The sequence below is a fragment of the Musa acuminata genome, chromosome BXJ3-3 (genome assembly GCF_036884655.1).
Source record: "Musa acuminata AAA Group cultivar baxijiao chromosome BXJ3-3, Cavendish_Baxijiao_AAA, whole genome shotgun sequence".
NCBI classification, from domain to species: Eukaryota; Viridiplantae; Streptophyta; class Magnoliopsida; order Zingiberales; family Musaceae; genus Musa; species Musa acuminata.
Window position 1 is genome coordinate 27236749 of NC_088351.1, and position 70187 is coordinate 27306935.

At 41.5% G+C, this 70187-nt stretch overlaps 9 protein-coding genes across 11 annotated transcripts; 5 read left to right on the forward strand and 4 right to left on the reverse strand.

Annotated features, from left to right (window-relative positions):
• Window positions 1-1305: 1305 nt before the first annotated feature.
• On the forward strand, window positions 1306-3037 carry LOC135633183 (acyl-lipid (9-3)-desaturase-like). Its single transcript, XM_065142357.1, has one exon. It carries the CDS (start codon window positions 1408-1410, stop codon window positions 2758-2760), a length of 1353 nt encoding a protein of 450 aa, XP_064998429.1. The 5' UTR covers window positions 1306-1407; the 3' UTR covers window positions 2761-3037.
• Window positions 3038-5332: 2295 nt separating this feature from the next.
• On the reverse strand, window positions 5333-9102 carry LOC135633072 (probable protein ABIL1). The gene is made up of 9 exons (XM_065142134.1): window positions 8882-9102; window positions 8474-8556; window positions 7238-7388; window positions 7064-7163; window positions 6888-6980; window positions 6699-6783; window positions 6557-6609; window positions 6368-6468; window positions 5333-5705 (listed from the first exon to the last, which is right to left on the reverse strand). Exons 1-9 carry the CDS (start codon window positions 8966-8968, stop codon window positions 5550-5552), a joined length of 909 nt encoding a protein of 302 aa, XP_064998206.1. The 5' UTR covers window positions 8969-9102; the 3' UTR covers window positions 5333-5549.
• A 582-nt stretch (window positions 9103-9684) lies between these two features.
• On the forward strand, window positions 9685-13112 carry LOC103978405 (vacuolar protein sorting-associated protein 25). Of its 3 annotated transcripts, none has more exons than XM_009394186.3 (7): window positions 9685-9803; window positions 9988-10111; window positions 11438-11577; window positions 11942-11995; window positions 12138-12226; window positions 12313-12388; window positions 12845-13112. In XM_009394186.3, the coding sequence occupies exons 2-7, from the start codon at window positions 10053-10055 to the stop codon at window positions 12964-12966; spliced, it is 540 nt and encodes a 179-aa protein (XP_009392461.2). In that variant the 5' UTR covers window positions 9685-9803; window positions 9988-10052; the 3' UTR covers window positions 12967-13112. The 3 variants fall into 3 exon arrangements, with proteins under 3 accessions (XP_009392461.2, XP_009392462.2, XP_009392460.2); XM_009394187.3 differs by having other exon boundaries at window positions 9687-9803; window positions 9962-10111; XM_009394185.3 differs by having other exon boundaries at window positions 9687-9803; window positions 9979-10111.
• A 1013-nt stretch (window positions 13113-14125) lies between these two features.
• Window positions 14126-18183, forward strand: LOC135634113 (ubiquitin-conjugating enzyme E2-17 kDa-like). Its single transcript, XM_065144332.1, has 5 exons — window positions 14126-14189; window positions 14310-14400; window positions 15156-15283; window positions 17281-17385; window positions 17839-18183. The coding sequence occupies exons 2-5, from the start codon at window positions 14331-14333 to the stop codon at window positions 17980-17982; spliced, it is 447 nt and encodes a 148-aa protein (XP_065000404.1). The 5' UTR covers window positions 14126-14189; window positions 14310-14330; the 3' UTR covers window positions 17983-18183.
• Window positions 18184-20816: 2633 nt separating this feature from the next.
• Window positions 20817-24058, forward strand: LOC135633058 (probable GABA transporter 2). The gene is made up of 7 exons (XM_065142117.1): window positions 20817-21243; window positions 21351-21581; window positions 21670-21767; window positions 22518-22704; window positions 22986-23116; window positions 23187-23423; window positions 23493-24058. The coding sequence occupies exons 1-7, from the start codon at window positions 20940-20942 to the stop codon at window positions 23880-23882; spliced, it is 1578 nt and encodes a 525-aa protein (XP_064998189.1). The 5' UTR covers window positions 20817-20939; the 3' UTR covers window positions 23883-24058.
• LOC135633059 (transcription factor WRKY19-like) lies at window positions 23981-25728 on the reverse strand. Its single transcript, XM_065142118.1, has 3 exons — window positions 25121-25728; window positions 24905-25039; window positions 23981-24842 (listed from the first exon to the last, which is right to left on the reverse strand). The coding sequence occupies exons 1-3, from the start codon at window positions 25375-25377 to the stop codon at window positions 24332-24334; spliced, it is 903 nt and encodes a 300-aa protein (XP_064998190.1). The 5' UTR covers window positions 25378-25728; the 3' UTR covers window positions 23981-24331.
• A 12382-nt stretch (window positions 25729-38110) lies between these two features.
• On the forward strand, window positions 38111-39866 carry LOC135632931 (adenylate-forming reductase 06235-like). The gene has a single exon (XM_065141823.1). It carries the CDS (start codon window positions 38135-38137, stop codon window positions 39740-39742), a length of 1608 nt encoding a protein of 535 aa, XP_064997895.1. The 5' UTR covers window positions 38111-38134; the 3' UTR covers window positions 39743-39866.
• A 6375-nt stretch (window positions 39867-46241) lies between these two features.
• LOC135632510 (uncharacterized) lies at window positions 46242-46715 on the reverse strand. The gene has a single exon (XM_065141119.1). It carries the CDS (start codon window positions 46713-46715, stop codon window positions 46242-46244), a length of 474 nt encoding a protein of 157 aa, XP_064997191.1.
• An 8828-nt stretch (window positions 46716-55543) lies between these two features.
• LOC135632511 (uncharacterized) lies at window positions 55544-56026 on the reverse strand. The gene has a single exon (XM_065141120.1). It carries the CDS (start codon window positions 56024-56026, stop codon window positions 55544-55546), a length of 483 nt encoding a protein of 160 aa, XP_064997192.1.
• Between the last annotated feature and the right edge of the window lie 14161 nt (window positions 56027-70187).

Sequence of the window (70187 nt, forward strand, 5' to 3'; positions counted from 1 at the left end):
GTCTCCCGGCGGCTGTGCGTGGCGGTTCGGGTCGGGACGTCGGGTCCGCAGGTCGACCGCAGCTCGGGTCGGCGACAGCTCGGGTCGGCAGGTCGGCACAGCTCGGGTCGGCAGGTCGGCCACAGCACCTGAAGAGTCGACCGTCTGGTACCTGCACAAAGGTCGGGCCGAGGCGCTCGGGCCGACCCCTCCGACGGTTAAGTTAGCGATGTGGAGGGGGTTTTGGAGGAAGAGATGCCTCCTTCCAAATGTGGAGTGTGAGTGTGTCCTCCGAAATTGGAGTTTTTTCCCTCTCCGTCCCCCTCTTCTAATGAGCAAGAGGGTATTTATAGGGAAGCAATCTGCTTCCTAAGATGCTCACTTACATGGGGTAGGTCGGCATTAATGTGCCTCGGTCAACGTGTTAGACTTGAGTTTTGGCAAAGAATAAACTGGTATTAATGGTGTCTCGGTCAACGTGTTGATCAGTTTGACCGGGTGCTGAGGCGTGATGGGACAGGTGACGTCAGCCAATCTTGTCGCCATTATTTCCCTCGTCAACTTCCACCGAGCTTTGTGCTCTCTCACCGTGTATGGAAGTCGTGAGCTTTGCACATGATGCTTGTGATAGCCTCCTATGTCATCCGAAAACGGAAAGCATACTCTTACCTCACACGCATGGTGTGGGGGTGGGTAGGAGGATGACGTGCCGTAAAGAACGGATCCCAAAGATGTTCGGTTGTCGTTGCCTGAAGAGGGATGTTTGATAAGATAAGTGGATACCATGGGCATTTGCTGCGGAGTATACTATAGCATAATTCACATTAATATTAGATCTGCGATCTGTCACGAATTTAATGTAGATATCAACTTACTAACTTGTATATATATGTCTCATCATTATCCAATTTTTTTATGAGTAGTGGTTTTGCTTCAGGCTTAAGGCTCGGCTCGGTTAAGAGCAAGACAAACCAACTTTGGGGGAACTACCTTACTTCGTCGTTGGAGGGAGGAGGTGGAGCCCAGATGGACCCCGCTTAAAAAGTGGAAAGGGGGCCAATATCTTATTATTATCAAAAGTATAATTCAGTACCCCTTAAAATTAATATTTAAGGGGGATAAAATGTTATCCTCATTAACGAATCTCCCACTATAACTACATGAGATCTAAAGGTTAAAATGGTAAATATGATAAAAATATCCTTCCGTAAAATCCTTGTATATTGACGCTCCTTCCTATCTCACAACGTTCGTTTCCATCTCTCTGATGGCCACCCCTTCCTAAGATAGGATCGTTTTCCCTATAAAAACTTTTGTTTCGGGGTACCTTTTCTCCTCCCTCCCTCTCTCTCTCTCTCTCTCTCTCTCTCTCTCTCTCTCTCAACCACTCGCCTCGGTTGCGCACGCGGACTCCATCTCTCTGTCGCAATGGCTACGGAAGGCGAGGGGAAGAAGAGGTACATCACCGTGGAAGAGCTCCGCAAGCACAATGCCGCCACCGATCTCTGGATCTCCATCCAGGGTGGGGTCTACGACGTCACCGACTGGGTCAAGGACCACCCCGGCGGCGACCTCCCCCTCCTCAGCCTCGCCGGCCAGGACGCTACCGATGCGTTCGTCGCCTACCACCCCGCCTCCGCCTGGGCCCACCTTGGCCGCTTCTTCGTCGGTTACCTCGACGGCTACTGCGTTACCGACGTCTCCCGCGACTACCGCCGCCTCGTCGCCGAGTTCTCCAAGTCCGGCCTATTCGATGAGAAGGGCCGCGTCGCCCTCCTCACCATCTGCTTTATGCTCTTCCTCCTCGTGACCGCCGTCTCCGGCGTGCTTCTCTCGGAGAGCGCCCTCGTCCACGCCCTCTGCGGCGGCATGACGGGCTTCCTCTGGATCCAGTCCGGCTGGATCGGGCACGACTCCGGACACTACCGGATCGTCCGGAATCCACGCCTCAACCGGGTCGCCCAGATAATCTCAGGAAATTGCCTCACGGGCCTCAGCATTGGGTGGTGGAAGAGGAACCACAACGCCCACCACATCGCCTGCAACAGCCTCGATTTCGACCCCGACCTACAGCACATGCCCCTCTTCGCGGTGTCGTCCAAGTTCTTCGCCTCGATGACATCGTACTTCTACGAGAGGAAGATGAACTTCGACGCCGTCGCGAGGTTCCTGATCAGCTACCAGCACTGGACGTTCTACCCGGTGATGTGCTTCGCCAGGATCAATCTGCTCGCGCAATCCATACTGCTGCTGCTTTCGAAGAAGAATGTGCCCAATAGATGGCAGGAGATCACCGGGGTTGCCGTCTTCTGGATCTGGTACCCTCTGCTCGTCTCGTGTTTGCCGAATTGGGGAGAGCGGATCACGTTCGTCGTCGCTAGCTTGGCGGTCACCGGGATTCAGCACGTTCAATTCTGCTTGAACCACTTTTCTTCCAGCGTCTACGTCGGGCCGCCGCAGGGCAATGACTGGTTTGAGAAGCAGACGATGGGGACGCTGGACGTCTCTTGCTCGCCATGGATGGATTGGTTCCATGGGGGTTTGCAGTTCCAGGTGGAGCACCATCTGTTCCCTCGACTGCCGAGGTGCCATCTCAGGAAGGTCTCACCTTTTGTGAGGGAGCTCTGCAAGAAGCATAAGCTGCCATACAATATTGCCTCGTTCTGGGAGGCCAATGCCATGACTGTTCGGACGCTTAGAGCTGCTGCATTGCAAGCTCAGGACTTGGCAAACCCAGTTCCAAAGAACTTGGTCTGGGAAGCTGTTAACACCCATGGGTGAGAGTTTTTAGAGCATGCACATCCATCTTCTCTGATTCAAGTGAGAGTTTGAAGGACTCGGTGGTGGTGGTTGAGATCTAAATCTTCCTATAGCCTATGCATGTTAGTTTTTGCTGCATTCCTTCCTTCAATTAAGTTATTATAGAAACTTTGTTGTAGCAGGGAGTTTTGGTTATGATGGGTGTCCAGTATCATGTTAACCTTGCAAGAAATAACTTAGTTCTGCAAGGGGACTGGATTTCATTATGGTTTGTCATATGCCTTCCTAGTTGATGTTTTCCACTATTGTTTGATTATGGCATTGCAAAATCTCTGGCTTTTGTGGGGAGTCTTTGTTATGAAAGATATCCAGCATCATGTTAAGAAATAGCTCAGTTCTACAGGGGGAGGGGGGGGGGTTGGATGCCATTATGATTTGTCATAATCTTTCCTAGTTGATGTTTTCTGCTATTGTTTGATTATGGCATTGCAGAAACATTGTTATACCAGGAAGTTTTGGTTATGATAGATATATAATAGTATGTTAAGTTTGGAAGAAATAACTCAGTGCTGCAAGGGAAATGGATTTCTTCATGTTTTCTGCTATTGATGTTTTCTACTATTGCTTAACTATGGCATTGCATAAACTTTGTTCTAGCAGGGAGCTTTGGTTATGATGGATACCCAAGAACATGTTAACTTTGGAAGAAATAGCTCAGGGCTGCAAGGGACTGGATTTTATTATGATCTGTCATATAGCCCTTCCTAGATGTTTTATTACTATCTTTTAATAATGGTATTGCAGAAACTTGGTTCTGGTAAGAGTTTTGGTATAAAGTATAACCAGTATCATGTTAAACTTGGGAAGAATAACCCCCTTCAAGGGGACTCGATTTCATTGTGATTTGTCATAATCCTTCCTAGTTGATGTTTTCCACTATTATTTGATTTCATTTATTTTTCTTCTTTAGATGATTAATGTCATTTTTTCTTCTTCTACAATTATTGCAAAGTCAATCAGTGAATGCCTTCTTTTTTGTTGAAATGACATAACCATGTTTCCACTCTGTTTCCTGTGTATTTTTTAAATTTTTCTTAGCATAGTAACTTTTTAGACTACAGCTTTCTTGTTATCTAAGAATTCAAATTGCAACAATACCAAATTTTATTTGTAGAGCATGAATATGGTAAGGAACTCTGTGGAGGAAAGCAGCTAGTGTTTAAATAAGTGGTTTTTCCTTTTCTACATTTATTTAAAGCAAAATATATCTTTTCTACTTCCTCTCATGAATCCATTATGAACTGCCTCATCCGGTCAGTAACTTCTTACGATTCCAAAATAGTGTTTCAGATTTTTGCCTTGTCAGTTTATTCATCTGTTAAATTTTGTATATCAAAATCAGACTTCGCTGACTCTTTTTGGCCACCGATCTGAATTTCCAACTGGCAATTTTTATGGTGCCGATTAGCTTATTCATGTTATTGGTCTATCTGATTAGATCAAGACAAGACCAGTCTGTGAATCATGTGGGCTGTTTCATATATGGTTGATGGAGTTTTGTCATTCATATTGTCCACATCCTAGAGGGTTCTGTCATTCATATTATTATCTCTTGTTGTTCCATCCAACATCTCATATCGAAGTAGATGGACCCAAGGTATGTGTATTTGGAATATCCAACCTTGTTTTGGATATCCCATACTTGTTTGATAACATGGATTACAGATGATTTTAGAATCTGGAGTGATGATTTTGTTGCTTACTTTTAAGCATCTCATTTTTAGAGTATGCTTCGAATCATGCTATTAACTAGAAGATGGACTCCATCTCCAAGTTGGACACCTTGAGACCAAGAGTTTCATCATAGTTGTGCTTCACGGAATTTGTTTATTTTTTTATGGTTTCACAGGAAATTAATCTCTGTTCTCATTTCATCACCAGCCAATGCAGATTGTCCATACGGTAGTCATCTGCCAGCCTATATAGAACACAAAAAGCCAGAAAGAAAAGAATGCAATGCTTGGTGAACCACACCTTCCATCCCTTCTGTTTGTTTTAGACCTTCCTACTAGTGTTATTTCTTCCTGTGATCAATTACTACTGAAGAAAGCTCAAAGCAAATATTAGGAAACTAGGGCATACATGGATCAGTCTATTACCAGCTGCTCAACTATTGTAGTTAATGAATTTAAATATTTGGAAATTTAAAAAAATGGTACCTGGACTGTCAATTTGTTGCTGTGTCGCACTGGTTGAACTAGAATAACTTAGTTCTTGAACCCTTGATTCAGCATCTCTGTTAGACAGTGTCAGTGGAGCTTGATCCATGCACAACAAATGATATCTTGAATAGTATAAACAATTTTATAGTAACAATGCCCAGCAACACACTTACTTGAAGCAAAACAGTCTTTAACACCATCTAAGCTGTTGGTAAGGCTTTTAGCTTAGTTGCAACCTTTTCTCGTCTGAAACTTCCAAGAAAAACAGTATATATATAGGAGGTGGGAAAGAAGTAAATCTTTTCTGTGAAATCTAACATGATGGTGAATTTAGAAGCACCTAGAGAACCCACCAATAAATGAAAATACACTCATCAAACGGTAACACTTGATATCAACTTTAATGTTGGAAAGTCTTTTAGGTAGACAGACAATATGATCAGTTGGAAGGGAATACATCCAGCAGGTGGAGGACAATTACCAAATATATATTTCCTGGCTATGTCACCAAGATACAGGGCTTCGGCAAAAAATAACAGTGCAACAAGTTGTTCTGGGAAACAGAACCTTTGATCAGAATGAAATCCATCAGGGGACTGAAACCTTTCTTGTTTTGAAGGTTTTGTTTTTGGTGAAAAATGCTGAAAGCATGCTCTTACTGCGAGAATGAGGCCTATATATCTCAAGCTTACTGAGACTGCCAAAGGTTTTGGATGTTGATGGCTTTGAAGCCCCCAAAGGATCCTGCCAAGAAACATGTCAACCACTGGTTAGATGTAGGGGAAGAAATAATTTAGATAGTAACTTCTGCACGTAGTAAACCAACTAGCAGCTCCCAAAAAGAGGAAAGGATGGCCCCATCCCAACTCTTCCTCTCCATGTCTATCTGGTGCTCGTGGCAAAAACATCTTTGCATGGTGCAGGGTGGCACCAACAATGGCACAATAGTGGTAGTCAACAAACTACCTCCTCCTGCGACCAGCATCCTATCTTCTATGTTGGGAAAGGGAATAACAATATCATCCAGAAAGGACATTTGTAGCCTGGATTGGTCGAGTTCACCTGATTTTGCCCAAATTAATACATATCCTATACCAGCACCCATCTACATGGTTGTGGTGAGAATGGAAAAGCCAAGTCCTAGCATCATTGGAACTAACATATCTAAGGACACATCGTAAAGCATTTGTTTAGTGTGATAATTCATATGGATGCCAATGAAAAAGAATGGCTCAAGGATAATAAAACTCATTACCAAAAGTACATGAATAAGTCTATATCTCCCAAATATCCAGGAGCCCTCAAAAGTTATATCTCATAATATTGAAACATTAAGAACAGAGCAAAACTAGGATTCCATTAAGTTGTAAATTGGTCTATAAGATAATAGTTGATATGAAATTTACCATCGAGCCAAATTTGTCTGAAGTCATATCAAAAGTCACATTTCCGCTAGATGCCCGAAGATGACTTGATAAGGGCACTGATGGAGCAGGCTCTTCTGCAACTGATATTTACATATCCTTGCAAATCAAAAAATAGCTTCCAACAATACAGGTGCATCTTGGCTAGAAAGCATCAACAAATAACAATACCTAAAAGGTGGAAGACTTCAGAATTCACTTTAGGGGTTTTAGCGTCCTGAGTGCTGCAAAAAAAGCAATTGAAACATATAAGAGAATTACCTAAATTCTAGTATTATCAGGAGTTTATTGGTAGCAAAATGCAGAAGCTTACCATGGTGCTGTAAGGGAAGATCCATTTGATGCAGAATTAACTTCTGAAGCTAGGTGCCACGAAAGAGTTTTTGATGTGGATTTTCCTTTAACAACAAAAAATGGAAGTTCTCATGAGGCATCAACATATGATACACATGAAGATACGATCAAAAGAAAAAAGAAATGCATAAAAAGCATAGCTTCAGACCTGGAGCATGAGAATGAGATTTTGCTTGAATAGGATTCACATTGCCATCAGCTGGTATATGTGATTTATTCTGCACATTGTTACCGACAGAATCTGGCTTCGATTAAACAAAAAGGTCAGATATATGATATCACTGTTCCCTAGAAAAAGGATAACATCATTATTCTGGAACATACCTGGTAAAATGTAATGCTTGTGATGTCTCGAAGTTCTTGCTGACATTTGAAGCTGATTAAGACCTTCTTTATCAACATAAGCTTGGCAAGTAAAAGTTCGCTGAAACACAAGCAGCAAAAATTACCTCTGTATGAAATGTCAGGTGTACTACCACTTGAACAGAGCAAACATACCTCATTTAAAGATGAAATCTTCATTTCTATGGTTGATATATCAAGCATTTGTTGTTCAAACAGGTCTGTCAGTTTGTAAGCAACTGTGCCGAGATGATCTATGGCATTCACAAGGGCTCGAACAGCATAATTCTTTAGATTATCCAATACCCTAATAAAATTGCTTAAACATTTAATATGATGCAAATATATGCATTTAGAAAACAAATTTATCGTAACAAAGGAAAAAAAATGACAACCAAGCTAATTAAAAAAAATTCTAGACTTCGGTTAAGTGCAATTTGGCAGATGATACATCCATCGTTTCCATTAAATAAGAAACAGGAGTGATTTTGTTGAATGCTGCACATAATAACTCTAGTGATAGTCAACCAAACTTGGTATGTGTTTCTTTGGCCATCCATAGGAAGGGAAGAGTAATTGATTAATGATCATGACTAAGAACGGCAGCTGTACTGTCAGCCTAGTTTATCTCTAAATCATGTCTAAGAAAAGTTGCAGGATGCAAGTTCTTATTTCTACTCCTTGAATTGGTGAGCTTTTTTGCCTTCTGGAGGCAAACTTTAGAACATATCAACTCATTTGCCAAGTGTGTCTCTGTAGGATACAAAGCAGAAGAGATTGAGAATAAAGGACAAACCGTGCATGCATTCTTCACACTCTTAAATTAAATTAGTTTCTTTTAATAAGTATGAGAAGTATAACTAAAGAGAACATCTCAATACTCAATGATTTCATACTCAGTAATATCTTAAATCAATGAATAGAAAGATTCTGCTTTCCACAATATAAAATCAATTCATCATCAATAAAGATGTCAAAATTCTGCAAAGAGTCTGCGTGCAAAAGTCAGGCCAGGATCACTAAACAAAGAATTTTGATCTGGTTAGTTATGTAATATCTCAATTTTACTAGTCTCACCTTTTTATGTTGTTCATCATCACTAACTCATCATGAACATATCATAACAGTGATATCTCCAAAGCCATCACGTTATGTATATAACAGATTGGGCATAGCGTGGAATGTTCCTAGTGGAGAAGAAAGCTCTAAGGATTAACATGTTTTCTTAACAGAAATAAGGCAATTTTTTATCATCTTTTGTATTTGACCAATGAATCTAGAAGATTCAACACATATTTCATCCAAAAACGACATATTACTCGATGAAAAAAATCATAAACAAAGCATCATAATCAATTATTCAAAAACTTTTACTTAGAGAGAAGACCTTACATCTGTTTCTGTTCACTATGAAGGTAAGACTTTTCACAATACTCAGCAGCAGAGTAGAGCTGTGGTCTCAGGTTCTTGAGTTCCTGCACACAGTATCGAGTAGCAGATCACGTCCACAGCATAGTAACATTCAAATGATTCCACGGCTTAAAATAATCCAGGATTGCAGGTGAACAGAGCGATCAGGCGACAAGAGATGGGAGTGAACGGAATTCATCAAGAAGCAATCAGAAAAACGGATAACGACCACAGAAACCCTAACATCAGCACCAAAAGAAACAATCAACAGAACAATCAAGAGCTCAAATCAAGAAGGTTTCACAGTATGAAAGGAAAACCGATCAGATCTGGACGCGGAAGAACAAGCAAAGAAACCGGATCGGATGGAGAGGAGGAGGAAAGAAAGACCTGCAGAGCCTTGACGAAGGTCTTGCTCCTCTCCATGGAGACCTCGTCGAAGGTCATGGCGCCGCTCTCCGACCGCCATTGCTGCATCCTCCCGCTCCTCTCCCACACCACTCCAGCGATCGGGCAAAAATGAGCCGAACGAAAGGGGGGAGCGGGAGCGGTTAGGCAATTAACTCCGTCGTGCGCTCGCCTCCCTCTTACGGATTAGGCGTGGAGCCGACGGGAATTGAAGCGGAAGCAATACCGGGAAAATGGGAAGATGCCTTATCACCGTTGGTTGCCTTCGAAATCCGATCGAGCACGGATCGTAAAGCGGGGTGGGGAAAGTGTGATGTGACTGCGGTGGGCAGAGGTGGATGTTGGTGATATGGACATGACGCAGTGGATCAACTAGCAGTCGATTAGGTGGACCAACATGAGGACTACAAGCAAAGCAGATTGCGACCGCTCTCTTAAAGCATGCTCTCCGCTGTCCCACGGACACGTGCTGCGTTGTTGCTGCATGATGAGCTTTCTTCCTCGCCAAACACGCTTCGAGTAGGCGCCCGCACGTGCCCCGTGCCCTGTGGAAAAAATATTTTTCAAATATTTTTTAAAGTATTTCTAATAATATTTCTTCGAAAAGTAAATAATTTAATTAGTGAATAAAACTAATCAAAATCCGATTCTTGATTTTTCCGGTTCAACCGACCGATTTAATCCGGTTTTTATAACCATGATTACATTGAACTAAAACTCTCGTCATGAACCGACCCAACAAAGTGATTAAGCCGAAGTTGACTCGAACCGACTCGAGAATTCCCTGAAAACCTAAAAAAACCAAACCGACTTTGGTCGGCATCTTTACGAAAAGCCAACCCATCGTCGGGGGATCTTCTTCTACCCGGCGACCAAGAGTCTTGAGATCTTTGCCCTAATTCAGGTAGCTCTGTGTGCCTAAATCTATTTTGATCGTAAGTCTGACAGCAACCACGATTCTTCCTAAAGGATACGCATTGAAACGATTGTTTAACAGCGTAATTCGTTTTTACAAATGTGTTTCTTGTGTTACCTTTCTTCTCGGATTTTTCCTGACAAGAGACTGCGTTTTGGTTGAGGTCGTCAAGCTGGAGCATTCCCAATCTCCGAATAAAGCGGAAAAATCTTCGCTTTTAACTCAAGTGTTGCTCAGATGCAGAGATTGGGGGATTTTAAGCTGCCTCACTTCTTCAATTATCCGCCCTACTTCACGTAATTTCACGAACCACTTGCTTTCATGTTGATTAGGAAAAACAAAGATAATGATCATAATCTGAACAATTCCTGGTGCTATCTGTAACGTGCAATTTATTGCTTTTTTTTCGTCCTACTTATATCGAGCATCTGTTGATGGATATATGTTCACTACTTTGGAAAGAGTCAAAAGTGTTAGCTAGGTTAGCTGATAAATACTTTGCCAGTTTATCGTAAGGTCCGCGGCTTGAATATGGCCTTCGTCACTTACCCTTTGTTAAGAAAAGAAAAACTTACGAAAGAGTTAATACACTTTATTAGAGTTTTGATTACAGCCCATAAAAGAAATCACTTAGCCCAAAAAAAAAACTGGCATGCTTTGTTTTATTTATTAAATATGTAATTCCTTTCCCTTTGACATATTTGTATGGTGTTTCTAGACTTTGGATCTTTCATGATCCATCTCTATTTTGTGAATAATATATTCAATTGTGTGAACAAGATCTTGTACTTCATATTGCATGAGCTTAACCAGTATAACATACCAAGTGTTATTTGGATTGTGGGAACTCATGTTTTCCATATACTACCTCCAACACATCCAAGGCCAAATTCGATGAAATGTTGTCAATACGAGCGTTTGATGATATGAAGTAACTTCTATTCGATGCGTCTCTCAGTGATAATGGTTGAATCTGGGTTCCCTTTTCCATTTTGTTAGGAATCATAAATAAATCAAAGGATGGAAATTGCCGGTCTATTGCATACATTAATTATCACAACCAACTACTATAAATAACAAACATAATTGAAGTTTAAGGTTAATACTATACCCAAGCTGACCCTAGCTTCAATAAGAACTATAAGAGTGAAAACCATTCTAAATAAGATGATAAAATTCTTGTAAAACTCAAATTGATTCAATGCTGAACCTACTTTATCCTAGCTGATGTCAAGTTACCGAGTTGATGTTAGATACTGAACCATTTTGCAAACTATTTGTAATTTGGTCCACAAAGCTAATAATTATCATTTTTATGAGAGTAATATACTGTGGTATATTTCCTTAACATAATCTGTTTTTATATAACATAGTATGATATGTTAATTGTTTTATAGTATCCATCTCTTGTTACAACTGACAATGCTTTTATTTGTTCTAGAGTGATACCTCACCCGTAGATTTTTCAGTATGAATCCTCTTATTGTGTGATAAATCACAAGCTAGGTTCATGTGATCTTAACCATGCATGCAAGATTTATTCTATTCTTTTTACTTGAAATTTATTTTTTCACTCTAGAGAAGCTGAACAAAGCATCTTGCCTCTCTTATGCTATTTCTAGTCTACAGCCAGTAAGGGAAACTCGTGAGAAGCAAGTACAACTGTGGAAGGAGCTGATACTTGACTACTGCAGAAGCCAAAAGATATTTGTAATTAGTTTGGAAGAAGATTTTCCCCTCTTTTCTAATCCAGTCGTTGAGAGTAAGTCATTCTTTGTATACAATTGCAATCCACAGGATAAGGGATGAAAGTAAAAAATCAAGTCATACTTTGTATACGATTGCAATCTACAGAATGGGGAATGAAAGTAAAAAATTAACAAGTCTATTTTAACTGTGAGATGCATATGTTTCAATTCTTTTTTCATAAATATATCCACTATAGCCGACCCGAAATAGTTAGAACCTACAGCCTTGTTGTTATTGTTCTTGCATCCATCAACCATAGTATTTAATCTGTTGCCGAAAATTCTGCAAAGAATATGTTTCTCTTTTGACTACCATGATTAGTTATTTCTTGGTTCTAAAACATGCCTTTGTTTTAAGGGTTTCCCTATTGCATGCAGGATCTTTAAGCCATGAGGCAAGGCAGGTATTTCTTGCAGCTCTTATTAATGAAGGTTTGTTGTCATCCAGTTAATGAAATCTGGAGTGCACCTCATTATCTTCATGTGGCAGTGTAAAAACACTGGATCATATTGTAAAGCAGATAACTGTAATCTTTGAGGTTTTAATATTTGTTATTGTTCATAACATTTGCAGGACGTGCAGAATGGATTGACAAAAGTCACAAGAAATGTCTAATTCTTTGGCTAAGAATTCAAGATTGGGCCGATTATATTTTGAACTTTGTGTGTAAAATCTAGTGAATTTAAAAAATATTAAAATGATAGCCCAACTTGCTTATGGTTGCTGGTTCTTTGCATCTTTGGCTCAGGTAAAAGAAAATGGATTTGAAGACAGTGTCATGACTGTTGAAGATATACGATTTGGAGTCGAAACACGTGGCACTGGTAATGCTAATTCTCCTTTTTCAGTGTTTTATAGACCAGAACTCATTTAAGTTTGTAAGAAAGAAAGATATTCTTTTAAATAGAGAATAGCCATAAGGCCCATAACCATATTTATCCTACTGCTTCTCTTTTTTTTTCTGAAGTCATTTTGCAGGTTCAGTTGGGTTCACGGATACCAATTTGTTATATTGCTGGATTTTACTTTTTATTTTTTTGTTTTTGTTGACATGCACTTTCCACATTACTGTATATATCTTGTCTGTGTATTAAAACTTCTGGAGGTTCACTTTGGGGCTTTTCCTATAAGCCTTTGTCACTTGTCATGTCATTACGGACATCTAGTTGGCATTCCACATGACCATGATACTTGGTGAATATTAGTTTGCATTCTTTTGTATCCCAGTTCCGTTGACAAGCTAACATTTCTCCATGTTGCTTTTCCATCTATGCTTCAAGAGCTTGCTGGAATAGATCGTGGTGTGCTATTGCGTGCTTTGAAATTATTGGAGCAGAAGGGTAAAGCAGCAATTTTCAAAGGTACCTCAGCCGATGACGAAGGAGTAAAATTCTCTGCTTAAGTTTGTGTTTCCCAAACTGATTGTTTTCATATATCTCAAACATAATTTCTTAGTTATCTCCTTGTATTACCTATGCTGCATTGTGCTGATGAATGACTGGAAACTTTATTTTCATCATGATATTTATTTTGGATGCTTAAATGGAAGCCTTTTGTCTCTGTTCCATTATTTGGATGAACTGTTTGTGTGCTGATTAATGGACAAGGATTTCAGCATATATTATTGGAAATTCAACCTCTTCCTGTCAATTTGGAAAACCGCTTGCTTTATTGTTGCAGTGTGCTGCGTTCTATCTAATCAGCTGAATCTTATGTAAATTTGGAGATGAAACTACATTGTTGTAATTCTGAAGCATCCAATGGTTGATTCTATTACCCGAATTATCTTTTATTATAATTATACACAGATTATTGTTAAATCAGCAGTCACATTCTTTTTTCTCCGACTTGGATTAAGTTTGCCTCTAACTGAATAGTTTTACCAGAGCAGATATTTTGTTGGCTCTTGTGAAGAAGCAGCTGCTCCTTCTAGTCTTCAAGCTCCTACTGCTGCTGTTACTGGTTTCTTCATTTCTTTGCATTCGTTCTGAAACTTGAACAAGTCAGTAGCGTAGCAGTTACCACATGAAACGATCACCTTTTTCCTGTTCTTCTCTAACAGGAAATATTTGACATGGAAGCCAAGCTCATGTGTTCATTTGGTTTCTACAGAGCTCATTAAAATTTACGTTGGCTGCTACTTTCACCAATCCATCATTCTCTTGCAGCATTGGGCAGATTCCAGCAAGATAAAACACTTGGTAACTGATTTCCGAATTTGCCCCTTTCATTTAAATATAAGATATATTTCTGTAAAATTACATATATGTATATATATATATAGTCAAGTACACGTTTTAGCATAATGAACTCTATCACGAATGCGCAAGAAAAAGAGGACGTATCTCCGTCGTTGGAATTCCCGCGCGCCGACTTCTCTTACCACGGCGCGGCGTTGAACGCGGTCAAACACGGCCTGCTCGCGTCTCATCTCTGGTCAAATCAACCCACCACCTTAGTTGCCGACTTGAGTTACGACGTGGCGGTGAGATAGCCGTGTCTGATGCTCGTGAGTTGAGTCGTATGGAGAAGCATTTGCGCGATTTAAAAGCAACCCACGAGCACAAATTTCCCATCACTTTTCTCTTCCCGTTTCTACATCCGGCCGCCAGAGATAGAACGACGGTAAGCAAATCCCTCCTCTCTTCCTCCGTTATTGGTTTTCGTTGATCGATTTCGCTTTCCTTTCTTTGTTTCGGTTTGTTTTGAATCGTTCGGATCGATTTGTGGTGGTGTTTTGGCTAGGTTTAGGTCATCGCCCGATCCATGGCTTCGAGGCGGATCATCAAGGAGCTGAAGGATCTCCAGAGGGATCCCCCGACTTCATGTAGCGCAGGTGCCCCAAATCTCCTTCTCTATGCTCTTCTCCTTTGTTCCTTTAGTTTCTCATCCCCTTCTATAAAAGTTGCTTCTTTAAGGTTTAGATCTGAATCCAATTGTGCAATAAATCACGGCTTGCGGGAAATTTGTTAGATGATGTCTGCCGTTCAGATTACCTCACATTAACTTATATACGAGCAGAGCCTGCTAGCTCAGGATTCTGTAAGATTAGCATGCCTAGAAAGGAGCTTTCCGTTATTTTCATCATATGTTTGTTTCCTGCGTCTCGAGTAATACAGGTCCAGAAAGACAGTAGTGGTATCGAGGCAAATGTTTATGGTCGATGGCTGGTCGATAATGGACTATATTCTGTTTGCCCATTCGGCTCCAGATCTGCTTGATTATGTCATGGAGATCATTTTATTGCTGTATTTTCTTCATTGTAAAGTTGCTTATGATCGTTAACTCCATTTATTTTAGATCGTTTTTGTTGGATGCTAAAGTAGATTATTTTCACGTAACAATTGGACACTGTATGTGGAAAAGCTTGTAAGCACACCGGTTGAGGTATAAGTGCGGAAAAGGTAAACTACTTGTACTGATAGGACTTCAAAGCAAACATTTTCGATTGCTTACGGTGTTTTACGGATTTGACTTGCTAGCGCACCTGGTAAAGTTGGTTGGTTGTTGGTGAACCTGCAAAGCTTCGCATCTTGTGTTTCTTCCAGATCTGAGTTAATTTGTCTAAATTTTCAAATGATGATCTTACAGGGCCAGTGGCTGAAGACATGTTTCATTGGCAAGCTACAATAATGGGTCCACCAGACAGTCCATATGCAGGGGGAGTTTTTCTTGTCACTATCCACTTCCCTCCAGATTATCCATTCAAGCCACCTAAGGTATTTATTGTTGATGTAAAGCAGAGATAACAAAAACTGCATATGGTATCTGTTTGTGTTTAACATACAATGAAATCTTGTTTTGTCCTCACTAATATCATATCTGATTCTCCAATCGGGTAGAACATATAGTGACACATAGGGGAAAAATAATTGTTGAACATATGAATGATTTTGTTTTTTATTGTAAAAATGTAAACTAAAATATGTATTTTCTTAAAAGCCACAAAACTTTTATTTCTGTTCTTATCATGATAAATTATGCATATGTTTTAGAGGCTATGATGAAATATCTTAAGAGCTGTATGTCTTGCAGATTTCCTGTTGAGATGTTCCCAGTGTACCTTCTAAAAGGGCCATATTAGTGTCATTTTTTTAACACCATGAGAAGGTGCAGGTTGGTCTAATTTTGGATCAGATGAAAGAAGCCACAAGTTTAATCTAGGATAACGATAAATCATTTTAGGAAGCTGTATGCATGAAAATATATGCAAAATTACAAGATGAGATATTTTGGACGTTATTGATATTAATGCTAACCATAGAGGCGATATATGAAATGTAGGTTTGTCAAAGGTATATATATACATACCGCCTTCCTAGTTTTATTAGTGAAACCACAATTTTTGCTCATTCTTTATAGTTGGTCACTATTAATTGTTGATCCGTGCTTCAGACAATCTAAGCCATGCTCGTGTTTTTTTTTTCTTTTGCCACAAAAGAAAACTAAATTAAATTACTGAAGAAAAAGTCTGTTACATTGTAACCCATTCTCCTCGAAGCACAAAATCTGACAAAACTGAGGATGCCGATCATCCTTCCAAACTCAACAACAGCTTTGGCTCCTTGGAGCGATCCAATGCTCATGTTTCAGTTTAGTCTCCATTAAGTAGTTCAAGCTTGTGTGGATCATAATCTGAACCAAAGCTGAAGCTTGAACTCCACTGAAACTTTTAAGCTATGCTTGGTTTGCCAACTTATCTTTTTCAATCTATATGTGCCCATGTTCCATTTAGGATATAACATATATGGTTATAATGTCAGGGCTTTGGTTAATCAAACAGTTGATATGACTGTTACCTATACAAATATTTGCTTCAAGATTAAGACCCGGTCTTCTAACAACTGTTCTTTATTGAAAAGAAACATTCTTAGCAACATTGTTCATTTCATGCTCGAGAGTTGTGACAGTTTTTTTGTTTTACATGTAAAGTTTGACTTCCCCTTATAACTTTGGAGCATCAACCGTCATTCATGACCCGTGCTGGGATAGTTGTTAATAAGAAGGCCCATCCAGAGTAGTCTTATTGAAAGGCAATGTAAACAATTTTTTATAGCATATAACCTTAGATTTATCTCCTGGATATTGCCTGTTGCATATATAAATTTTCTATACATACAATCTCACTGAAGATAATGGAAGTTGAGCTTAATGAAAGATCTAGAACTACAAACTTGTTTGCCCTTTTTTCCCTTAAGGACAGGTGAATTTTGTTGGTTGGTTAACTTGAGATAAGTTTATTGTTCAAAAGTATGGCATAATTTTTGGAGGTGGAAATGAATGCAACTTTATCTGAGTGTATCACGGAAGTTCAAGTTAGAAATCTACCATCATTTTATTCAGAACAAAAAGTAAGAATGAAGCTAAAAAAGTAAGGAAGCATTATGCCATAGAGATAAACAAGGTAGATATTGTACGACATTGCTAAATATTAAAAAAAAAAAATTTCACTCTCCCATTCTGATGGATAAATCATGAATAATATTTTTGCATACAAGATCCATGCCATCTATCATTTGTCGCCCCACTTATCACTAAGTACTATGGTATTGTCATGGACATCAGTATAAGGGTTTTTAGGACTACTATTTATACAGGATGTATACTTCACTTGAATATAGTGATTATCTTACCCTGGTTGACATGTTCATGAATCATTGAGCATTTAAGAATAGATTCTATGATTTCCCCAACTTATTGAGTGTGCCTTCTGCAGGTTGCTTTCAAGACGAAGGTTTTCCACCCAAATATTAATAGCAATGGAAGCATTTGCCTGGACATCTTAAAGGAACAATGGAGCCCTGCATTGACTATTTCCAAGGTTAATTCTTTTTCCTTGTATCAATTATCCTTCAGCAGTTGCATTCTCTCTGCTTATCCAATTTACATCACACTAATCAAATTTGTGATGTCACTAAGGGCAGGTGATTTAGCAGTGCTATGTTACTGCTTCTTTTTGGTATATTCACATCATGGCCAGACCTAGAATTCATATACATTGTATAGGCCCATTGGTTCAAAATATTGGTGTGTGAGATGTAATGATACAAGTTGGTCATATATATTTTAGTGAAAAGCCTGTAAGTTGATTTAGGTTATTGCTTTATTAACTATGGAGCATATCCTCATGAATGTGCCTCTTTTATTTTGCATCTTGCAGGTATACTTATTGGTCATGCATTATATTTTCATTATTTCCCTAGCACCCTTATGTTTGCTCTTATATATTATATGCTTAATAGGATTTTAAGAACAACAATTTCCTCTCTTACAGGTGCTGTTGTCAATCTGCTCCCTCTTAACTGATCCAAACCCAGACGATCCTTTGGTACCAGAGATCGCCCATATGTACAAGGCAGATAAGGCCAAGTATGAGACCACAGCAAGGAGCTGGACCCAGAGGTATGCAATGGGCTAAAAGATCATGATGGGACAAAAGATTGTTGGGGCCTTCCCCATCTTCTTGATCTGTGGTGTTTGTTGTCTTGTAAGATTGAAATTATCTGTTTCTGATAGGAAAACCCCCCTCCCCACAAACTTATTAGACAACTGCTATGGTTGATTGTTTATTTACAAGTTTATATTTGAATCTTAAAAGACTTCTTTCTCGGACTTTCAATTACCAGAAGAGAGTTGGCAATAGTTCTCTCAAAAAAAAAAAAAAAAAAAAAGTCTTTGGTGTTGGCATAACACAAAATTAATGTCTTTCTTATTTGTAATTTTTTTTTTATGTTTTCTTACTATTTTGGCTACTAACTTATAGCCTTTTTCATTTTATTCATTCTTCTTTGGGGCATTTTCATTTAGTTTGTTTATAATGTTTCTCAAAAGTGTTTATAGTATGCTATTGACATATTATAAATATTATTAAAAGATATTGTAAGTGATATCGTATTATGTTCTTTTACTTATCATTATTTATAGATTATTATAATATTATAATATTATATTTATAATTAGTTTGATTAAAGTTTACATTTTATTTAGATATTTTACAGTATTTTCAAGTAGGTTTTATTTATTGTAGTGGTCAAAACATTGTAATATATCAAAAATACTATAACAAAATAAAACATTCTAACAAACAAAAGCATATTTTAAGACTTTGTTTTTGTTAATTAAGAGTATTATTTGAAAAAATAAATAAATAAATGAGATACCAATTGGGAAATATTTAAAATATAAGTATTTTTTTAGGAAATTCGTCCTTCTTCTTTTAAAGAGAAAATTCCTCCATATTGCGAAGACATTACTGTTGTATATGCGTATGTAAATTTAGTTAAATTCCTTTTATTCCATCAAATATCGTCCAACTCCGTAATATTGCGGCATTATTTACTCTATAACGTTCATGTGCATAACACTACTTGTTTTAATCTCTTTGGTTTATATGAATCCAATTCCAATAATTATTTTTGGATGATTTTCTTGAAAAAATCTCTCTTTTTGATCTTTTCTAGTAAAGTGATATAGTTTTGTTTTTTTCATTTGATGTATCTTATCTTCTAATAGCACTCGTCGTCATGATGCTCCTCACCTCCGTCTCATTCTAAGGCAATGCATTAGATGAGAATAACGATGTGAAAGATGCGAAAAGAGATAGAGAATGAACATTGTAAGTCCTTGGCATTACACAACAATAACAATGTGAAAGATGCGGAAAGAGATACGGAGAATGAAGAGCACAGGATGGAGAGAGATGGGGTTATTGGTAGTGGCGCGAGAGGTGATGACATGGAAAACAATGAGTAACCACCTCACCTCATCGACTTCATCATTGTCGTACACTTATCCTTCATATCGCCTGGGTGGATGAAGTATAGCTTATCATTGTTGGTCAACTAGGTAAGGTCACCCTGATAGATAGGAGGGAGGAGATATGATAGGTAAGTGCTTAGTAATGATCACAGAGGAGAGGTCTTTCATGATAGAGGTGATGATGATAGTCTTCGAATGAGAGGTGAGAGAGGCACGTCGAGTGGGGGGGGGGGGCGGCGAAGAGATAAATGGGTTCATGCAAATGATACTTAGCATGGTGAGCTATGTGTTATGTGGTGAAGGAGAGAGAGGAAGCCCCATTATGACCGTCTTCTTCCCATGCACCGAAGCCGATGAAGCATGAAAATAGTTCGATGACAAACATGAGGGAATGTAATTGGGCCTCACATTGGGATAGAGACGATCACACGGAGACAATAATACCTTGCAACGGAACGAAAGCTATAAGTGGTAAACGGTAGTGAGGAGCATTATGGGTATTATAAAAAAAAAAAGTACCAAATGAAAAATTAAAAATAAAAACCAGTGAAACCTTCTGAACAAAGAGAGAGAGAGAGATTTTTCTAAAAAATCATCCTTTATTTTTTTTTATTCTCGGTAATATAATTAAATAATTTCCAAACACAGGAATTTCTAATATATTGTCATGGTCATTCAATCAAAGAAAACTATTCACCTGTTTGACGCTATCACTTCTAATTGTCCAAACTGGATTCGAGTACTTTAGGAATTAAAAGGATACGACATGCATATATCGTGTCACTCTTAATCAAAGGAACTGAAAGATCCAAAGCGAGCAGTGAGATTAGGAAACATAGCGTCACTCTCTGTGAATCAAAAAGGATCCCACGGCAAACATTTAAGGCAGCGAAGAAAAGTCAGAGACATGAATCGTACGAAATATAATAGGATAGTTATCATAATTAAATCGGACATCAATTCGATTCAATACCGAATCATGGTTCCTTTAATCAGTTCACGGATATCAACTCATCATATCATTTAATTCAAGTTAAATCATATATATATATATATATATATATATATATATATATATATATATATATGGAAATGATCAAAATTGGTTTTCACGTCAATATCTCGGTAATAAGTCAAAGCTCTATATATATAATTAAGGAGCTACAATTAATGCCTTAATTAGTTACTTGGTCAATCAAAAGCCAGCTATCATCCTGGGTCTGGTCAGCGCCTGGTTCATCTATCGGCGTCGAGCCACGAACTAGGAAAGGATGCCTGGCTATTGGTTCGATAGTTCTGGGCCCCAAAGTCGGCGACGAGCCAGATGACCTCATGGCCTCAGGTTACCCTCGTGTGTGATGGCAGGATCGAAGAATGGGTCCGCAGGACCCCATCGTGTTCTTTCCAATAACCACTCGGGTAACCGGGAAGGTCGAGGAATGATGGTATCCTCCGCTGTCGTTCCCGGAGGAGGAGAAAAAAAAGGGGCAAAAAACAAAAAGGAAAGAAAACAGAAAAAATGTGCTGTCACGTTCCATATTTGCGATCTCGATTGCGTGCTGAGATCAGCTGAAGAAGCCATGACGACTGCATCCTCTTTCGAGCTCCTAATCCTCAATGTCTGCCCGGGAAAGCCGGAAGTCGCGTTCGACCCCCGATCTAATCCCTCTCCTTAACCGAAATCCCAATCCTCCAGTAATCTTCCTTCGTCGTCGTCTTCTTCCTCGTCCATCGCAGGTATGCCTAACCTGGCCCCACCACGTACGTAGACACGCGCTCGCTGCAACGATATTTCATTTCTTTGCTTCGTGGATCGTCACCTCTCCCCCGTCTTCCTCTGCCTCCTCCTCCCCCATGGAGGAAGCGTCGCCGGTGCCGCCTCCGCCCGACGCCGGCGCCGCCTTCGTCCTCGAATCGAAGGGTGGGTGAGCTATCTCTCTCTCTCTCTCACTCTCTCTCTCTCTCTCTCTCTCCTCGTCGGTGCAGCGCTAGGGTTCTAACTCCACCACATGCACGTCGGCGTTACAGGGAGTTGGTGGCACGCGGGGTTCCATCTCACGACGGCGATCGTCGGCCCCACAATCCTGACGCTGCCGTACGCATTCCGAGGGCTGGGCTGGGGCGTGGGGCTGGCGGCGCTGACGGTCGTGGGCGCCGTCACCTTCTACGCCTACACCCTCATGTCCAAGGTCCTGGATCACTGCGAGAAGCAAGGCCGACGGCACATCCGGTTCCGGGAACTCGCCGCCGACGTCTTGGGTACGGAAACCCCATCGCATCCATGGCGACCGCCACACTTCTTCCCTCCCTTGACCATCTTTTCTTCTTCTTGTTCTGGTTGCTACAGGCTCCGGTTGGATGTTCTACTTCGTGGTGTTCTTCCAGACGGCCATCAACACCGGAGTGAGCATCGGCTGCGTCTTGCTGGCCGGAGAATGCCTCAAGGTAGCGTTGTTTTCCATGATTTCTACCTTGTTTACTTGTCTTCTTCTTTCCCAAGTCTCTTTCATCATTCTTTTCTTACTTAATTTGTATTCTTCACTTGATGTTGCTGAGCTTTTAAGCTTTGTCTTCATGGCATCCAAAGGTTTGGTAGTTTACACACTATAATATGCGATAATAGTTCTTTTGTTTATTACTAACCAGTCTTCTCTTTTGGAGAAGAATGAGTAAACAGTTGATACCATTTCATTATTAAGCCCAAAGAATCACCTTAACATCGTCTGAACCATCACAACTGTAGCATTTTTTGATGCGGACAGTGATCATTGTGTGTACGCAACAAGTTCCATATTGCATGTTGGAAGTTCATCGACACAAATGTCAGGTGCACATCCTAATTGCTGTTCTTGCTTGTTCTTCTCTCCTAAACTCATTATTGGGAAGAGGAATTAGGCATATTTATTTTATGGTGTTAGTCAAGGAATATGGGTAAAACACTGGTGCTGAAATGATAGCAACATGAGATAGTCGGTGAAAAGAAAGCACTAAAATAGAGTATAAAACACAAAGGAAAGCACCAATTTCATTACCAAAGACCGAAGAATGAACTCCATTGTGTCTTTGTCGTGATGATTGATTAATTCAGATGAAGAAGTTGATGTAAGACTCCATGTTTATTCTCATGCGACGATTGTGTTATTCTAACATCTTTGTGCTGCAACTTGGCTCTCTTGTGTGCACGGGATGGATCAGATCATGTACTCCAGTCTTTCTCCTGATGGTCCCTTGAGGCTGTATCACTTCATCGTTATGGTGACAGTGGTGCTGATCCTTCTCTCGCAGCTGCCATCCTTCCACTCTCTCCGGCACATCAATCTGGTCTCCCTTTTTCTGAGCTTGGGTTACACTACTCTCGTAGCTGCAGGCTGCATCAACGCAGGTCATTCTCTTCCTCGATCCTCTCACTTGTTCTCCAAGCAATCACACTCGATTCATCATTTGATCAGACGCCGACAAGGCGAATCATATTCTTCTTGATGGAAGAACACATCTTTTGTTAATATATGCAGAGAGAATGTTCTTGGCATATAGAGAGTTGGACCTCAAGTATAAAGATATATATACTATCTAATAAAGATCATGTAATATTATGATCCATCATCAGAAAAAGATGCCTAAGCAGCACAATGATCAACCCTTTGCCTTTCTTCTCTGCAAAAGGTTACTCCAGAAATGCTCCTCCGAGGAACTATTCATTGGACTCATCCAGGGTTCAGAGAACCTTCAATGCCTTCACGTCCATCTCCATCCTGGCTTCGCTCTATGGAAATGGAATACTTCCGGAAATCCAGGTACAGCTACATGAGTGCGGTGTCTGCATCAAATTGTCTCTTGTTGACCCACCAAGCTGCACCGATGCAGGCAACCATGGCACCTCCAGCCACCGGGAAGATGGTGAAAGGGCTGATGCTGTGCTACTCCGTGATCATCGTGACGTTCTACTCGGCTGCAGTCTCTGGTTACTGGGCCTTCGGAAACAAGGTGAACTCCAATGTGCTCGACAGCCTTCTTCCCGACTCGGGACCTTCCCTGGCACCCACATGGCTACTGGGGCTTGCGGTCGTCTTCGTCCTCCTCCAACTCTTAGCCATTGGCTTGGTAAGAGACTGATCCAATGAGGCACAAGCTTAGCTGAGGAACTTGAGGCCAACATTGTTCCGATTGCAGGTTTACTCCCAGGTCGCTTACGAGATCATCGAGAAGAATTCAGCCGACATCAAGAAGAGCAAGTTCTCCAAGAGAAACCTCGTGCCCAGGCTGATCCTTAGAACGCTCTACATGGTGTTCTGTGGATTCATGGCTGCGATGCTCCCGTTCTTTGGCGACATCGTTGCCGTCGTCGGCGCGATCGGGTTCATCCCTCTGGATTTCGTACTCCCCATGCTTCTGTACAACATTTCCATCGGCCCTTCCAAGCGCTCGGCGATCCACTGGATCAACATCTTCATCATGGTTGTGTTCACCGGAGTCGGCATCATGGGGGCGTTCGCCTCCATCAGGAAGCTGGTGCTCGACGCCCACCAATTCAAGCTCTTCAGCAATGATGTGGTGGGTTGACGACGGACAGTCATCAATTTCATCCTCTTCTCAACAGAGGATGAGTGTTTTCAAGATTGTTCGGTCCTGCAGAGAGAGCACATGTACTAATACCATAGTAAAGAAAGTCGTAGCTTCCGGTCAGCGTTGTTCATGAATGGCAGCATATGATTTCCAAGGAATTTTTGATCCTACAATGTTTACGACTGTTCATCCATCTTCTCCTCCCATCAAGTCACATTAACCTTTCCAACTATTTGACACTGTGGAGTGTTGTTTATGGATTTACTGACAACTAATGCAAACCGATCTTCGTTGGTCAATCCTCGATCGACCAAAGGAGCGAAAATTATGCACAATTTAGTTCAAGAATTTATGCAGGCAACCTCAGCTTCTGGATACATCAGCATCAGCAGCAGAGCAGCTACTGTTGTGTAGTGAGTGTAACGAATTGGATTCTGTTCCGGGTCTCATGAGAAGAAGCTGGAGAAGTCCGCCTCGAAGTCCGGCTCTTGGAGCATGAAATCCATGTCCACCTTAGGGGGATTGGCGGCAGAATTAGCTCCTGATACCATCTCTGTCACGTCGGATTCCGGGCTCCAGAGCTTGATTCCGTCTTCGAATACGCATCGAGACAGCGAGAAGAAGGTCGAGTCGGACGCCGCCGGCGACTGAAAGGTGGGAGAGGTCGAGCTACTGAAACAGTTCTCGATTGTTGCGGGTGAGGCAAACATGTTCCCCCTCGCTGCCGCAGCTTCCAGTCCCAATTCGAAGGAGAAGGACAGGGAGGAGGCCTCAACTCTGAGCCCTGTCTGATGCTCGTCTTCCTTTGGTCGCCGCTGCTTTTGCCCCTGCTTCCGAAGGCATGTGTGCATCCCATGGTAGGTCACATGGAAGAGCAGCGGGTCCTCGTCCGATCGCTGCACCTGCTTCATTGCCGGGCAACCCTGAGCGACGCGGTGCGTGCATCTGTAATAGCCTCTGCGACAGGTTACAGAGCATGAGATCGCTGACACGAAAGAAAGGTGAGGCATTGAGCTCACCTTGGATGTTTGGCTCCGAGGATGTCCTTTTGGCCATACTTCCTCCAGCTATAGCCATCATCGACAGGCCCTTCGAAGACTCCTCCGGCGGCTGAGCTCACTCTCACCTCGCTAGTCCACTTGGGCAATGTCTTCCTGCAAGGAAACACGAGTGATTGAGGAGGCCATACCAACCGGTTTCACCGGCAAACAAAGCGATCGCTCTTCTCCATCTACCTCTTCTTCGGCGTGTGATCCTTGAAGCCTGGTTTGGACGGATCGCTCTGCGAGCTCTCGCCTGAGGAGGGGCGGGAAGAGTCTGGTCTGCTTGTCTTAGCCATGCAAATGGACTTCTCAATCGAGGCGAACAATTCCCGGAGCAGTGCCTTGCAGGACTCGTTTGCAGAATGTCGACGGAGTTCAGCTTCCATCTGTTCCACCAGCTTCCGAGCTCGAGCTAGCTCGGCCAGCAGAAGGCATTGGTCCTTCTCCATGTCGGGCTACTAAACAGAGCTCTCTGCTCGAGTCCAGGAAAGGAAAGAGATGGTACAAATCCAGCTGAATTCACAAGGAAAAGTGGCTCACGAGCATCTCAATCTCACCAAGCTGAAACCAGAAACGATTACGACGAGCTCAGACCGTTGGCAGCCCCTACTCTTCCGAGTAGAGAGAGAGAGAGAGAGTGTGTGTGTGATGGGAGATGATGAGAACAGGGAGGGAAGGGATGGTATATAATAAGGCCAGGATTAAAGTCCAAAGAAACCACTCATCATGTCGTCGTTAGAACTCAACATGTTGTACTACACATTCACCCAAAATACCGGTCTTCGGTCTTCTAGGAGGAAGAAGAAGAAGAAGAGGAAGTGGAGGAGAGATGAATCTAACGTTTGACCATATCTTCACCGTACGTACAGTATGAGAAACACTGCGATGGATGGGTTGACCATGGAAACCCTGTGCAGGAATCAGATAATACGTAGCGGCGGTAGATTAATCGGAAGGTGGGTGGAAGCGAGCGAGAACCTTCGCGCGTAAGCGCGTGGAAGAGAAGAGTAGTGACGTCAGCAGCTCGGATGCTGCTTACGTGTTGGCCTTCTGATGAACACAACCTGTGAACCCCACTACACGCTTGCCATTAGTCCACCAACCGTAGAACGACACGTATGTCGAATCTTAAGGAGTCGCTAATCTTAAGCATCAAAATGTGACAAACTCCACGTGTCGATATTTCATTGGGACGGATTTTTGTCTCGTATCAGTCACTGTCTATTGGACTGATAGACCATTATTATCATTTAGCAATATATTTGAATTTGGATTTAATATGAGAATTTACTCCCTTTTTTATTCTATTTAAACCGATCAAATCCGATGAAGAAGGAAGTAGTCGAACTCGAATTAAACCAATTCGGTACCAAAAGATTCGATTCGCTATCAGATCAAACCCGACGGGTGAGATTCGAAGATGGAAACCAACGAAGAAACCCGGTCCAACTGCCTCCTAATTTCCATTTATTGCAGCTCCGTGGATGTCTGCCGGCGAGATTTTAAGAGGTGGTGTGGGAAGGGAGAACAGGCGGAGGGAGATGTGGGGGCCACTTGGTCGTGTACGCTGGACCATGGTACGACGGTGGGTACAAAGATAATGCATTGTCGGAGACTGCTCAACTCAGGTTTCCACCAACCGACACGTTGGAGAGATCAAATCGAGGGAATAAACTTTTGACTGTGGTCTTTTAACGAAGGATGGGATGGGAGGTTGAGTTCTTCGTATAACCCTTGCCACCATCTTCATCTTCAGCTCTTGTACCGACCTTTGATTCAAATAAGGTCAGGTCATCTCCTCAAAAACCCATCAGACGACGGTTGACTTAAAAATCACTTGTGTCATTGTATTTAATTGTTGGATCATTATTCACATGATGTGAACTTTATAAGTCATATTACATTAGATTTTATAATATTTTTATTATGATGATCAAAATATCATAGTAGGCCAATAACATTGTAATAATAGAAATATTTTTAAAAGAATAATTTGAAGAAAAAAAATTAAATTAAGGATATTATTTTAATATATATTTTTTTAGAAAAAATATTATACAATCACTTCCCTCGTTGGACCCATGTGTGAACCCCATCGAATTCTCTCGGCGGTTCATGACACATGTGATTATTATCTCCCATCATCTTAGCTCTTCTCTCCTCTATCACGTTTATATTTTCTCAATCGTAGCCTCTTGCCTCCGTTTTAGTTATTGATCACTTATATCATGGATAAGGATGATGACGATGAGACATAAATTTGATAAAGTAGAGGGGAGGAGAGTTAGGACGATAAAAGTCAATAGCCATCAAGGGCACGGGTAAAATGCATAAGGATGGGTTCAATGAAAGTCAATGAGATTTGTGAATACATAAATAATGCAATGAGACAAAGATGACAGTACAAGATGGAGAAAGCCATGGATCCAACGAAGATAAAGATAAAATGATTTTTTCATACAAGAATAAGTATTTCATAAAAGTTTATATGATTTTTTTCATGAATTCAATATATATATATATATATATATATATATATATATATATTATTTTCGAGTAATTGGTAATGATACAGTTTCTTCGTAAAGAAGGAGAAGAAATCTGATCACATGGCTGCTCGACCATAGCATGTTCCAATAAACTTCCCTTGATTATGTATGATTCACGAACACGTTGACTCTGATCATTTCCTCGAAAGATTATAGGGTTTGACCAGGTCGCCTTGACGCACTAAATGCTATTGCGTTGAATATGGTTTGCAATAATTTCTACGCGGTACGAGGGAGCGGATAGCATTAATAAACCAGTTGACCATTTCAAAGCTCTTCCCTCATCAATCTGCTTGCTACTTCGAACCAACTTAACGGAGTCACCATGTTATATTTAATGCCATTTGCCTTTTTAATATACTAAAATCATCAATGTATTTGTCATTGAACCATCACGTCACGTTTATTATGGCTGCAATGCATTATTTGTCTTTCTCATCTATGTAGCTCGAACTAGAAATAAACTGATTCTAAATCGGAATCGAAACCAATAATTTCAATTTGATTTCAAAGAGACCATATAAGAGAAAAATAAAAAAAATTAAAACACAAATATAATGGTTAGTATTTGAATTCTAATAATTTAGGTTCGAATTTTGGTAAAACAATTTAATTTAATTTAATTTTTTTTCTTTTATCAAGCAGAATATGTAATTCGAAGCAGAATAATTTGAAACTAATCCAATAAATAAAAGAGGGGATATATATATATATATATATATATATATATATATATCCACTTTTTTATTTTTATTTTTCAAATAGTACTATTAATTTAAAAATATCTAAAGTACCGCTCAAAAGTTTTCTTACTAAATTTTTTCGTTCGTTTTTTTACTAGTTTTCAATTGCTGCGGTTTTTTCATTTGGCTCATTTATAATATTTTTAATAATATTAATAATATTTTATTAATATACTAAAATTATAATAACTGATATTATACTATGTTTTTTATTATCATTACTCGTAGGTCATTACAATATCATATTTTTCGCTTGATTGTGATTAGAATCATTTAGATCATTTACGATATTTTCGAGTAGGACTTATAGTATTTTTATTATGATAGTTAAAATATTGTAATATACTAAAAATACTGTAATAGACTAAAATATAGGTGATTTTTTTTTGAGGGATAATTTAGATTTTTTTAAATTAAGAATACTATTTAAAAAAAGTAAAAGTAAAATAAGGGATATTGATGAGAAATATCTAAATAATAGATAATTCTACGAAAATCAATATGAGAGAGAGAGAGAGAGAGAGAGAGAGAGAGAGAGAGATTTAAATATTAACATGAATATAAAAATAAAATCTAAATTAATATGTTTTTTTAAAACTTTGAAATGATAGGAAAAATATATCACGATATCAGAGAGAACATCCTTTATTAGGATATAATAAAAAGATCCAATTTATTTTATCACTATTTACTAATTTATGAAATACCAATTAGCTCCCACTATTGTTGTATATTATTACCCTGCGAGTTTGAGGGTAGTTTTGTCCTCCTCATAGTTCGGGTTGTCCGCTCTCGCGTTCCCTCCAACCGACCGCGCTCTTCTCCTTCGCCCCCAATCTCTTCTCGGCGTCCCTCTTCGCCTCGCTTCTTTCCGCCGCCTCCTCCTCTCGCTGCCTTCCCCATCGAGCCATCTCCTCTTCTTACTCGGTAAATATTCGCGCTTCCGTCTGCTTCGATCTCGCGTGGTCTGTCGCCGCGCTGCGCCCCTCCCCGCCCCGCCCTACGATTCGTTGCCGATCGGCTCGGTTGGTAACGGATTCTTGCGGAGCGTTCCATCGATCAGCAACTTCCATCTCCTCCGCCCTTTCTTTCCGCTTCTTCCCGTGTTCCCCAGAGAAATCCACATTGCTCGTTCCCACAACATCTTTGCTGGAATGCTCATTCGAGGATCTCCTCTTCTCTGGATCCGATTCCCTAACAACCCTAGTTCCAGAGGTCGTTGCCGGTTCCTCCTCTCCCTCGGGTTCTCGTCCTCCTCGGACAGGTCAACATGTTTGTTTATATCACTTGAATCTTTGTCTCCTTGTAGCTATAATGGCTTTGCAAGTATTTCTAGAAGAATATCAAGTTAAATTACTGAGATTAGGACTGTTTACCTGCACAAGCAAGTTAAATTCATCTCTACTTTTTCTTAATTTTGTCAGAAACACTAAATAATTTTGCAAAGGTTTCTTGTGGTAACCATAAGGTCACAACTCCTCCATCTCTGAGACCTGTGCCCGATGACTTTGGTCATTGAATCTTATCTAATTCATTAGTTTTATTGCAACTCTGGAGGACTTGTTCTAGCATTAGAAGTTAACATGTGGTCATTTGTTGAGATTACATAACTCAATACTTTTTTGGTTTATATTTCTCTCTTGATAAACTGCAGTTGTTTCACTCTATCCATTCTATGAGTAGTTTATACGGGTGAAATTCCAGAATGAGACCTAAGAAATGTTAGTTCATATGAATGAATTCGGGGGTTGAGTGTTGTTAGTTCGTATGAATCTTGTCACTTGATGAATCTTGTTGCATTATCTCTTGATAAAATAGCCTCTGTGTGGAAGACTGTAGATTCATATGATGCTCATTTTGATGATGAAGAAGAAGAACCAATTCCCTTATATTTAGAATTAGAACTGTTCTTCGAACAACTTCTCTCTCAATGTTTTCTGGCATCATTGTTCTCTGCGCTTCTTAGAACCGATTATTATCCATTTGAGTCATGTTTACTTTGGAGTGGTCATATTTGGCTTTCAGTTGAATCAGGTAATGATCTTTCTGCTTTTGTTTTCTCACAGTTCATGGCATGTAGCATTGGTTGTCATGGAACACAAGTGGACTACTCATTGTAGTGGGATCTCTGAGTTCTTGCTGCCGCAGATGTATCCATTATTATTTCTTCATGTGGTACATTACCTGATCTGCCAAAGGATTGGTGCCCAGAAACCGGTATCAATCCCTGTAATCTCACATCATGACCCACATTTAAGATTAGTTCCTGAATTTGAGACTTTTACTCTTGCTCTTGCCGAGAAATCTATCTGACTGTTACAGAAACAGAGTTATAGATTGTGAAATTTTCCAAGAAAGTAACATTACAATAGCATCAAAGCTAAGGAGGTTTGTCGCTTAGATTTGGTCGGCAATCTCATTTAGAGAAGCTTCCAATTTATTCTTTACCAACTGCTTTACAAGTGCTACAAATTTGGTAGATCGAATTGAATCTGTTGTTCCTATCCATTCTGAGACTGCTTGCCATGCGGATGCCAAGTGTTTGTCAACTACATCATGCAGCATTCTCCCAGTTGATGGAAAGGAACATAGTAGCATGCAGATTGTCTGCAAACTCAACATCGTTAGTGCTGATTGTTAGCGAAAGTCCAGTGTCTATCACTTCTCTGAGATGGTTCTCAAGGGTTGAGAGATGATGTGTAACATTGAACTCAAATTTGGATTGTTCCTAGTAGAGATCATTCAAACTTAGATTTGGATTGTTCATAAATGTACTCATCATCGTTTCCTTGTTTTTTTAACTTCTTCATCTCCTAATCACAAGCAGCTTCAAGCGTCAAGTGGTGACGAGCAGTCTTTTTCTTCTTCGTAGATCAAGGCGGCGTGGGGAAATGGCTGCCGGAGATATCTTGGTGCAAAATTGACACGGGCGGGGAGTAAGTGAGGGCGACAAGGGAAGGGGAGGAGTTGATCCAGGCGACCACGGGGATCATGCTCTTGCTCACGTCCACCTTCAACAAGCGATGTCAAGAGGGCATCGAGCGGTGTCAGAGCCTAATAGTGTCAAGTAGTGAGTTGCTACAATCTTTAACTAATTTTATTTGCTTCATTTGTATGAACGAGAAAACAAGTTAGAAAAAGGATTTAACTCGAGATAATATTTTAATAAATACTTGATAGATAATATAAATTATAAATATATAATTCATAAGTTTTAAATGATCATGTAACAAAATATCCTAGATGGTCCATTATAGTTGAAAGTCCTCACAAGTATCCCTACGACACAAATACAGAATAAGGTGATAAATTAGCCTTAAACAATATCCTAAAGGTCTATTCCATCATGTGCCACGTATGTAGCTCCAAGATGTTCCACAGAAAATTTGAAGTTGACTGTTTGGATAATATATTTTTGAATAATTTTATTTTTGTATGACGATATGTACAACTTGTATTTATAAGACTAAACGATCATAAAAATAAATTAAAATGAGACTATTAAGTCTATTACAAGTCCTCTACTTATTACGTATGGCATGAATACAACCAAAAGATATGAACATATATAAACATTATATCAAAAAAAATTTATATAGATTTATCAAAAATCCTTTATATAGATTTATCTATGACAAGTATGATGAGGGAGTAATTGGAAACAAAGGGACGATTGATAAGGGAGTGATGGCAAGGGGCACTCACGGTTTGTAAGAGACCAAAAAAAAAAAAAAAAAAAACTAAGATTAGTAATTGAGGGATGTAAATAATATAATTATATTTTATTATTCTTTTAAGAGGTTACTAATAGTAAGTTTCTTTCTTTTCCTGAATATATATATTTTGTCTAAAAACTTTTATTCATTAATTAACTAGAAACATTCAAGTGAGTCAATCATACACATCGATAAGTTATTAGAGTAGCGAAACCTGAGAAAGTATTGCAACTCTTGAACTCTGACCAGCATATATATATATATATATATATATATATATATATATATATATATATATATATATATATATATATATATATATATATATATATATATATATATATATGAAATAAAATAAATATTTTGGGGACTATATTGAGATTGCCAATCTAGGGAAAGATTTGTCTTTGATTATTGCAAATAGTCTTAGATATCCTAATTTAATTATTTTTATGATTTTTATACAAGTGAAAACTGATAAGTCAATATTTGATCATCGTTGCTACGATCTCATAGGCTTATAAGAAATTAATCGTTTTGGGCGTGCCCGTACAATTTTACCCTTTCGAAACTTATGAGCTTCAAAATACATTTTTGAGGGTAAGGGTGACTCGACGAATTTATAAGCTCTTGGTTCTCCTACTCCTCAACCAATATGAGAATAAATATCCTTATCAGTGCTCCTCCCATAGAGGAGCCAAGGGCTCATGGCCCTCCTTTTAGTGCAAAAATATGGTTGCCTTAATGTCATCAACCGTGAATCGGTATGACTTGATTCTATCCTAAAAGCACAAGTTCGTTTTGATGGTGTAGGGAAATCTAGGGATGACATCACATGCATAGTGGAAGAACAGAAAATAAAAATCCTCAAATTTCACAAAAATGTGTTCGTCGTCGTGCGAAGATTGGTGCGTAAAATCCGCGAAACTTAAAACCACATGTGAAATAGTTATGTTACATAGGTATATATCCCCGAATCCTTACAGATCTATAGGAGAGGATGAAGGAGGTCAAGCGTCCTCCTCTTTAGCAATGATCCACACAGCAGGGCTACAATGACGCTCCTCAAATCATTGTCTAAATCTCCACACCTGCTATCTAAGGAGGAGAATAGGAGGTGGCAACCAAGAAGTATCTAGCTTATGGGTGTTTAATTCCCTCCTATTTATAAAGGCCCCTTGTCAACTTAATCCTAATGGATCCTACCATATTGGGTATTGGATCTTCATCCAATTACCCAAACCTCTTATATTAGTGGATCTCTATCCAATAATATCTCATTAGCTCTTATTGTATCTCATTCATATGATCTAATAATTTAGGGACTTATTGGATATCCAATAAGCCTATGAATTATTGGCTCATATAGATAAGATCTAATAAGAGTCAACTAATTCAGTAGTGTATACACCATATAGGATATGAAAATGCAAGAAGCTCGATCTTAAGGTAGTTAAGATTTGAGGATGTCCTGCCCACGTTAAAAGATAACCCCAATAAGTTGGTATCGCGAACGGAGCGGTGCAAGTTCGTGGGATACCCCAAGGAAACTTGTGAGTATTATTTCTATCATCTTGAGGACCAAAAAGTCGTTGTAACCAAGAGAGCGGTGTTCCTTGAGAAGGAACATGTTCTTGGCAGAGATAGTGGGAGCATAATAGAGTTGAGCGAGGTTGGAGAACCTAGCTCAAGCACCACTCTACACCCCGAGTCTGTTCAGGTACCTAACACACAAGTTTCGACTTTAAGTAGGTCCGGCAGAGTATCACATCCTCCTGAGAGATATGTGAGTCATATTAGATGAGAGGATGTTGAGGATATTGATCCTCAGACCTACGAGGAGGCTATTACGAGTATAGACTTCCAGAAGTGACAAGAAGCCATAAATTCTAAGATGGATTACATGTACTCCAATAAGGTTTGGAACCTAGTTGATACATCCGAGAGTATTGTACCCATCGGTTGTAAATGGATCTTCAAGAAGAAGATTCGAGTAGATAGAAAGTTAGAGACCTATAAAGCAAAGCTAGTGGCTAAGGGATATCTTGAAAAGCAATGTGTTGATTATGATGAAACCTTCTCACCCGTAGCCATGCTAAAATTCATCTAAATTCTATTGGCTATTGTAGCACACTATGATTATAAGATATGATAGATGGATGTAAAAACTGCGTTCCTCAATGGAAACCTTAAGGAGGAGGTGTATATGATACAACCTGAGAGATTTGTGTCCAAGGATTGCCCAAATAAGGTGTGTAGGCTGCTTAGGTCTGTTTATAGACTAGAGCAAGCTTCTCGAAGTTAGAACATAAAATTTGATGAGGCAATCAGATCTTATGACTTCATTAAGAATGAAGATGAGTTTTGCGTATATAGGAAGGTAAGTGGGAGCACTATCACTTTCTTGGTATTATATATGGATGACATCCTGATCATTGTGAATGATATTATAATACTATCCACAATAAAAGCTTGGTTATCTGGACACTTTTCAATGAAGGATTTATGAGAAGTATCCTATATCTTATGGATTCACATCTATAGAGATAGATCCAAGAGGATGCTTGGCTTGTCTCAGTCTAGCTATATAGACACCATTGTCAAAAAGATTGACATAAAAATTTTCAAGAGATGTCTCGTATCGATGAGATATGAGATCATTTTCTAGGAGTATGTCCCTAAATACTCCTAAAGAAATTGTGAATATGGATAGGATACCCTATGCCTCAGCGATAGGGTCTATCATGTATATCATGCTATGTACCAGATCTGATATAGCGCATGCTCTGAGTGTCATGAGCAGGTATCAGGCAGATCCAGGTTTGGAGCACTGAAAAGTAGTAAAATGTATCCTTAAGTACTTATGGAGGACTAAGGATCTTTTACTGGTATATGAAGGTAGTAGCCTCAAGGTGGAAGGCTACACAGACTCGAGTTTCTAGTCCGATGTCGATGATAGCAAGTCAAATTCGGGGTATGTGTACACTATAAATGGAGGAGCTGTATGCTGGAAGAGTTCCAAGCAAGGTACAACTACTAGCTCGACCACAGAGGCAGAGTGCATTGCTATAATAGAGGCAGCAAACGAGGGAGTTTGAATGAAGAAGTTCGTCACAGATTTGAGAGTCATGCCAAGCAACGAGGAGCCGATTTTCTTATATTGTGACAACAACGTGGCGATTGCTTAAATGAGAGAACCCGGGTCTCATCAAAAGTGTTCTGAGGAGGTTCGAGCTTATTAGAGAGATCATGGCCCGAGGAGATGTAGCAGTGGAAAGAGTTTCATCCGAAGATAATATCGCAGATCCATTGACAAAGCCGTTGTCTCATATTGTTTTTGAGCATCATAGGAGTCTGATGGGGGATCAGACACAGATGGTTGATTTTTGGTCAAGTGAGAGATTGCTAGTCGTAGGTGCCTTATAAGCCAATCATGTGAATGATGACACATGTGATATGATACACATTCTTTTTTCTTGCTATATTATTTAGCATTTTATCACTTTATATTGCTTATTATATATATATATATATATATATATATATATATATATATATATATATATATATATATATATATATTATGATGTGGATATGTACAATGAGAATCGGATTGTGATGAGATCATAATAATGAGATTAATTCACCTTAAAACATAAACCCTAAATAATCCCGGTCATAGGTTACTCGAGAGGGACATCGAGATAACCGGACTGACTAATGTACTGTATACTTGTACATATGATGGAGGCGGCTAGTCTCATAACTGCTTGTGTGTGAACACTATGGATATAGTAGAGGAGCTCATTGGAGAATAAGTTCACTTATTGATCCGCTTATGTTAGATTATTGGTGATGCCTTATTGTCAGAGAGTGATTCCGTAGTCCTAGTGGTTTATCTGGTCCTTACATTTGAGACATCAAGGATGTCTTGGATGAGTACTCCACTCTTTGATACTAGACTTATAGGTCTGGAAGTTATAGATTTAGCATAATCAGTTATCGAGAGTGGTAGCCAAACCTTACAAGTGCTATTGAGTGCTGATAGAGGATCATCCACTCTTAGTGTCATGAAAGGAATATCTTATGTATTCTTGCTCAAACAAATCCCTAGTCAGGGTCATTCATATTTAGAAAAAAAAAAAAGTTCTTCAAGAGAATCCGATTAGAGCGAGACTCGAATAGAAATTGTATGAGCCTGACAGTACCATGCCCGGTATACAATATCTGAGGTATTAGATGGATAAAGGATTATAGATACACGGTAATCGAGGACAGACAAGTCCAATGGTTTGGATTCCCCTGTATCATCTGTGACTACGACGTGGTGGCCTAAGACGTTCGTAGTCGATGAATCGAGTAAATTATTATGGAGATAATAATTCATTAAGCTAGAAGGAGTTCTGATAGGTATGACTCACTGTCAGCTCGATATTGGGTCTAGATGGTCACACACATATGGTTGACATTGTAACAAGTAGAGATTCAAATATGAGATATCTACCAGAGCCTCTATCTTATTAGATATCCAATAAGCCTCTGAATTATTTGATCATATGGATGAGATCCAATAAGAGTTAATAAGAGATTATTGGATAGAGATCTACTAATCTAAGATGCTTAGCTAGTTGGATGGAGATCCAATATCCAATATGGCATAATTCATTTGGGTTAAATTGATAAGGGGTCTCTATAAATAGAAGAGAACCAAACACCCATGACTAGAAGTTTTTTGGTCGTCACCTCCCATTCTCCTCTCCCTTTCTCCTCCTCAGTTGTGTGGCTCACCGCTAGAGAGGAGGACACATGACCTCATTCATCATCATCTACATATCTGTATGGATTCAGGGATATACGATCTTCCTAGGCAAAATATAATTTTTCATAAACGCAATTTTTAATTTTACAGATTTCACACATCAATCTTTACACAATGTTGAACATAATTTATGAAAATTTTAAAGATTTTTATTTTCACACCCCTAAATCGTGATCTATTGGGTTCGATAGATTGTTGCTCTGTTGTTTGCTGCTGAGAAGGGGTGATGCAGGCTTCTTTCTACCCACGTTAGCATCTTAATAGCAATCAGTAGATCAAGACTGATATGAGTATATTCTGCATCAGGAATTGTATACGCTACGATCGATTTTCAATTCATTCCAATAAAAAATAAATATGAAAATTTGATCTGATCAACTCGAATGACTTAATTGAGATTATGAGAAAAAAGTTATATACTGGCGATGAAGAATAAATATTTTCTCATTTATTCTCACTATCAAGGATATTATTCAAGCCTGCTCATCAAGCTTCGTGATTCGATCCGACGGCAGGGATTCATTCACTACCCTGCACGTAATTAATGTTAGGACGACGACGTGTCGGCCTCGTTGATGCGACAGTGCACCATTATTGGAGCACTACCAAACGAAATCATGGCATGCGGAATCGCTTCCGACTTGCCGTGTTTGAACGCAATACCGAGTCAACGTTCGACACTGCGACCTCCCCGGACGACTCCGAGCCAAGCCACCCTGTTTGCGTCCGAGACCCGCTCCCACCCGAGTGCCCTGACAGCCGCTTCGTCGCTGACCTTGTTCATCGGAACATCGGGTCCGATCGGATCAAACTAAGTACCCGTCTATCTGGATCCGGATCCAATTCGAGCCATAATTCTAGAGCTCGATGCGGATTAAACGTCAGGTGGTAGTGGTGCCACCACTGACAGCGTAATGAAAGATGACATAACGATGACAGAAGATGCGTCAATAGAAACAAAATACCGCTATTAAATTAGGTTTTACATCATATCTATATTAGCTCGGTTCCGATCTTTACATCATTAAATCAGGATTTTTAATGGATCTACCATAGATTCTGCCCGCGTTGATTCAGAGATTGAATTCTAATAATATTTTCCATTTATAGTAATACAAGTCTTAAATTTCCTACCAGATGAGACCTGTGTGTGACGCAAATATTGGCTCGTTAAAGTGCGCAAGAAATTTTGTTGTACCAAAAAAGAAAAAGCTAAATTCCACTACTGCCGGATTCGAAACGTTCAATAATGGATTGTCCTAGTCATCTATTCTCTCTGCGGCGCAGCTCTCGCCTTACCATGTAATCGACGATTGCAAGCGGTAGACGGACTCCTATTTATTGTAACTGCACCTTCCACTCCTTTCCTGAGTGCAGCCATGGCGGAGCCAACCAATCTGCAGCGCTTCTCCAGTTGCCGAGGGGTCTCTTTCGAGATCAACCACCCACAAAGCGTCCTCTTCGACGTCCGAGTTCGGGCGGCAGGCGACAACTCCTGCGAGCGCGAGGTCTCGCTGAGCTCCTTCAAGGTCCAACCCTTCGCCTCCGACTTACAGAAGTCCACGAGCCGTTCCAGTAGCCACTTCTGTGACCTTGAGGACGAGGACGACGATGTCGAGAAGCAGCAGGCGTCCGGAGAACAAGTCCCCCAGCCCGCGGCCACGAGAAGCCCTTCGGTGAGGAGGAAAAGCGGCGAGTCGTCCCGCCTGTCGGTCATACTGCTGGATCAGGGCTTGTTCACTGTGTACAAGCGGCTGTTCGCCGTCTGCTTCACCGTCAACGTGGCCGCGCTCGTCCTTGCCGTCACTGGCCACTTCCCCTACGCCAAGAAGAGAGCGGCTCTCTTCTCCATGGGCAACATCTTGGCCCTGACGCTTTGCCGCAGCGAAGCCTTCCTCCGCGTCGTGTTCTGGCTCGCCGTTAAGGCGCTCGGGCGGCCTTGGGTGCCCCTGTTCGTCAAGACCGCCGTCACATCCTTCCTCCAGTCCCTCGGCGGAATCCACAGCAGCTGCGGCGTCTCCTCCGTCGCCTGGCTCATCTACGCTCTCGTGCTCACGCTCCAGTCCCGGAAGGACACGTCCGACGAGATCGTCGTCGTCGCCTCCGCGATCCTCGCCTTACTCTGCCTCTCTTGCATGGCCGCGTTCCCGCTCGTCCGACACCTCCACCACAACCTCTTCGAGCGGACGCATCGGTTTGCCGGATGGACGGCGCTCGCCCTTCTCTGGGCGTTCGTCGTCCTCACCGTCGGCTATGATCCGGCCACAAAATCTTACAACCTCAAAGGCTCTAAGCTCATCGAGCAGCAGGAGTTCTGGTTCACCTCGACCATCACCTTCTTCATCATCCTCCCCTGGGTCACGGCATCACGAGTTCCGGTCACAGTGACCGCGCCGTCCAGTCACGCCTCCATCATAAAGTTCGCCGGCGGGGTCGAAGCCGGTCTCCTGGGGCGGATCAGCAGGTCGGCCTTGTCGGATTGGCACGCTTTCGGGATCATATCAGACGGCAAGGACGGCCACATGATGCTCGCCGGCGCGGTGGGCGACTTCACCAGAGGGCTCGTCTCGGACCCGCCGACCCACCTGTGGGTACGAGGGGTGCACTTCGCCGGCCTGCCGTACCTCGTGAACATGTACAACCGGGTGGTACTGGTGGCCACTGGCTCCGGCATCTGCGTCTTCCTTTCCTTCATTTTGCAGCCCACAGCGGCGGAGGTCCGCCTGGTGTGGGTGACCAAAGGGGTGGAGCAAAACTTCGGGAGGGAGATCAAGGAGATGCTGAGCCGGCAGCCGAAGGAGAAGGTGGTGGTGCACGACACGGCGGTGTTGGGGCGGCCGAACGTTGCGCAAGTGGCGGTGGAGGCGGCGAGGGATTGGGAGGCGGAGGTGGTGGTGGTGACGAGCAACCCTCAAGGCAGCAGGGACGTCATCAGGGCATGCAACAAAGCTAGAATACCTGCGTTCGGCCCCATTTGGGACTCGTAGGTCCCATCTAACCTTGTGGTTGCCAGTAATTATTAGGTGAAGCTCGAGTCAGTATCACATCAGCGATTATTATTATTTTTTTCTGAAAATATTAATAATAGTAATAAGACTATTTGTTTAATTATGTTACGATGGAAGAGAGAGAGAGAGAGAGAGAGTGTGTGTGTGTGTGAGAGAGAGAGAGAGAGAGAGATACAACTTCGATCGGATGTTCTGATGAATGCGAATTGCATGCACGTACGTAGGAATTGCACGAAGGGTACCATCAAAAGGGTTCATCCTGTCCTAACCATCAATTTCAATTTCAGTAGATTAAGTTGATTCATTAACGTCATAACCGACGGCTGGGATCCATCCATTACAACAAAATATACATCGGAATAGTCCTGTAGTTGACCATTCCGATTCCACTTAAAATAAAATCGGAATCGATTTGATTCTTACTGATCTCAGTTCCGGTTATCAAATCATCGATTTCAGTTTTGATTTTGGTTATTGGTTTCTATTGATTAAATAAACAAAAATAAAAAGATTTCTTAAGGTTTCAAACTCATGTTATTAAATCTTGAGTTTGAAGGGCTAACGTTAAATCGTGAACTCACTTGTGTTTTATTTATTTTTAGCCGGTTTGGGATCAATGAAGGGCTAACGTTCTTGTTCTAGATTTTAAGAATTGAATCTAAGTACATGTTTGTGCAAACAACTTTTATGCCGCGGCCTCGGGGCCGACGCGGCTCGGTTCGGGTTCGGATGGTGAGAATCTAGCTCAAGGTTTCTCGGGGTCGTTGATGTGGGCGGCCGTGCGGATCGGATCACGTTGGGGCTCGTCAGGACGTCACGTATGGAAGGGTCCCTCTCCTCGACGTTGATGGGAAGTAGCTCCGTCTTTGTACCTGCACACAGGTCGGGTCGAAGCTCGGCCCGACCCCTCTGACGAACAAGTCAGATGAAGTGAATATATCTTTTTTTTTTTTAATGTTTTTCCCCCTCCCCTCCTCCTCTCAGGAGTGGGGTTTTTATAGGGTGACTTGCTGTGTTTGTTGTGCCTATTCTGTAGGGAGCAGGATCGTACTCCCGGCCACGTATAATAGCGGTGTTGGCGTGGCATGAAGGATTGGGCCAGAGCAAGGCGTTAATGCGCCTCGACCGGCGTTCTGGTGCGTTTGACCAAGTGCTGTCGGGTCGATCGAGACGTGAGGCGTCATCTGGGGCAGCTAACGTCAGCCTGAGTTTTGTCGCCATTATTATCCTCATCATATTCCCTCCCGGAAAGAAGCTATGCATCGATCGTTGTAATGGGAGTCTGAGGCATGGCTTCAGCTTTCAATATTTGTTCTTGCCGGGCGGCTGCTGGTCCGTTACCAGGGGCGCGGTCCGGATTTAGCAAATAAGGGAGGCTGGGCGTGCGGCGGTGGTCTCGGACATCATGCAGCTTGAGGAGAATGTCTCAGGCGGGCAGGCCACGTAGAGGAAGTGGTCTCGGGCGACATGCAACCGAGGAGCTCGGCGCGGGCGGGCAGGCTGGGCAGGCGTGGTCTCGGGCAACACGCAGTCGAGGAGCACGACGCAGGTGGGCAGGCCGCGCAGGTGTGGTCTTGGGAAGCATGGAGCTGAGGAGCACGACGCAGGCGGGCTGGCCGCGCAGGTGTGGTCTCGGAGAAGCATGGAGCCGAGGAGCACAACGCAGGCGGGCAGGCTGCGCAGGTGTGGTCTCGGGGAACATGCAGTCGAGTAGCTACCTACGTTGTTGTCCCTTCGTGCCAACTTAACCGTGGTGGGGGGCTGAGAACTTCTTTGCCTTGTGAGTCCTTGAGCGATAGGGAAGGATCCGCGTCCTCCCTCCATGCACGACCTGTGCCGACTACCCGCGGGCGCCGATGAACCCTTTCTGTCGCGGGTGATGGGCGAACTCCCGACGGGGGAGGCAAGTGACCCCCTAGTCGCCCATTGGGGGGGCCTGTCCCGAGGGGACAGGGTGTGGGCCGGAGGAGATTCCTCCGCCGCATTCCTCCAAGGTGCGCTCCATCCCGACATGGCTCAGGATATGTACACTTTGCCCTCGGAGGCTCTACTTGGCAAGTCAGCCAAGTCCTTGACATTGGTAAGTATTGCGCCTGCTACTTCTAGTTACTCATTCGATAGTATCCCTCCTGACCTCTCCTCTTTCTTACAGGGCCTACACTACGCGACGGCCCTGATGGATCGGGTGCATGACGCCGGCCGGATCATCGGGGGCCTCAGTGAGCGCAACACTGAGCTGCGCCGCCAAGTAGAGGAGATCCGGGCTGGGGCAGGACCGGAAGCCATGGCGGCTGCTGAGAAACGCACGGTGGATCTGGAGGCGGAGGTGGCATGCCTAAAATCGGAGCTCCAGACATCAGAAGGTTCGAATAAGGAGCTCCAGAAGACTTTGCAGGTGGAGCGGACCGATCTTCGCTTGCTGAAAACGAAGGCGTGCACCCTTAGCAAAAAGCTGGAGGAGGCGAAGGCCGAGGCAAGAGTAGTTTCCGAGGCACTTGCCGAGGAGACCCACCTCCGACCAAAGAAGGACAAGGAGCTGATCGAGGCTTACAAAAAGTCCGAGAGGTTTGAACACGGGCTGACACGGACGGGGCAGGTTTCCTACGAATATGGATACCGGATCGCCCTAGCCCGCTTCCATGCGCGCCACCCTAGCTTCGAGGTAGAGGAGGATCCTTTTACCTCCTATCCCGAGGATCTAGAGGTGGATATGCTTGAGGACGTTCCTTTCGACGACCGCTTGGAGGTCCTGAAGGAATAAAAGGGTCCTGTAACTTTTTGTAGTTTTCTCTAAGGGGTCGGTCTGTAAGTCAGGGTCGAGTCTTGTAATCCCAGTTTTTCTTTAATGAAAGAAATTTTTTTCTCAGACTCTTGCACATTGCCAACTTTTATCTTTTCACACGAAAAACTTCTTAAGGTTTTGGACGTTCCATGTCCTTGGCAAAGAACAGCCAGCCGTCGTTACGAGTCGGTACGTGCCCGGTCGGACAATCTTGACGACTTGATAAGGTCCTTCCCATTTGGGAGTAAGTTTACCATGTGCTCGGGTCGAGGTACTTACCACGGCCCTGCGCAGCACTAGATCGCTCAGCTTGGTTGGTCGGGGGTGCACCCTCCTGTTGTAAATCCTAGCGATGGCTCATTTGTAGGAGAGGGCCTTCACGTGCGCGTCGGCTCGCCTTTCCTCGAGCAAGTCCAATCCGGCTCAGAGTTCGTCGGCCGATGTCCCTTCATCATAAGAGTCCGTTCGTGGGGTGGTAATCTCCATCTCAGTGGGTAAGATGGCCTCGGAGCCAAACGCTAGGCTGTAAGGGGATTCCCCTGTTGCGGTTTTAGGCGTGGTCCGCAAGGACCATAAGACGCTCGAGAGTTCGTCAACCCAAGTGGATTGGGCCGCAAGTGTCCTTCTCCTGAGTCCGCCCAGGATAGCCCAGTTGGTCATCTCGACCAGCCCGTTCGTTTGGGGATGTGCGACCGAGCTGAACCTCAGCTGTATCCCATAGGTCGCGTAGAACTCTTTGAATCGAGCACTGACGAACTGCATCCCATTATCAGTGATGATGACCCTGGGCAAACCAAACCGGGTAACAATGTTCCTCCACACGAATCTCTCCACCTGACGCTCTGTGATCGCTGCTAGCGGTTCGGCCTCGACCTATTTGGTGAAGTAGTCTATCCCGACAATAATATATCTTCGTTGCCCCGAAGCTGGGGGGAAAGGGCCGAGAAGGTCCATCCCCCACTGCGCGAAAGGCCATGCGCAGTCCACAGGTGTAAGCGGTACCGCTGGCTGCCTGGGCGTTGGTGCGTGCCTCTGGCATGCATCGCACTTTTGCACATACGATCTTGCATCTTGACACATAGTGGGCCAGTAGTACCCTTGACGGAGCGCCTTGAACTCCAGGGTGCGCCCACCTATGTGATCACCGTAAATCCCGTCGTGAACCTCAGCAAGGACTGACTGAGCCTCTTCGGGCTCCAGGCAGCGCAGGAGGGGGCGTGAATACGACCTCCTGTATAACCGTCCGCCGATTTCACAATACTAGGCTTGGGTCCGGCGCAGGTGCCGAGCCGCGGCTTCGCCCTCAGGAAGCATCTCGTGATGTTTGAATTGTAACATCTCATGCACCCATGTTGTTGGCGGGCTAGCGGTGGCCACCGCTGCGACCGTGATGGCGCGGGTGGGGAGTTCCTCCACGTCGGGCTCGCCCTCGGGACCCGATCTAGAGGCCAGTTTTGCCAGCATGTCCGCCCGCTCGTTCTGGCATCTCGGCACCCTGGATAATGTGAAGCGGGAAAAGTGGGTGACGAGAGCTCTTACCTCCACCAGATACTTCGACATGGTTGGGTCCCGGGCCTCATACCCGCCGATGAGCTGCTCAGCTACTAGCTGCGAGTCGATGAGGACGTGTATGTCACCTGCTTGTATTTCGACGGCTAGTCTGAGCCCTGCCAGCAGTGCTTCGTACTTCACCTCGTTGTTGGTGGTCTTGAATTCGAAGCGAAGGGAGCGCTCAAACGAGGGCCTGTCGGGGGCTTCTAGCACCAGCCCGGCCCCCGCGCCTTTTCGGTCGGATGATCCATCCACACGGAGGAGCCATTCTGCCTTCACACGTTCCGGATCCTCGCCCTCGGGCTGAGTCAGTTTTGAGATGAAGTCGGCCACTACCTGTGCTTTGATGGCAGTCCTCGGGACGTATTGAATTTCGAACTCACCGAGCTCTACTGACCACTTGAGGAGGCGACCTGCAAGGTCAAATTTAGACAAAATCTGCCGGAGCGGTTGGTCGGTGATTACCTCGATCGGATGAGCTTAGAAGTAGGGACGCAGCTTCTGGGCGGTCAATACGAGCGCCAGCACCAGTTTCTCGATTGGAGGGTATCGCTTCTCGGGTCCGTTAAGGTCATGGCTAGTATAGTAAACCGGTAGTTGCTCTCCAGAAGTCTCCTTGATCAGGACAGAACTTACTGCATGCCGAGAGTTGGCCAGGTAGACACCCAGCTTTTCCCGAGGGGACACCGAAGCAAGGCGAGAGAGTGACGCCAGATGCTCCTTCACATGGGCGAAAGCCTCCTCGCATTTCACTGTCCACACGAAGTCCTTGGGGTCCTTCAGAGCCCGGAAGAAGGGGAGGCACCGGTCGCCTGATCGGGATAAAAACCTTGACATGGCGGTGAGCCTCCCATTCAGGCGCTGCAACTCCTTGATCGTCCGAGGGGCCTGTATGTCGATGATTGCTCGTACCTTTTTGGGGTTCACATCGATTCCCCTTTCATGTATAATAAACCTGAGGAATTTGCCCGAGTTGACACCGAAGGCGCACTTGGCGGGGTTGAGTTGCATGTTGTACCTTCGTAGTGTGTCGAAGGTCTCGGCCAAGTCAGACAAGTGAGTCGTAGTCGTGCGACTTTTCACAATCATATCGTCGACGTAGACTTCCATGTTTCTCCCTATCTGGTGAGCAAACATTTTGTTCACGGTCCTTTGATACGTAGCCCCGGCGTTCTTCAGCCCGAATTGCATACATAACCTTGTAGAAATATACCCCTTGGTTGGTGAGGAATGCGGTGTGCTGCTGATCCTCGGGTGCCATCCTGATCTAGTTGTAGCTGGAGAAGGCATCCATGAACGAAAGGTGGGCGTGATCGGCCGTTGCATTGACCAACTGGTCGATCCATGGGAGAGGGTAGCAATCCTTCGGACAAGCACGATTAAGATCGGTGTAGTCAACGCACATCCTCCAGCTTCCATTAGGTTTCTTCACGAGGACTACATTGGATAACTAGCGTGGGTACTTGGCCTCTTCAATGAAGCCTGTCGCCAGAAGTCACTCTACCTCTCCTCGGATGGCCTGCTGGCGTTCAGGAGCAAGACGTCGGGGCTTCTGCTTCACTGGCCGCACGTTGGGGGAGATGCACAGGTGGTGCTGAGATACCTCAGGGTCGACGCCTGGCATGTCAGCGGGTGACCAAGCAAAGGCATCAACATTCTCTTAGGGAAGATTGATGAGCTGGGCTCGCTCCCGCTTAGGAAGCTCTGACCCGAGCTTGACCATTCGATTTGGGCATCCCTCCTGTAGTGGCACATCCACCATAGGCTCCATCGGCTCGGGGTGCTGGGACGACCTTTTTGCTTCTCAGGGGTCTTCGAGGGGCAGTTCAGCCCTCCTCCGCTTGTGTAGGGAGACCGCGGTCAAGTAACATCGCCTTGAATCGGGGGGGCTCCCCCTGGCTTCCCCGACCCCCGCACGGGTCGGGAACTTCATGGTCCGGTGGTAGGTGGAGATAACCGCTATGAACTTATTGAGGGTGGGGCGCCCCATAATCGCGTTGTAAGCGGTAGGAAGGTCGACTACCAAGAAGGTTGCCATTACTGTCTTTGTCCTCGGCACTTCCTCGAGGGTTAAGGGCAAGGTGATCGCACCCAACGGTGAAATTGATTCGCCGGTGAACCCAGTGAGCACTGAGCTCATAGGCTCTAGGGCGTCGCGGAAGAGCTCGAGCTTTTGGAAAGCGTCCAAATAAAGGATGCGGCCGAGCTTCCAGTGTCGACCATGATCCTTTTCACTTGGGCGTTGGCGATTCTGGCAGCCACTACCAACGCGTCATCGTGTTCGGGCTGCTCGGCTCTCTCGGTGGGAAACGTGACTATGGGCCCGAGCCCACGCCCAGGGTCTTCGGCTGCGACAGTGCGGGCGTATGCTTTCCGCCCAGACATACTGTTTCTCCCAGACATCGGGCCGCCCGTGATCACATCGATCTGCCTTTCGATGGGGCCCTCGGGCCATGGGGAAAGCTCTTTATCCTGCCGTAGATAGCGACCGAGGTGCCCTCTTCGAATCAGCTTCTCGATCTGTCGCTTCAACTCGTGGCACTCCTTCGTGTCATGCCCATTTTGCCGATGGAAACGATAATATCGCATCTGGTCCACAAGCTCCCGTGGGCTCCTCATCGAGTTGGGGGTTCGGAGCAGCCCCTTCTCCTTTATCTGGAGAAATATTCGTGTTCGGGATGTTCCAATGGCGGGGAGCAACAACCTTGGTGTGGACGGGTCGGACCGGTCCTACCTGCGCCTCGGCGGGCCGGGTAGCTACCCTCGTGGTGGTTCCGTCCGGGGCCTTTTTGCTAGTCATAGGTGCCCAGCAAGCCAATCATGTGAGTGATGGCACGTGTGACTTGATACAGAATCTTTTTGCTTATTATATTTTGGCGTATATCACTTTATAACTATTGCATAAATGCATATATATTGTGATGTCCTTGGATTTGTGCAATGGGAATCGGATCGTGATGAGATCACGATAATGAGATCAATTCACCTTTAAACACATATCCTAAATAATCCCGGTCATAGGTTACTCGAGAGGGACATCGTAATAACCGGATAGACTGGTGTGCTGTATACCCGTCCATATGATGGATGCAGCTGGTCTCATAGCTGCTCGTGTAGGGACACTAGGGATACAGTACAGGTGCTCATTGGAGAATGAGTTCACTGATTGATCCGCTTACGGAATGCTGGATGGTTGATGATGCCTTATTGTCAGACAACGATTCCGTAGTCCTAGTGGTGTATCTGGTTCTTAGACTTGAGACACCAAGGATGTCCTGTATGAGTGCTCCACTCTTTGATACCAGACTTATAGGTTTGGCTGTTCCCAGATCTAGTACAGCTGGTCATTGGGAGTGGTAGTCGACCTTACGAGGGCTATTGAGTGTCGATAGAGGATCATCCACTCTCGGTATCATGAGAGGAATATCCCATGTGTTCTTGCTCAGACAAATCCCTGGCTAGGGTCATTCGGGTTGAGAGAGAAAGAGTTCTCCGGGAGAATCCGATTAGAGCGAGACTCGAGTAGAAACCGTATGGGTCTGACAGCACCATGCTCGATATACGGTCTCTGGGATATTAGATGGATGAGGGACTATAGGTACATGGTAACTGAGGACAGACAGGTCCAATGGATTGGATTCCCCTGTATCGTCTGGGGACTACGGCGTAGTGGCCTAGTACTTCCGTAGTCGATGAGTCGAGTGAATTATTACAGAGATAATAATTCACTGAGTTAGAAGGAGTTCTGACAGGTATGACTCACGGCCAGCTCGATATTGGGCCTAGAGGGTCACACACATATGGTAGGCATTGCGATGAGTAGAGGTTCGGATATGAGATATCCGACGGAGCCCTTGTCTTATTGGATGCAGATCCAATACCCACTAGGGAAAGGACCCATTAGGGTTTTGACACGGGATCTCTATAAATAGGAGGGATTCACAGCCTCATAGGCTAGAGTCTTTGCTTGCCCTTCCTATTCTCCTCTCCCTCTCCACCTCAGAGTAGGCCTGGAGTTTTGAGGAGCGTTGTCGCAACCCTGCTGTGTGGATCACCGCTAGAGAGGAGGACGCTTGACCTCCTTCACCCTCTCCTAAGGATCTGCAAGGAAACAGGGATATACGATCTCCCTAGGTAACACAATCTCTATACGTAGTTTTGTGTTTTTTGCGGATTTTGCGCACCAATCTTCGCACGACGATGAACATCTTTTTGGGAATCGGGGATTTTTGTTTTCTTGTTCTTCCGCTGCGCATATGATGTCGCCCCCTATGATTTCCCAACAGTGGTATCAGAGCCAAGTTGTTCATGCGAATGATTGGTTTTTGAACTGCGTGTGTTGTGTTTAGGAAGAATATTGACGTCAAAATCGTTGACGCAAAAGCAAGGAAGGGCAGCAACAGTTGCTGCCCTCGATCTGCATGCCTGCAGCCAGCCGCAGCCGCAGCCAGGCAGCACAGCGCCGGCGCATGCGCAAGCGCTGTGCCTGCAGCAGCCGGCCGGCGGTCTGCTTGCAGCAGGCTTGCGGCCGGCGGGGCTGGCAGCCCGCTCGGTAGAAGCGCCTGCGGCCACTGAGCCCGCGGGGCAGCAGCGCGGGCTGAGGCACTGCAGGGCAGCGGCGCCTGTGGCCGCTGCTCCCACGGGCAAAAACCCCGCAGGGGCGGCCGCCAGCGAGACAGCACCACCTGCGGGCACTGACTCGCGGGCAGAACCGCCCGCGGAGGCGGCGGCGCCCACCTGCAGCGGCAGCGACCCCAGCGGGCGTGCCACCTGCAGGCGAGGGCAGTGCGTTCGCCCTCGCCGCACAGGCCGCCGCCAGCAGGGTGGCGGCGGCGGCGGCGCAGCAGCAAGGGGGAGAAGGGCATTAGGGTTTTCTGGGCAAAAAGACAGTTTTGCCCCCTCGAAATTTGAGAAATTCCAGTTTCTGTCTTTTGTCCAAATTACGAAAATACCCTTAGGAATTGAGAAATTCCCTATATATCCCTGATTTCAGAAAATATTAATTAATTAAAAGGTTTAGTTGATTATTATTTTTATTATTATCTAGTAGTCCTACATGATGATGATTATTTATACATGTGATGTATGATGAGTGGACGGATGATCATGGACCGTGTGATGTGTGTACTTGTGATTATTATTATTGAGGTCTGCGAACCTCCATTATATTTCTCGTTTATTGTCGGGCCTGCGTGCCTATGATTAAGTTGTAATCACATGAGGAGGCGCAGCGGGAGCGTGGATGCCATAGCGGGACCCACGAGACGGACGATCGTGATGCATGGAGATGCATCAAGATGTCGACGGAACCGACGAGGACGAGATGGACGATCACAAGGCATGGAGATGCACCGTTGCACACATAGATCTTGATGTGAGTGATTAGGCCTACTGGCTCGGGCCTAATCATATTAGGTTGTGGTCCATGATCATCTGGTGTGATTGCTTATACACATACTAGATATGTATATATTTGCATGCGATGTAGATATATATTAAATATGTATATGTGTGACATGTCATATTAGGAGACTAAATCATAGAAACATCTCTCGATAAAATTAAGTCGGTAAACGTGAGGCAATTAGATTGACCCACGTGGCCTTCCATCGTTATAAGTAGGAACCGAATCCCGGTGTAGGTTGAGTTGGTCGAGTCCCTCGAGACTCACCTATATCGCGATTCGCTATCTTGCTTACGACATAGAGATGTCACCGGTGACCTGAGGGCATGATATGCTTGGTCGAGTCCCTCGAGGGTATATCATCAAATCAGACTCATCTTGTAACGAAGGTGTTGACTTAACCGAGCATCATGGTTGGTCGAGTCCCTCGAGGCCATGGTGATTCGGAGGCCGAACAGGACGGGAATCACAAGGAGTTGTGATCGGCAAGAGTTGTCTACCTTTTAGGCTTAGTGTGATTGGTCGAGTCCCTCGAGGTTACACTAAGACGCTGATTGGATCCTGATCCCCACTAGAAGTCTGCCGGAGACTTCCGTTTCACGTGCTGAGGGTGTCGCGTGACTCGTTAGTAAAATAGTGGGAGCATATTAAGATAGAAGTCCATATCTTGATAGTTTATTTCTTGCAAAATCTGCATGTTATTCATTTTTGCTACATCTTTATTTTCAGAAAATGTCGCTTTCAAATCTCTTACGTGGCATACTTGATGTCAACCACCTCACTGGTCCAAATTATACGGATTGGCTCCGTAACTTGAGAATTGTTCTCACAGCGGAGAAAATCGTGTACGTCCTTGATACAGTGATGCCTACGCCCGAAGAAGGGGCAAGCGAGGATGAGATCGCTCGCTACGTGAAGTACATTGATGACTCCACTCTTGCTCAGTGCTATATGTTGGGCTCTATGACTCCAGAGTTACAGAGACAACATGAAAAGATGGATGCCAGATCCATTCTCCTACATGTCCGTAAATTGTTTGAGGAACAGGGAAGGACTCAACGATATGAGATATCCAAGAGCCTTTTCCGCGCTAGGATGACTGAGGGGACACCGGTTCAGAACCATGTCCTAAAGATGATTGAGTGGATAGAGAAACTCACAGGTCTAGGAATGGTCCTAGAGGATAACTTGTGTGTGGACATTGTGCTTCAGTCCCTACCAGATTCCTTTTCACAGTTCATAATGAATTTTAATATGAACAAGCTTGAGGTGACTCTCCCAGAGCTCCTCAATATGTTGAGGGAGGCAGAGAGTACTATTAAGAAAGAGAAGCCAGTTCTCTACACTGGTGAGACCAGAAAGAAAAGGAAAGCAGAAAGGTCCCTTAAGAAGGGAAAGGGCAAGGGCAAACAAGGTAAAGCAAAGGTTGCTAAGAAAGACCCAACAAAGGACAAAGGTCAGTGCTTCCACTGTGGTAAAGATGGGCACTGGAAGAGAAACTGCAAAGAGTACCTTGCAGAAAGGGCGAAACAAAAGCTTGATGAAGCTTCAGGTACATTCATGATCAGTCTCCATTTGTCAGACTCTTATGATAACACATGGGTATTAGATACCGGTAGTGCTTATCATATATGTAATTCGTTGCAGGTTCTGGCAAGGCCTAGGAGACTAGAGAGAGGCGAGATGGACCTCAAGATGGGTAATGGAGCAAAAGTTGCTGTATTAGCTGTTGGCGAGGTCGCCCTACATCTGCCTAGTGGAGCTTTTATTGCATTAGATGCATGTTATTTTGTTCCTTCTATTATCAAAAACATTATCTCCATTTCATGTTTAACAGTTAGTGGATATAAATTTGTTTTTGAGAACAATGGTTGTTCGATATTATTAGATGATAAGATCATCACGAAAGGAATATTGCATAATGGTTTATTTATGTTAGACACCACTCCACATATCATGAATATAAATGTGTCCAAAAGGAAACGAGATGAGTTGAACAGTGCATACCTGTGGCATTGTAGGCTAGGTCACATCCATGAAAGAAGAATTCAAAAGTTGCTAAATGATGGATATCTAGATCCATTCGACTATGTGTCATATGCAACTTGTGAGCCTTGCATTCGTGGAAAACTGACCAACTCTCCATTTAGTGGAACTGGAGAGAGAGCCACTGAGTTGTTGGAACTCATACATAGTGATGTATGTGGACCCATGTCAACTCATGCCATTGGAGGTTACTCCTACTTCATTACATTTACTGATGATTTCTCAAGGTATGGATATGTGTACTTAATGAAGTACAAGTCCGAGGCCTTTGAGAAATTCAGAGAGTATAAGAATGAGGTGGAGAACCAGACTGGAAAGAGTATCAAAACTCTTCGATCAGATCGAGGAGGTGAGTACTTAAGTACAGAGTTTACTCACTTCCTCAAGGACCATGGGATATTATCCCAATGGACACCTCCTTATACACCTCAGCTCAATGGTGTCTCTGAAAGGAGAAATCGTACATTATTAGATATGGTACGGTCCATGATGAGTTTCGCTGACCTACCCATCTCATTCTGGGGATATGCCCTAGAAACCGCAGCTTACCTTCTGAACAGAGTTCCAACTAAGTCGGTGGTGTCTACACCATATGAGATATGGAAAGGGAAGAAGCCTGATCTTAAAGTAGTTAAGATTTGGGGCTGCTCTGCCCATGTTAAAAGACACAACCCCGATAAGTTAGAATCAAGGACAGGGCGATGTAAATTTGTGGGATACCCCAAGGAAACTTGTGGGTATTACTTCTATCATCTCGAGGACCAAAAGGTCTTTGTAGCTAAGAGAGCAGTGTTCCTTGAGAAGGAACACATTCTTGACGGAGACAGTGGGAGAATGATAGAATTGAGCGAGGTTGGAGAACCAAGCTCAAGCACCACTCTACAGCCCGAGTCTGTTCAGGTATCTAATACACAAGTTTCAACTTTACGCAGGTCTGATAGAGTATCCCATCCTCCTGAGAGATATGTGGGACATATTAGAGCAGAGGATGTAGAGGATATTGATCCTCAGACCTACGAGGAGGCTATTATGAGTATAGACTCCGGGAAGTGGAAAGAAGCCATGAATTCTGAGATGGATTCTATGTACTCCAATAAGGTTTGGAACCTAGTTGATGCACCCGAAGGTATTGTATCCATCGGTTGCAAGTGGATCTTTAAGAAAAAGATCGGAGTAGATGGAAAGGTAGAGACCTATAAAGCAAGGCTAGTGGCTAAGGGGTATCGTCAAAGGCAAGGTGTTGACTACGACGAAACTTTCTCACCCGTAGCAATGCTAAAATCCATCAGAATTCTATTGGCTATTGCAGCACACTATGATTATGAGATCTGGCAGATGGATGTGAAAACCGCATTCCTCAACGGGAACCTGGAGGAGGAGGTGTATATGATGCAACCTGAGGGATTCGTGTCCAAGAACTGCCCAGATAAGGTGTGTAGGTTGCTTAGATCCATTTATGGACTAAAGCAAGCTTCCCGAAGTTGGAACATAAGATTTGATGAGGCAATCAGATCTTATGACTTCGTTAAGAACGAAGATGAGCCTTGTGTATACAGAAAGGTAAGTGGGAGCGCTATTAGCTTTTTGGTGTTATATGTGGATGACATCCTCATCATTGGGAATGACGTAGGAATGCTATCCACTGTAAAGACTTGGTTATCTAGACACTTCTCCATAAAGGACTTAGGGGAAGCATCCTATATCTTGGGGATTAGAATCTATAGAGATAGATCCAAGAGGATGCTTGGCTTGTCCCAGTCCAGGTACATAGAAACCATTGTCAAAATGTTTGGCATTGAAAATTCTAAGAAAGGGCGAACATGGATATGATACCTTATGCCTCAGCAATATGGTATATCATGTATGCCATGCTATGTACTAGGCCTGATATAGCGCATGCTCTGAGTGTCACGAGCAGGTATCAGGCGGATCCAGGCTTGGAGCACTGGAAAGCAGTAAAGTGTATCCTTAAGTACTTGAGAAGGACTAAGGATCTTTTACTAGTATATGGAGGTAATAGCCTTAAGGTTGAAGGCTACACTGACTCAAGTTTTCAGTCTGATGTCGATGATAGCAAGTTGAATTCAGGGTATGTGTACACCTTGAATGGAGGAGCAGTGTGCTGGAAGAGTTCCAAGCAAGATACCACTGCTCACTCGACCACAGAGGCAGAGTACATTGCTGCATCGGATGCAGCAAAGGAGGGAGTCTGGGTGAAGAAGTTCATCACAGATTTGGGAGTCGATACAGATAGCGACAAGTCGACTTCCTTATATTGCGACAACTATGGGGTGATTACTCAAATAAGGGAACCCGGGTCTCATCAGAAGTGTTCTGAGGAGGTTCCAGCTTATAAGAGAGATCGTAACCCGAGGAGATATAGTAGTGGAATTGTTCCATCCGAAGATAACATTGCAGATCCACTGATAAAGCCGTTGTCTCAGATTGTCTTTGAGCGTCACAGGAGTCTGATGGGGATCAGACACATAGGTGATTGGCTTTAAGTCAAGTGGGAGATTGCTAGTCATAGGTGCCCAGCAAGCCAATCACGTGAGTGATGGCACGTGTGACTTGATACAAAATCTTTTTGCTTATTATATTTTGGCGTATATCACTTTATAACTATTGCATAAATGCATATATATTGTGATGTCCTTGGATTTGTGCAATGGGAATCGGATCGTGATGAGATCACGATAATGAGATCGATTCACCTTTAAACACATATCCTAAATAATCCCGGTCATAGGTTACTCGAGAGGGACATCGTGATAACCGGATAGACTGGTGTGCTGTATACCCGTCCATATGATGGATGCAGCTGGTCTCATAGCTGCTCGTGTAGGGACACTAGGGATACAGTACAGGTGCTCATTGGAGAATGAGTTCACTGATTGATCCGCTTACGGAATGCTGGATGGTTGATGATGCCTTATTGTCAGACAATGATTCCGTAGTCCTAGTGGTGTATCTGGTTCTTAGACTTGAGACACCAAGGATGTCCTGTATGAGTGCTCCACTCTTTGATACCAGACTTATAGGTTTGGCTGTTCCCAGATCTAGTACAGCTGGTCATTGGGAGTGGTAGTCGACCTTACGAGGGCTATTGAGTGTCGATAGAGGATCATCCACTCTCGGTATCATGAGAGGAATATCCCATGTGTTCTTGCTCAGACAAATCCCTGGCCAGGGTCATTCGGGTTGAGAGAGAAAGAGTTCTCCGAGAGAATCCGATTAGAGCGAGACTCGAGTAGAAACCGTATGGGTCTGACAGCACCATGCTCGATATACGGTCTCTGGGATATTAGATGGATGAGGGACTATAGGTACATGGTAACTGAGGACAGACAGGTCCAATGGATTAGATTCCCCTGTATCGTCTGGGGACTACGGCGTAGTGGCCTAGTACTTCCGTAGTCGATGAGTCGAGTGAATTATTACAGAGATAATAATTCACTGAGTTAGAAGGAGTTCTGACAGGTATGACTCACGGCCAGCTCGATATTGGGCCTAGAGGGTCACACACATATGGTAGGCATTGCGATGAGTAGAGGTTCGGATATGAGATATCCGACGGAGCCCTTGTCTTATTGGATGCAGATCCAATACCCACTAGGGAAAGGACCCATTAGGGTTTTGACACGGGATCTCTATAAATAGGAGGGATTCACAGCCTCAAAGGCTAGAGTCTTTGCTTGCCCTTCCTATTCTCCTCTCCCTCTCCACCTCAGAGTAGGCCTGGAGTTTTGAGGAGCGTCGTCGCAACCCTGCTGTGTGGATCACCGCTAGAGAGGATGACGCTTGACCTCCTTCACCCTCTCCTAAGGATCTGCAAGGAAACAGGGATATACGATCTCCCTAGGTAACACAATCTCTATACGCAGTTTTGTGTTTTTTGCGGATTTTGCGCACCAATCTTCGCACGACGATGAACATCTTTTTGGGAATCGGGGATTTTTGTTTTCTTGTTCTTCCGCTACGCATATGATGTCGCCCCCTATGATTTCCCAACACTTTTATGCTCGTCTCGCCTCTCCGACATCCAGGCTTCCGCCGCAACATACTGGTTGGCTCGCTGAAGCATTTCTGAAACTGCGGCAGGGGGCCATTCCACGAGGGACCAGAAGAACCTAGAGGAATGGAGACCCGCCATGAATGCCTGCATCAACAAAGAGGGGTGAGCATTTGGCAAACCCCGGATTTCCGTGGTGAATCGATTTACAAAACGGGAGAGGGGTTCGTCCTCTTTTTGGTTTAGTCCAAGGAGCAGGGTGACGGATGGCTTCGGTCGGGCCAAAGCTAGGAAGTTGAACTCGAACTCCCTGGCGAGCTGATCGAAGGAGGCGATTCCCCCGGTCTTCAGGCCGCTGTACCATGTGCGAGCTAGCCCCCTCAGGGTCGTAGGAAATGCCCTGCACATGAGAGCGTCTGAAGTTCCGTATAGTGCCATCTGAGCCCGAAAGGCGGCCACATGGTCCATCGGGTCGGTGGCGCCGTCGTAAGCGTCTAGGGAGGGAAGTTGAAAGTTCGCGGGCACCGACTGGTCCTGTATTTCAGCCGCGAATGGCGACCCCCGGTGCGCATTGTCCCCTAGCTCTCCCTTTGAGGTACGAACCTCCTTCTGTACTTTTTCAAGTCATTGATTGAAAAGGCGTAGCTGGGCCCGAAGGGAGTCCGTTGAGCCCGAGGATATCGTCTCCTGCTCGGGTCGACCGATAGGGTTTCCCACTGCTTGATCTCCAAGGGGAAATGCCCGGGTCCGGGGTGAGCCAGGGAGCACCGGGGTGGTTACGTGAGCAGGCGCAGATGGCTCCAATCGATGCGTTGGCTGGGCCGTCGACGGGTTTGTTGATTGAGAAATGAGCGGGATGACGGTCTGCACCATTCCCACCAAAGTTCGGACCTGATGGGCAAGGTCCTGGAAGGCCTCGGTCGACACGGGCGAAGGGACGCTGGGAGTGCCCTCGGGCGGAAGCAGACCCGGGTCGTTGAACAAACACTAGTAGTGTTCCGAGGTCGTGATGAGGTCGTCCGCCCGTGGACCATCACGCGAGGGGCGCACGGCCGTCGGCCCTGTTAAGAATGATCCCTCAGTTGGGGGTTCGTCGGGGTCAGTCTGAGGATCCCTCGACATTCGGGGCCCTCCTTCTAGCGCCAATCTGTTTGTGCAAACAGCTTTATGCCGCAGCCTCGGGGCCGATGCGGCTCAGTTCGGGTCCAGATGGCGGGGATCTGACTTAAGGTCTTTCGGGGTCGCTGATGTGGGCGGTCGTGCGGATCGGATCACGTCGGGGCTCGTCGGGACGTCCCGTATGGAAGGGTCCCTCTCCTTGGCGTTGATGGGAAGTAGCTCCGTCTTCGTACCTACACACAGGTCGGGTCGAAGCTCGGCCCGACCCCTCCGACGAACAAGTCAGATGAAGTGAAGAGATCTTTTTCTTGTGTGTTTTTCCCCCTCCCCTCCTCTCGGGAGCGGGGTTTTTATAGGGTGACTTGCTATGTCTGTTATGCCTGTTCTGTAGGGAGCATGATCATATTCCCGACCACGTCTGACAGCGGTGTTGGCGTGGCATGAAGGATTGGGCTTGAGCAGGGCGTTAATGCGCCTCGGTCGGCGTTCTGGTGCGTTTGACCAGGTGCTGTCGGGTCGATCGAGGCGTGAGGCGTCATCTGGGGCAGCTGACGTCAGCCCGAGTCTTGTTGTCATTATTATCCTCATCAGTACACATACTCACACTTCACGTTTATGATCAATCACTTGAGTGAGGTACTAATATTTTTACCTACAAAATAGGGTATATAGTTAATAACCATTTAATAAGTATAAATCTTTATAATTTTATTTAAGTGAATATTTATCTTGTCATATATATAATATTTTAAAATTATTGATATTTAACAATAAATATCTTATTATATGACCGTTTTAAGCAAATATAACCCTATAATATAACATATGCAAAAGGAAGAGGTAAAATTCTTTGTCGAAATAATTCAAAATCTCTATATACACGTATAAGAAACATACCAAAATTTTAAACTTCTACATCTCATATTATAATATATACATACATTCCCACATCATATGTTCTTGCAATATATATGTGCATTCTTATACTACACGTCATAGTATATATATATACTCCTATACCATATATCATAATATATACGTACACTCTCACACCATACGTCATAGTATATATATGCATTGCACATCGTAACATATCTGTGCACTCCTACGTTACATGTCATAGAAAATATGTGCACTCTTATACCGTATATATATATATATATATATATATATATATATATATATATATATATATATATATATACACTCATATTTAACTTATGTCTAGCTAATGACAATCATATCATTCGAAACATATTTTCTAAAATATAATATGGATACAATAATTCATACGACTACTATTTTATAGTGAATTAGACTTATACTTATCTTATTTAACTTAAAAATAAAGATGATAATAAAAAAACTATATTTTTTAATTATTGAGTGTGCTAGGGAATGACACACCTATCAAATTGCAAGTATAGAGTCATAAAATACCTTAATTAAGAATCATACCTATTGGATTATTAATTTATAATAATTCATAACAATAATTCATAAATTTCTTTTGATAAAATTCTTAATAAAATAGAATATATTAAACCTAAGAATTTATTTAAATTTTATTAATATTTTTTAATAATTTATACTATAATTAAACAAACTTGTTAGTTTCATTCAAACCATCACATAATTCTATGAAGAAATTTTGCTAGCTAACCAAACAATCTTGAATTATCATGAAATTTTATAGAAAACTATGAGATATATAAAACTAAATATACACTAATTTTTAGTTTAAACTAAATATACCTAATTACTATTAACACCTTTTCTATTTTGCTAAATTTGGGTTAGGACTATCTAAATTTATAAACCTTATATTTTGGTGTATGGAGATATTATTTACTCAATTTCAAATCCCATGGGACCTTAAGAAATCGTTTAAAATATATCAAAAGAATAAAGTATTAGGAAACTTTAGAGAGCATCATATGCGTAGATAAAATAAAAACAAAAATCGTTCCTAAAACCAATCTTATCATATCATAGTACGACAATCGAGAGTGTAAAACTCGAAATGAGAAAATCGTATCAATAAATTGAAACATTCTCACCTAGGGAAGATCGTATATCCCCTAAATCGTATATCTTGGTCTATTGGACGAAAGAGCTCTCGTATATCCATAAAGCGGATGCAATGACGACGCACCTCCCCACATAGCGGGTTCTCTCATAGTGATCGCGCACAACCACGCAACAGTTGTCAAGAGAGAAGCCAACTCTCTTGATATCCTCTCATATCAAGAAAGAGATCATGGTTGAGAGAAAGATAAAGAGGAAGAGATAGGAGGCCGATGACTATAGGGTCAAGCCTATGACTCATGAAGTCCCAATTCTTATTTACAGAGAGCGCCTACTGCTAACCTTAGTGGATCTTCCTTAATGGGTATTGAATCCTCATCTAATAACCACTAGCTTAATAGATATTGGATCCTTATCCAACAACCACTCTAAGTTTTATTGGGTCTCACCCAATGAATCAATTAAAATAGGGGCTTAGTGGATATCTTATAACCAATCCTTTATTCGTTGCATTGTCCACCATAAGTGTGTGACCATCTAGGCTCAATATCGAGTTGGTTGTAAGTTACACCTGTTAGAATTTTTTTTGATTTAGTGAATTATTATCTCTATAATAATTCACTTAACTCATCGACTATGAATGTACTAGGCCACTACGTCATAATCCGCAAACAATACAAGAGATATAATCCATTGGACATATATGCTCTTAGTTACCATTTATCTATAAACTCTCATCTATCTAATATTCCAAAGACTATATACCGGGCTTGGTACTATCTATTGAGATTTGATCCATATTTATCTATCTAGATAGTTATCATGATCTAGTGGTTACATGATGATTTCAATAACCACCTCAATCATGATCTAGTAGTTATACGGTGGTTTCAATAACTACCTCAATCTAATAGTTATAAGGTGGTTGTCACTAGGTCCTATAAATAGGGCTATAGTTCATGAAGCAAGTACATATAGATATAGAGAGTGTGTGCATTTGATATCTTGTAAGTGTTCTTGTCAATCATCCTGTTTTTAAATACTACATCAGTTTTCTTGAATCGAAATGATTCTTTTACTTGCATCGTAGTATTTTATTTTTTCCTTGCTCCTCCATCCCCAACAATTGTGGTATCAGAGCCTAGTTTCAATCTGAACTGAGCATTATGGCCTTCAATGACAATTCCATGTCTCAACCCCTTATCCCCATCTTCTCGGGCAAAAGCTATGAATTTTGGAGTATCAAGATGAAGACTCTATTCAAGTCTCAAGATCTTTAGGACTTAATAAAAAATGGATATGCGGATCCAGATGACGAAATCAGGCTGAGGGAGAATAGAAAGAAGGACTCAAAGATATTGTTCTTCATTCAACAAGTTGTATATGAGACGATCTTCTCAAGAATTATAGCAGCGACAACCTCAAAGCAAGCTTGGTTGATACTTCAAAATGAATTTCAAGGCTCATCAAGGGTGATTACGATAAAACTTCAAATCCTCCGTCGTGAGTTTGAAATTTTGTTTATGAAAAGTAATGAATCGGTGCAAGATTTTCTTTCTCAAGTGACTGAAATTATTAATCAAATGAAATGTTATGGTGAACATCTTCTTGATCATATAATTGTTGCAAAAGTTTTGAGAAGTTTAACTCCGAAATTTGATCATGTTGTTGCCACAATTGAGGAGTCAAAAGATTTATCTACTTATTCATTTGATGAACTAATGTGTTCGTTGCAAGTACATGAAGTAAGGTTGAACAGATCACTTGAAAAAAGTGAAGAAAAATTATTTCAGGTTAAGAGAGAGTCTTCTACTTCAAAAGAAGACAAAAAATCAGCAGAAAGAGGACGTAGCAGAGGAGGATTTCGTGGTAGAGAAAATGAAAGAGGAAGAGGACACTTTGATGGGCATGATGAACAAGGGCAATCAAATTATGATAAAAAAAATTATAAGAGTGGAATTCGATGTCACTATTGTAAAAAGTTTGGTCACATGAAAGTAGATTGTTGGAAAAGAGAAAAGCAAGCAAGCTATGTGGAGAAAAATGAAGAAAATAGTAAGTTGTTTATGACTCATTCACAAGTTCATAATATCTCAAATGATATTTGGTTTCTGGATAGTGGATGTTCTAATCATATATCAGACATAAAATCAATATTTAGAGATATTGATGAAACTCACAAGTTGAAAGTTAGACTTGGAGATAGCAAGCAAATCCAAGTGGAAGGGAAAGGAACAATTGAGGTGAAGACAAATCAAGGGAAGGTAAAATACCTTGATAATGTTTTCTTTGTTCCTACTTTATCACATAACTTGTTGAGTGTTGGACAATTAGTAGATGATGGATATTCAGTAATATTTGATAATGGTTCATGCACTATTAGAGATAAAATATCTGGTTTGATTATAGTAAATGTTTGTATGACACAAAACAAGATGTTTCCACTTGATGTGTCAAATATTGAAAGGCATGCGCTTATCACAACTCAAAAGAATGAGTCTAGTTTATGGCATTTAAGATATGGACACCTTAACATTAAGGGTTTAAGGTTGTTAAGTCAAAAAGGAATGGTTTTTGGATTGCCCAAGATTAATACACTTGATATATATGAAGGATGTATTTATGGCAAACAAAGTAAAAAACCATTTCCTATTGGAAAAGCATGGAGAGCATCTAATTATCTTGAATTAATTCATGCTGACTTATGTGGACCTATGAATACAAAATCATTTGGTGGAAGTCAATAATTTCTATTGTTTACAGATGATTATAGTCGCATGAGTTGGGTATATTTTTTGAAATTGAAATCTGAAACATTTGATAATTTTTGAAAGTTTAAGGCACTTGTAGAAAGACAAAGTGGTAGATATATAAAGGCACTTCGGACAGATAGAGGTGGTGAATTTTTATCTAATGAGTTTAGTTCTTTTTGTGAAGAAAATGGTATTCACAGAGAATTGATAGCACCATATACACTGGAGCAAAATGGTGTAGCTGAACGTAAGAATCGTACTATCGTTGAAATGACAAGAAGTTTACTTAAAGGAAAACATCTTCTAAATTAGTTTTGGGTAGAAGTAGTTGCAACAATAGTTTATTTGTTGAATATTTCACCAATAAAGGCTGTTATGAATCGAACTCCTTTTGAGGCTTGGTATGGTATGAAACCAAGTGTTAGACATCTAAGAATTTTTGGTTATATTGCTTATGCTTCGGTGAATTCTCAAAATCATCACAAGCTTGATGAAAAATCTAAAAAATATATTTTAATTGGTTATTCTTTACAATCGAAAGTATATCGATTATATAACCCTGTCAGTGACAAAGTTATTATTAACAGAAATATTATGTTTGATGAAAGGGCAAGTTGGAATTGGGAGACCAATAAAGGTGAAACACAAATGCAGATTCCAGCAGAACTAGACACTCCGCAGAATCAAGTGACAGATCCTGCTCCAATAAGTTCATCGTTAACCTCACCCAATAGCAGTTCAAATTCGGATTCCTCAGATGAAACCCCTCCAAAAAATTTCAGATCACTAACAGAAATTTATAACTCAACATTTGCTTTGTTTATTTCAGATCCAACAACTTTTGAGGAAGCAGTTAAAAAAGAGGAATGGAGAAAAGCAATGAAGAAGGAAATCAAGTCAATTGAGAAGAATGAAACTTGGGAGCTAATGGATCTACCGAAAGAAAAGAAAGCGATTGGGTTAAAATGAGTATTCAAAACAAAATTTAATGCAGATGGAAGTATCCAAAAGCATAAGGCTCGGCTTGTAGCAAAAGGATATTCACAACAACAAGGTATTGATTTTGATGAAATTTTTTCTCCAATTGCTAGATTCGAAACTGTGAGAACTTTCTTGACTTTAGCTACTCACTTAAGTTGGCTTGCTTATTAATTTGATGTGAAATCTATGTTTTTAAATGGAGATTTACATGAAGAGGTTTTCGTTGCTCAACCTGAAGGGTTTTTAGTTAAAGGACATGAAGAAAAGGTGTATAAACTAAGGAAAGCTCTTTATGGGCTTAAACAAGCTCCAAGGGAATGGTATAGTAAAATTGATCATTATTTTCTTCATAATGGATTTAAGAGGAGCAATAATGAACCTACTCTTTATCTAAAGAAAGAAGGTGAACATGATATTCTAATGGTTTGCCTCTATGTTGATGATATTATATATATGGGTTCATCTAACTCTTTGGTGATAGAATTTAAAAAATGCATGATGAATAAGTTTGAAATGTCAGATCGAGGTCTACTACACTATTTTCTTGGGTTGGAAGTGAAGCAAGGATCATTTGGAATTTTCATTTCACAAAGAAAGTATGCAATGGATCTACTCAAAAAATCTAACATGATTAATTGTAAAGCTACGGCAATACCCATGAATGTAAATGAGAAATTGAAATTTGAAGATGGTACAAGTCTGACAAACATAAGATACTACAGAAGTTTGGTTGGAGGTTTGATTTATCTAACTTATACTCGACCAGATATTGCATTTTCTATTGATGTAGTATCTAGGTTTATGTATAGCCCAAGCAAACATCATCTCGAAGCTGTTAAAAGAATTCTGCGTTATATTGCTGGAACTACAGATTATGGTATTTGGTATTCTCATAATTTAATTATAAATTATCTGGTTTCATTGATAGTGATTAGGTAGGAGATTTAGATGATTGAAAGAGTACTTCAGGCAATGTTTTTAGTCTCAGATCGGGAGCTATATCTTGGAGTTCTAAAAAGCAAGCAACAACTGCATTGTCGACATCGAAAGTAGAATATATAGCCGCAACATCAGCAGCTTATCAAGCAATATGGCTTAGAAGACTTCTTGAAGATCTTCATCAAGAACAAAAAGAAGCAACAGAAATATTTGGTGACAATAAAGCCATAATTGCAATGACGAAGAATCCAACGTTTCATGGAAGAACGAAGCATATAGAGATACGCTATCATTTCATCCGAGATCTTATAGCAAGTGGAGCCATAATAATGAAGTATTGTGGAACCGATGAACAAGTTATGGATATCCTCACCAAATCACTTCCAGTTCGAAAGCATATTTATTTTATGTCGTAAATTGGTGTATGCAACTATGAATTAAGGGGAAGTGTTGAGATTTGATTTATAGTTATCTATCTAGATAGTTATCATGATCTAGTGGTTACATGATGATTTCAATAACCACCTCAATCATGATCTAGTAGTTATAGGGTGGTTTCAATAACTACCTCAATCTAGTAGTTATAGGGTGGTTGTCACTGTGTCCTATAAATAGGACTATAGTTCATGAAGTAAATACATATAGATATAGAGTGTGTGTGCATTTGGTATCTTGTAAATGTTCTTATCAATCCTCTTGTTTTTAAATACTACATCAGTTTTCTCGAATCGAAAGGATTTTTTTACTTGTAGTATTCTATTGTTTTCTTGCTCCTCCATCCCCAACACTATCAGGCCCATATGGAATCAATTCGAATCTCACTCTTATCGAATTCTCTTAGAGAACTCATTCTCTCTCAATCCGAGTGACCCTATCTAGGGATTCACCTAAGTGAGAATATATAGGATATTTCTTTCATGATACCAAGAGTGGATGATCCTTTATTAACACACAATTGCCTTCGTAAGATTGGTTGTTATTTCTAATGATTAATGTATTATATCTGAAACTTCTATACTTGTAAGTTTGATATCAAAGAATAAAGTACTCAAACAAACCATCCTTGCTATATTAAGTCTAAGGACCATATATACAATTGAGACTACAAAATTACTGTCTGACAATGGGGTATCCTTTACCATCCAGCATTCTGTAAGCGGATCATTTAGTGAACTCATTCTCCAATCAGCACCTACACTATAACCCTAGTGTCCCCATATAAGCAACTATGAAACCAGCTACTTCTATCATATAGATAAATATATAGTACATCAATCTATCCAATTACCTCGATATCCTTCTCGAGTAACCTATGATTAGGAATATTTATAATCTGTATTTAAAGGAGAATTGACTTCATTATCATGATCTCATCATAATCCAATTCCCATTGCATAGATCCAAGTACATCATAATATATATTCATCATATAATATAAAGTAAAAAAAATATCATTATTAATATTAACCAAAAGAGATTAAGCAATATATCACACGAGTCATCACTCATGTGCTTGGCTTACAAAGCACTTGTAACTAGCAAGCCTAATCAAATCCTTAAAAGGGTCAATTCAGCTTGAATAGAACCTATTCTTAGAAAATAAAAGATTTTAAGTATCTTATAGTAGGACACTCATGACTCTATTTGTTGAGTTTAGATTAAGATTATAGGCCTCAGAACCATAAGAGAATTATATAAAATATAATAAAAAATTAAATATTAATTTAAAGTCTAGATTACTCAAAAGTAAAAAACATTAGTCTATAATCTATAAGACTAAAATCCTAGGTATTGAAAGAGAAAATTTGAGTTTTTCTTACCCCAACTTTTTTTAAGCTAGGGTTTCCTAGCTTGCACGAAAAAAGCTAACATAATGATCAAAAAAGAAAAGAAAAGGTCATAGTTATCTAATTTGTAAAGAAGATGAGGCCAAAATAAGGTAGATGTGTTAGATTTTGTGGCCCTTTATAATTGGATAAGATATATAATATAATTAATTAGATTCTGTTGAAATATTTTAGCCAATAGAATAGAACTCCATATAAAGTATGATTCATTATGAGATAACCTTAATGGGAGGAAATCTCCTAATATCTTATCCTAGACCTGCTCTCGTCTATAAATAAACAGGACCTTTAAGAATTGAGGACATGCACAGATGCACTCCTCAACTCTCTCCCTAAACATCAATCTAGGTGAAAGGAAGAGAGGAGAGAGGAGAAAGGATCTAGTTCCTATTGATAGTGATCTTGGATTAAAGACGAAAGGTACATATCATTAAACTAGATCTAAGTATTTGATTTCAATCCTGGCATAAAGATTATTTCCACATTTAATATAGCATATTACAGTTTTTATGTTTACAATTAGTATCAGAGCCTAGGTTTTTGAGATCAAATATATTAGATCTATTATTTTGTTTATGGTGCATTATTGATCCCTTTTTCTCCGATGATCGACCTTGCTGCAAATCTATTGATGGTAAAGTTGCGTTGGGCAGCGTGCCTGTCGCAACGCAGCAGGCGGTAGCCGTACGCGGGCATCACAGTGCCCATGTGACGGCCGGATGCACATGGCCAGAACCCATCCATGCGACGGTTGGTCGCATGTAAGCAGATAGCCCAAGCGGCGGCCGCGCATGGGTAGGCCATGCACAGGCGGCGGCCGCGCATTAGCAGCAGCCACGCGTGGGCAGGAACCGCCGCAGCGACAATGGTGGCGCGTGGGCAGAGGTAACCCCGCGGCGGCAACGACCGCATGCTGACAACAGCCGCAGCCAGTCGTGTGCATTGGCAACAACCGCGACTAGCCGTGCGAGCCGTCCGCAGGCAAGAAAGGCCGTAGCGATCGCACGCGAGTAGCGGTAGCGCCGCACGCGCAAGCGGCAGCGGTAAGGCAGATTAGGGTTTTTGGAATAATTATGATTTTGCCCTTGAGACTAGGGTTTTGCAAAAGTACAGTTCTGCCCCTTACAAATTTAGTAATTCCAGTTTATCTTCTATCAACATATTTATAGTTTTATCCTCGGTTCTAATTTATGTCAAATTAATTTTGCCCTTCATAAATCGTATATTTTCGATTTATGTCTTATCAAATATTTATAGTTTTATTATTATAAAATTGAGAATTTTAATTTATATTCTTAATTGTAAAATTAATAAATGTGATTCATTATAATTATGATTAAATTTAATCATGATTATATTTTGACTATTTGATTAGAATTAATCTTTATTTAAAAAATATATAAATTGTGATTTAGTTTTATAGTTTTCTCATATGAATTATTGATTATACAGGTGGTAAATAAAATCAAAATCCAATTATTTTTCTTGGAATTTTATTTACTTATTCACATGTATATATTTAAAATTTTGAAATAATATTTACCTTTCGCATGATTTATATATTATCATGATTATCATATGAGTTTTCTTACATATGATTAAGGTTCAATGATTATTATGATTATTATTATATTATTGAACTACTTAACATTAATGTTCAATAATTATTATGATTGTTATTTTATTACTGAACTACTTAGCATTAATATTTAGCATTGAACTACAACCGCGACTAGCCGTGCGAGCCGTCCGCAGGCAAGAAAGGCCGTAGCGATCGCACGCGAGTAGCGGTAGCGCCGCACGCGCAAGCGGCAGCGGTAAGGCAGATTAGGGTTTTTGGAATAATTATGATTTTGCCCTTGAGACTAGGGTTTTGCAAAAGTACAGTTCTGCCCCTTACAAATTTAGTAATTCCAGTTTATCTTCTATCAACATATTTATAGTTTTATCCTCGGTTCTAATTTATGTCAAATTAATTTTGCCCTTCATAAATCGTATATTTTCGATTTATGTCTTATCAAATATTTATAGTTTTATTATTATAAAATTGAGAATTTTAATTTATATTCTTAATTGTAAAATTAATAAATGTGATTCATTATAATTATGATTAAATTTAATCATGATTATATTTTGACTATTTGATTAGAATTAATCTTTATTTAAAAAATATATAAATTGTGATTTAGTTTTATAGTTTTCTCATATGAATTATTGATTATACAGGTGGTAAATAAAATCAAAATCCAATTATTTTTCTTGGAATTTTATTTACTTATTCACATGTATATATTTAAAATTTTGAAATAATATTTACCTTTCGCATGATTTATATATTATCATGATTATCATATGAGTTTTCTTACATATGATTAAGGTTCAATGATTATTATGATTATTATTATATTATTGAACTACTTAACATTAATGTTCAATAATTATTATGATTGTTATTTTATTATTGAACTACTTAGCATTAATGTTTAATAATTATTATGATTGTTATTCTATTATTGAACTACTTAGTATAAATTAAAAAAATTTGATGAATATTATTTATAATTCATCTCCCTAAGTTTTATTAGCTACCAAAGCGGTCTAGAATGATAGACTTTTGTGATATGAATTATAATAAAAGTTTTATCATTTATAGGATATTTTAAATTTTATATTATTGCATTGGTCTTGTAACCACCAAAGTGACCTAGACTAATGACTTATAAAATAATATTAAGAAATTAGTCCTAAATGATATTAAGAAAATAATATTCACAATGACACAAATAATTAGAAGATTTAGATAATCCCAAAGGAGAATCTAATTCAAATAATTATGTAATGGAGTAGGATGATACTGTTTTGGATATCCTTGCAGTTTAGGGTTATATACCCAAATGTAACAACACTATTCCATAAGGATGGTATCAGTCCTCCATAAATGTTCTTAAGTGAATACTAGATATGTCAATATTTCACCCAAATGTGTAATATAGATGATATCAATAGTTCATTAATTTTTGATAAACTCAAAGCATTAATGTTATTCTATATTTTTGCAGTGGTACTTCCACCTATATATTCTTATGCTTCTAGTGTCCCTATACTCTTTGAATCAATTTATTCAGAATACTTAGAGCATGTGAAATTTACATTGGGTGTATTATATCTTGATTTAGCATTGCTTATTGAAAAGCCTACAGACTTGACTGATAAAAGTAATGTAGAACAAGTTAATAAAATGAAGGCTTGGGAAAGATATGATAGGCTTAGTTTAATGTTTATAAGGATGACAATTGTAAATAACATAAAGACTTCATTACCAATTGCAACTAACGCAAAGTAATATTTAAAGGTTATTGAAGACACATATAAATATGTTGATAAGTCATTGGCGGGCACATTAATGAAAGAATTGACTATGACTCAATATTACGGCACTCGAGGAATTTAGGATCACATCCTCAATATATCTGACAAAGCTACAAAACTTAAAACATTATGCATAAATGTTGATGAGTCTTTCCTCGTATAGTTTATTCTCAATTCTCTTCCTTCTCAGTTTGGCCCATTCAAGATTAACTACAATACAAATAAAGATAAGTGGGATTTGAATGAGTTAACTAGCATGTGTGTTCAGGAAGAATTGATATTAAGGCAGAAAAGTTTATATAATGTCATGACTACTACTCAAGGAGCTGGTAATAAGAAAAAAAAATTGAAACATTATCCATAAAAAAAATTTACCGGGTTTGAAAATGTTAAACAGACTAATGAAAAAAAAGCCTTTACTATAAAGTGCTTCTTTTATGGCAAGAAAGGACATGTGAAGAAGGACTGGATTAAACGTAAGACTTGGTTCGAAAAGAAAGGTATTGACTCGACCTTTGTATGTTTCGAATCAAACATTACAGAAGTTCCTTCTAATACTTTGTGGATTGATTCTGGTGCTTCAACTCATGTTACAAATAACATATAGGGATTTCTTTCAATCCGGAAACCAAAAGAACATGAAAGATTCATCATTATGGGAAATCGTCTTAAAGTGAAAGTGATATCAGTGGGAACTTATCTTCTACGCTTAGAGATGGGTCACCTAATGGATCTTGTTGACTCATGTTATGTTCCTACTATTTCTAAAAATTTAGTTTCTCTATCTAGAATTGATGAGTTAGGATATTATCTGTCTTTTGGTAGCGATAAACTCAATATATTTTATGATTCAATAAAAGTTGGTTCTGGAATTCTGTATGATGGTTTGTACAGAATTAATTTGGACCTTGAGTTTGCAAAGACATTAATGACCCTACAATCAAGTGTTGGATTAAAACATAGTTTTAATAATGAAAAATCTTCTATATTGTGGCATAGACGATTGGAGTATATCTCCAATGAAAGAATTGAAAGATTAGTGAAGGATAATATTTTGGACCATTTAGACTTCACTGATTTTGATGTTTGTATAGATTGCTTTAATGGAAAATAAACTAAACATATAAAGAAAAATGCCACAAGGAGTAAAGAACTCTTTGAGATTATTCATACTGATATCTACGGACCACTCCATATTCCTTATTTTAGTGGAGAAAAGTATTTCATCACATTTATAGATGACCTATCCAGATATGACTATGTTTATCTAATACAAGAAAAGTCTCAAGCCTTTGATACTCTTGAAGTGTACATAAATGAGGTTGAGAGACAATTAGATAGAAAAGTTAAAATTGTCATATCTGATAGGGGTGGTGAATTTTATGACAGATATGATGGATCTGGTCAGAATATTGATCATTTTGCTAAATTCCTAGAACAATGAGGTATTTGTGCTCAATATGCATTACCAGATTCGCCATAACAGAATGGTGTTGCTGAAAGATGAAATCATACTCTTATGGATATGATTAGGAGCATGATGAGTTATTCCTCTATACTTGAGTCGATATGGGGAGAAGCTCTTAGGACAAC

Bases quoted from the DNA above. Each gene is read 5' to 3' on its own strand.
- LOC135632931 (XM_065141823.1), top strand. From the start codon at position 38,135: ATGGCGGAGCCAACCAATCTGCAGCGCTTCTCCAGTTGCCGAGGGGTC.
- LOC135632511 (XM_065141120.1), bottom strand. From the start codon at position 56,026: ATGGACCATGTGGCCGCCTTTCGGGCTCAGATGGCACTATACGGAACT.
- LOC135633183 (XM_065142357.1), top strand. From the start codon at position 1,408: ATGGCTACGGAAGGCGAGGGGAAGAAGAGGTACATCACCGTGGAAGAG.
- LOC135634113 (XM_065144332.1), top strand. From the start codon at position 14,331: ATGGCTTCGAGGCGGATCATCAAGGAGCTGAAGGATCTCCAGAGGGAT. The intron at 15,284-17,280 runs GTATTTATTGTT...TGCCTTCTGCAG, and splicing joins ATCCATTCAAGCCACCTAAG to GTTGCTTTCAAGACGAAGGT. The intron at 17,386-17,838 runs GTTAATTCTTTT...CCTCTCTTACAG, and splicing joins CTGCATTGACTATTTCCAAG to GTGCTGTTGTCAATCTGCTC.
- LOC135633058 (XM_065142117.1), top strand. From the start codon at position 20,940: ATGTCTGCCCGGGAAAGCCGGAAGTCGCGTTCGACCCCCGATCTAATC. The intron at 21,582-21,669 runs GTACGGAAACCC...TGGTTGCTACAG, and splicing joins ACTCGCCGCCGACGTCTTGG to GCTCCGGTTGGATGTTCTAC. The intron at 22,705-22,985 runs GTCATTCTCTTC...TCTCTGCAAAAG, and splicing joins TGCAGGCTGCATCAACGCAG to GTTACTCCAGAAATGCTCCT.
- LOC135633072 (XM_065142134.1), bottom strand. From the start codon at position 8,968: ATGCAGCAATGGCGGTCGGAGAGCGGCGCCATGACCTTCGACGAGGTC. The intron at 8,557-8,881 runs GTCTTTCTTTCC...TACTGTGTGCAG, and splicing joins CCTTCGTCAAGGCTCTGCAG to GAACTCAAGAACCTGAGACC. The intron at 6,784-6,887 runs GTCTGAAGCTAT...TTGTTGTTAAAG, and splicing joins ATCTCATTCTCATGCTCCAG to GAAAATCCACATCAAAAACT.
- LOC135632510 (XM_065141119.1), bottom strand. From the start codon at position 46,715: ATGAGGAGCCCACGGGAGCTTGTGGACCAGATGCGATATTATCGTTTC.
- LOC103978405 (XM_009394186.3), top strand. From the start codon at position 10,053: ATGCAGAGATTGGGGGATTTTAAGCTGCCTCACTTCTTCAATTATCCG. The intron at 10,112-11,437 runs GTAATTTCACGA...TGCTATTTCTAG, and splicing joins AATTATCCGCCCTACTTCAC to TCTACAGCCAGTAAGGGAAA. The intron at 12,389-12,844 runs GTAATGCTAATT...CTATGCTTCAAG, and splicing joins AGTCGAAACACGTGGCACTG to AGCTTGCTGGAATAGATCGT.
- LOC135633059 (XM_065142118.1), bottom strand. From the start codon at position 25,377: ATGGAGAAGGACCAATGCCTTCTGCTGGCCGAGCTAGCTCGAGCTCGG. The intron at 25,040-25,120 runs GTAGATGGAGAA...GTTTCCTTGCAG, and splicing joins GATCACACGCCGAAGAAGAG to GAAGACATTGCCCAAGTGGA. The intron at 24,843-24,904 runs GTGAGCTCAATG...AACCTGTCGCAG, and splicing joins CTCGGAGCCAAACATCCAAG to AGGCTATTACAGATGCACGC.